Source organism: Chiloscyllium punctatum, chromosome 26 (genome assembly GCF_047496795.1).
Source record: "Chiloscyllium punctatum isolate Juve2018m chromosome 26, sChiPun1.3, whole genome shotgun sequence".
NCBI classification, from domain to species: domain Eukaryota; kingdom Metazoa; phylum Chordata; class Chondrichthyes; order Orectolobiformes; family Hemiscylliidae; genus Chiloscyllium; species Chiloscyllium punctatum.
The window spans coordinates 1,442,843-1,514,358 of record NC_092764.1 but is presented as its reverse complement, the minus strand read 5'-3'; positions in this window follow the sequence as shown (position 1 = coordinate 1,514,358).

Here is a 71,516-nt window from a genome sequence, read left to right as displayed (position 1 = left end):
ACAGTGCGGCGCCCCCTCAGTACTGACCCTTCGACAGTGCGGCACTCCCTCAGCACTGACCCCCCGACAGTGCGGCACTCCCTCAGCATTGACCCTCCGACAGTGCCCACTACCTCAGCACTGAACCTCTGACAGTGCGGCACTCCCTCAGCACTGACCCCCGACAGTCTGGCACTCCCTCAGCACTGACCCCCCGTCAGTGCCCATTCCCTCAGCACTGACCCTCCGACAGTGCGGCACTCCCTCAGCACTGACCTTCCAACAGTGCGGCGCCCCCTCAGTACTGACCCTTCGACAGTGCGGCACTCCCTCAGCACTGACCTTCCAACAGTGCGGCACTCCCTCAGCACTGACCCCCCGACAGTGCGGCACTCCCTCAGCACTGACCCCCCGACAGTGCGGCACTCCCTCAGCACTGACCCTCCGACAGTGCCCACTCCCTCAGCACTGACCCTCTGACAGTGTGGCACTCCCTCAGCACTGACCCTTCGACAGTGCGGCACTCCCTCAGCACTGACCCTTCGACAGTGCAGCACTCCCTCAGCACTGACCCCCCGACAGTGCTGCGCTCCCTCAGCACTGACCCTCCGACAGTGCGGCACTCCCTCAGCACTGACCCCCCGACAGTGCGGCACTCCCTCAGCATTGACCCTCCGACAGTGCCCACTACCTCAGCACTGACCCTCTGACAGTGCGGCACTCCCTCAGCACTGACCCTCTGTATTATCGATTTCATTAGTAACACTGCCTCAGCACTGACCCTCCGACATGGCGGCACTCCCTCAGCACTGACCCTCTGACAGTGCAGCACTCCCTCAGCACTGACCCTCTAACAGTGCGGCACTCCCTCAGCATTGACCCTCCGACAGTGCCCACTCCCTCAGCACTGACCCTCTGACAGTGCGGCACTCCCTCAGCACTGACCCCCGACAGTGCGGCACTCCCTCAGCGCTGACCCCCCGACAGTGCGGCACTCCCTCAGCACTGACCCCCCGACAGTGCGGCACTCCCTCAGCACTGACCCCCCGACAGTGCGGAACTCCCTCAGCACTGACCCTCTGACAGTGCAGCACTCCCTCAGCACTGACCCCCCGACAGTGCGGCACTCCCTCAGCACTGACCCCCCGACAGTGCGGCACTCCCTCAGCATTGACCCTCCGACAGTGCCCACTACCTCAGCACTGACCCTCTGACAGTGCGGCACTCCCTCAGCACTGACCCCCTGACAGTGTGGCACTCCCTCAGCACTGACCCCCCGTCAGTGCCCACTCCCTCAGCATTGACCCTCCGGCAGTGCGGCACTCCCTCAGCACTGACCTTCCAACAGTGCGGCGCCCCCTCAGTACTGACCCTTCGACAGTGCGGCACTCCCTCAGCACTGACCCTCCGACAGTGCGGCACTCCATCAGCACTGACCTTCCAACAGTGCGGCGCTCCCTCAGCACTGACCCCCCGACAGTGCGGCACTCCCTCAGCACTGACCCCCTGACAGTGCGGCGCCCCCTCAGTACTGACCCTTCGACAGTGCGGCACTCCCTCAGCACTGACCCTCCGACAGTGCGGCACTCCATCAGCACTGACCTTCCAACAGTGCGGCGCTCCCTCAGCACTGACCCCCCGACAGTGCAGCACTCCCTCAGCACTGACCCCCGACAGTGCCCACTCCCTCAGCATTGACCCCCCGACAGTGCGGCACTCCCTCAGCACTGACCCCCCGACAGTGCGGCACTCCCTCAGCACTGACCCTCCGACAGTGCCCACTCCCTCAGCACTGACCCGCTGACAGTGTGGCACTCCCTCAGCACTGACCCTTCGACAGTGCGGCACTCCCTCAGCACTGACCCTTCGACAGTGCAGCACTCCCTCAGCACTGACCCCCCGACAGTGCTGCGCTCCCTCAGCACTGACCCTTCGACAGTGCGGCACTCCCTCAGCACTGACCCCCCGACAGTGCGGCACTCCCTCAGCACTGACCCTCTGACAGTGCAGCACTCCCTCAGCACTGACCCTCTGACAGTGCCCACTCCCTCAGCGCTGACCCTCCGACAGTGTGGCACTCCCTCAGTACTGACCCTCTGACAGTGCGGCACTCCCTCAGCGCTGACCCTCCGACAGTGCGGCACTCCCTCAGTACTGACCCTCCGACAGGGCGGTGCTCCCTCAGCGCTGACCCTCTGACAGTGCGGCACTCCCTCAGCACCGACCCTCTGACAGTGCCCACTCCCTCAGCACTGACCCTCTGACAGTGCGGCACTCCTCAGCACTGACCCTCTGACAGTGCGGCACTCCCTCAGCACTGACCCTCTGACAGTGTAGCACTCCCTCAGCACTGACCTCTGACAGTGCGGCACTCCCTCAGCACTGACCCTCTGACAGAGCGGCACTCCCTCACCACTGACCCTCCGACAGTGCGGCACTCACTCAGCACTGACCCTCCGACAGTGCAGCACTCCCTCAGCACTGACCCTCTAACAGTGCGGCACTCCCTCAGCATTGACCCTCCGACACTGCCCACTCCCTCAGCACTGACCCTCTGACAGTGCGGCACTCCCTCAGCACTGACCCCCCGACAGTGCGGCACTCCCTCAGCGCTGACCCCCCGACAGTGCGGCACTCCCTCAGCACTGACCCCCCGACAGTGCGGCACTCCCTCAGCACTGACCCCCCGACAGTGCGGAACTCCCTCAGCACTGACCCTTCGACAGTGCGGCACTCCCTCAGCACTGACCCCCCGACAGTGCGGCACTCCCTCAGCACTGACCCTCTGACAGTGCAGCACTCCCTCAGCACTGACCCCCCGACAGTGCGGCACTCCCTCAGCATTGACCCTCCGACAGTGCCCACTACCTCAGCACTGACCCTCTGACAGTGCGGCACTCCCTCAGCACTGACCCCCCGACAGTGTGGCACTCCCTCAGCACTGACCCCTCGTCAGTGCCCACTCCCTCAGCACTGACCCCCCCGACAGTGCTGCGCTCCCTCAGCACTGACCCTCCGACAGTGCGGCACTCCCTCAGCACTGACCCCCCGACAGTGCGGCACTCCCTCAGCATTGACCCTCCGACAGTGCCCACTACCTCAGCACTGACCCTCTGACAGTGCGGCACTCCCTCAGCACTGACCCTCTGTATTATCGATTTCATTAGTAACACTCCCTCAGCACTGACCCTCTGACAGTGCAGCACTCCCTCAGCACTGACCCTCTAACAGTGCGGCACTCCCTCAGCATTGACCCTCCGACAGTGCCCACTCCCTCAGCACTGACCCTCTGACAGTGCGGCACTCCCTCAGCACTGACCCCCCGACAGTGCGGCACTCCCTCAGCGCTGACCCCCCGACAGTGCGGCACTCCCTCAGCACTGACCCCCCCGACAGTGCGGCACTCCCTCAGCACTGACCCCCCGACAGTGCGGAACTCCCTCAGCACTGACCCTCTGACAGTGCAGCACTCCCTCAGCACTGACCCCCCGACAGTGCGGCACTCCCTCAGCACTGACCCCCCGACAGTGCGGCACTCCCTCAGCATTGACCCTCCGACAGTGCCCACTACCTCAGCACTGACCCTCTGACAGTGCGGCACTCCCTCAGCACTGACCCCCTGACAGTGTGGCACTCCCTCAGCACTGACCCCCCGTCAGTGCCCACTCCCTCAGCATTGACCCTCCGGCAGTGCGGCACTCCCTCAGCACTGACCTTCCAACAGTGCGGCGCCCCCTCAGTACTGACCCTTCGACAGTGCGGCACTCCCTCAGCACTGACCCTCCGACAGTGCGGCACTCCATCAGCACTGACCTTCCAACAGTGCGGCGCTCCCTCAGCACTGACCCCCCGACAGTGCGGCACTCCCTCAGCACTGACCCCCTGACAGTGCGGCACTCCCTCAGCACTGACCCCCCGTCAGCGCCCACTCCCTCAGCACTGACCCTCCGACAGTGCAGTGCTCCCTCAGCACTGACCCTTCGACAGTGCGGCACTCCCTCAGCACTGACCCCCCGACAGTGCGGCACTCCCTCAGCACTGACCCTCCGACAGTGCCCACTCCCTCAGCACTGACCCCCCGACAGTGCGGCACTCCCTCAGCACTGACCCTTCGACAGTGCGGCACTCCCTCAGTACTGACCCTTCGACAGTGCGGCACTCCCTCAGCACTGACCCTCCGACAGTGCGGCACTCCATCAGCACTGACCTTCCAACAGTGCGGCGCTCCCTCAGCACTGACCCTTCGACAGTGCGGCACTCCCTCAGCACTGACCCCCCGACAGTGCGGCACTCCCTCAGCACTGACCCTCTGACAGTGCAGCACTCCCTCAGCACTGACCCTCTGACAGTGCCCACTCCCTCAGCGCTGACCCTCCGACAGTGCGGCACTCCCTCAGTACTGACCCTCTGACAGTGCGGCACTCCCTCAGCGCTGACCCTCCGACAGTGCGGCACTCCCTCAGTACTGACCCTCCGACAGGGCGGTGCTCCCTCAGCGCTGACCCTCTGACAGTGCGGCACTCCCTCAGCACCGACCCTCTGACAGTGCCCACTCCCTCAGCACTGACCCTCTGACAGTGCGGCACTCCCTCAGCACTGACCCTCTGACTGTGCGGCACTCCCTCAGCACTGACCCTCTGACAGTGTAGCACTCCCTCAGCACTGACCCTCTGACAGTGCGGCACTCCCTCACCACTGACCCTCCGACAGTGCGGCACTCACTCAGCACTGACCCTCCGACAGTGCAGCACTCCCTCAGCACTGACCCTCTAACAGTGCGGCACTCCCTCAGCATTGACCCTCCGACACTGCCCACTCCCTCAGCACTGACCCTCTGACAGTGCGGCACTCCCTCAGCACTGACCCCCCGACAGTGCGGCACTCCCTCAGCGCTGACCCCCCGACAGTGCGGCACTCCCTCAGCACTGACCCCCGACAGTGCGGCACTCCCTCAGCGCTGACCCCCCGACAGTGCGGCACTCCCTCAGCACTGACACCCCGACAGTGCGGCACTCCCTCAGCACTGACCCCCCGACAGTGCGGAACTCCCTCAGCACTGACCCTTCGACAGTGCGGCACTCCCTCAGCACTGACCCCCCGACAGTGCGGCACTCCCTCAGCACTGACCCTCTGACAGTGCAGCACTCCCTCAGCACTGACCCCCCGACAGTGCGGCACTCCCTCAGCACTGACCCCCCGACAGTGCGGCACTCCCTCAGCATTGACCCTCCGACAGTGCCCACTACCTCAGCACTGACCCCCCGACAGTGTGGCACTCCCTCAGCACTGACCCCCCGACAGTGTGGCACTCCCTCAGCACTGACCCCCCGTCAGTGCCCACTCCCTCAGCACTGACCCCCCGACAGTGCGGCACTCCCTCAGCACTGACCTTCCAACAGTGCGGCGCCCCCTCAGTACTGACCCTTCGACAGTGCGGCACTCCCTCAGCACTGACCTTCCAACAGTGCGGCGCTCCCTCAGCACTGACCCCCCGACAGTGCGGCACTCCCTCAGCACTGACCCCCCCGACAGTGCGGCACTCCCTCAGCACTGACCCCCCGTCAGCGCCCACTCCCTCAGCACTGACCCTCCGACAGTGCAGTGCTCCCTCAGTGCCGGCCCTCCGACAGTGCCCACTCCCTCAGCGCTGACCCTCCGACAGTGCGGCACTCCCTCAGCACTGACCCTTCGACAGTGCAGCACTCCCTCAGCACTGACCCCCCGACAGTGCTGCGCTCCCTCAGCACTGACCCTTCGACAGTGCGGCACTCCCTCAGCACTGACCCCCCGACAGTGCGGCACTCTCTCAGCACTGACCCTCCGACAGTGCCCACTCCCTCAGCACTGACCCTCTGACAGTGTGGCACTCCCTCAGCACTGACCCTTCGACAGTGCGGCACTCCCTCAGCACTGACCCTTCGACAGTGCAGCACTCCCTCAGCACTGACCCCCCGACAGTGCTGCGCTCCCTCAGCACTGACCCTTCGACAGTGCGGCACTCCCTCAGCACTGACCCCCCGACAGTGTGGCACTCCCTCAGCACTGACCCTCTGACAGTGTGGCACTCCCTCAGCACTGACCCTTCGACAGTGCGGCACTCCCTCAGCACTGACCCTTCGACAGTGCAGCACTCCCTCAGCACTGACCCCCCGACAGTGCTGCGCTCCCTCAGCACTGACCCTTCGACAGTGTGGCACTCCCTCAGCACTGACCCCCCGACAGTGTGGCACTCCCTCAGCGCTGACCCTCCGACAGTGCGGCACTCCCTCAGCACTGACCCTCTGACAGTGCAGCACTCCCTCAGCACTGACCCTCTGACAGTGCCCACTCCCTCAGCGCTGACCCTCCGACAGTGCGGCACTCCCTCAGTACTGACCCTCTGACAGTGCGGCACTCCCTCAGCGCTGACCCTCCGACAGTGCGGCACTCCCTCAGTACTGACCCTCCGACAGGGCGGTGCTCCCTCAGCGCTGACCCTCTGACAGTGCGGCACTCCCTCAGCACCAACCCTCTGACAGTGCCCACTCCCTCAGCACTGACCCTCTGACAGTGCGGCACTCCCTCAGCACTGACCCTCTGACAGTGCGGCACTCCCTCAGCACTGACCCTCTGACAGTGCGGCACTCCCTCAGCACTGACCCTCTGACAGAGCGGCACTCCCTCACCACTGACCCTCCGACAGTGCGGCACTCACTCAGCACTGACCCTCCGACAGTGCGGCACTCCCTCAGCACTGACCCTCTGACAGTGCGGCACTCCCTCAGCACTGACCCTCTGACAGTGCGGCACTCCCTCACCACTGACCGTCCGACAGTGCGGCACTCACTCAGCACTGACCCTCCGACAGTGCGGCACTCCCTCAGCACTGACCCTCTGACAGTGCGGCACTCCCTCAGCACTGACCCTCTGACAGTGCGGCACTCCCTCAGCACCGACCCTCTGACAGTGCCCACTCCCTCAGCACTGATCCTCTGACAGTGCTGCACTCCTTCAGCACTGACCCTCCGACAGTGCGGCACTCCCTCAGCACTGACCCTCTGACAGTGCGGCACTCCCTCAGCACTGACCCTCCGACAGTGCGGCACTCCCTCTGTACTGACCCTCCGACAGTGCGGCACTCCCTCAGCACTGACCCTCCGACAGTGCGGCACTCCCTCAGCACTGACCCTCTGACAGTGCGGCGCTCCCTCAGTACTGACCCTCCGACAGTGCGGCACTCCCTCTGTACTGACCCTCCGACAGTGCGGCACTCCCTCAGCACTGACCCTCCGACAGTGCGGCACTCCCTCTGTACTGACCCTCCGACAGTGCGGCACTCCCTCAGCACTGACCCTCCGACAGTGCGGCACTCCCTCAGCGCTGACCCTCCGACAGTGCGGCACTCCCTGAGCACTGACCCTCTGACAGTGCGGCACTCCCTCAGCACTGACCCTCCGACAGTGCGGCACTCCCTCAGCACTGACCCTCCGACAGTGCGGCACTCCCTCTGTACTGACCCTCTGACAGTGCGGCACTCCCTCTGTACTGACCCTCCGACAGTGCGGCACTCCCTCAGCACTGACCCTCTGACAGTGCGGCACTCCCTCAGCACTGACCCTCCGACAGTGCAGCACTCCCTCAGCGCTGACCCTCTGACAGTGCAGCACTCCCTCAGCACTGACCCTCTGACAGTGCGGCACTCCCTCAGCACTGACCCTCCGACAGTGCGGCACTCCCTCAGCACTGACCCTCTGACAGTGCGGCACTCCCTCAGTACTGACCCTCTGACAGTGCAGCACTCCCTCAGCACTGACCCTCCGACAGTGCGGCACTCCCTCAGTACTGACCCTCTGACAGTGCACCACTCCCTGAGTAATGGTCTGTGTGTCTCTATGCAGCTCGGCCCTGGAGTGAGAATAAGTTTGTGACTCAGTGAGGCGGTTGCCATGGTGACTCAGATTAATTGGAGCTTGTTGAATTCTTGCCGATTCAGAGTGTGATATAAAACAACGCGTTGTCAAGTGGAGGTTGACCCCCATCTCAGAACCAAATCCAAAACACCCATGGAGCAGCTCCTCACCCTATAATCTGTAAACGGAGTGTGAACAATGAGGTAACTTGCTTTTCAGCAACTTCTAGTGGTGAAATAAAATAAATCCCTGACATTCACTTTAAAATCAACAAGTAACACTTTATTTATCTAACTCTATTAGTGAACAAAGTAACCGAACTATTTGCAAAAACGAATAAAACCCTTCTACTTACTAACTATTCCCATACAAAGCAAGAATCTGATGGTATGCTATTCCATTAAATATAAATCCCACTCATATATGAAAAAGAATTGATTCTCTCGAAATTACAGCCAGGTTCCGTGTCTTCTGGAATGTTCTGTGCCTTCTCCGTCGATTCCTGTCAGGAATGCCTTCTCTGTTGTTGGTACCATTGTTATTGCGATGGTGTTTTCTCTAAGACACAGATGAGGCTGTGACAGCTAGTGTTTCTCTCTCTTGAGAGATAGAGAGAGAGAGAGCTATGGGCTGTTGGGTCTGGCAGATGGCAGCTTGCTTTGGGGTCTTTGTCCAATTGTCCCCTTCTTTTATTCTTGTGGTGCCATATCAATATTTCTTACAATAGGGTTTTTATGTTGTCAAAACTTTCAGATTTAAATTTAATAAGTTTTTGGTATCTAAGTAACTGGTTCAAATTGTTTGGCTAAATTTGAAAGCCTGTTCTCTTGGTAGAAACTACTGCTTGGTCTGCTAACAGTACAGCCTTTCGATACAAACTTTTCAACCTGGGTGCTGTCTGTGCAATTGTAAACTTTCAAGCTGCTGATCACAGACATCCAGTTTAAATCTAAGCACAGAAAAAGCACAAGATCTATTAAAGGGACCACACAATGCTTTCCCAATTTTTACAAACACCAAATTCTAACTTCCTGTCTCCCAATCTACAATTACTTCACCACAGTATGTCATGAGTATGTGAGACTGTCTTCATTAATGGTTGGACCTGGTCCATCGCTGTCCTCCCTGACCTTGACCTGACTCCCTCATCCAATCTCAGAGCATCACAGGACATTCGGCCCCTCAAGCTAGCATCAATATTCATTCGGATCAAGTCTCTTCCTCAATTTAATTCCACATTCCCACTATATTGTGTTTCACTTCATTTCCTTGGTTAATATACATTTATCAATCTCAGATTTAAACCTGGTCTACACAGAGTTCGATCTAAATCACAGAGTCTCTTTAGGGATCGAGGTGTTTCCTGTACATTCTGGTTCTAGTTTTTGATGGTGTCTCCTTGTTCCCCAGTCCCTCACCAGACAAAGAACTGTCTCTCTATTTCTCCCCTCATGATGGCTCAGTGGTTTGAACTGCTTATTGTACCAGGGTCCCAGGTTCGATTCCAGCCTGGGGCGACTGTCTGTGAGGAGTTTGCACATTCTCCCTGTGTCTGCGTGGGTTTCCTCCCACAGTCCAAAGATGTGCAGGTTAGGTGAATTGGTCATGGGTAATGCAGGGTTACAGGGATGGGAGAGGGAGGATGCTTTTCGGAGGGTAGGTGTGGACTCGATGGGTTGAATGGCCTGTTTCCACACTGTAGGCAGTCTGTGATTCCAAACAGACAGGGATCCACCAGAAAATCATTAAAACCTCTGTGCACGAGCTGCATGAGTTTGTTTTACCCCTCAGGTGAAGGAGGAGCTTAAGCCCAGGTCCAAGGGGGTCTGGGCTGTGGGGGGAGATAGTGCTGTCCAGGGGCTGAGCTCCCACTCCCTTTCCTTCCCCTGAAGCCTGGCAGGGGTAGAGGTGGGGGTGGGGTTCCAAGCCCCTGGAACAGATGCGCCGATTCCGTTACCGGATGTTCCAGAGAGTGTGCTGACACACACACACACAGACACACACACACTCACACTGGCTCCTTATCTGCCATCTTCTCTGTGTGCAGGTACAGATAGTGCACCACAGATATAATTATCTCGCCAAATGTGGCCTGTATCATCCACTTCCTGTAGGCAAAGAGAAACTGAATCTCAGATAAAAGGATCTTTTGTAGAGAGTTAAACAAATAAAATTATAGCTTGCACCCATTGCTAAACTCACAGCACAGCTGAGACTGACCCAAAACCCTGGAGAGGGCTCTCTGGGGGTCACTGTGTGGGTCCAGCATTTATTGTCCGTCCCTAGTTGCCCCTTGAGAAGGTGGGAGTGAGCTGCCTTCTTGAACCACTGCAGTCCATGTGCTGTAGGTAGACCCACAATGCCCTTAATTCCAGGATTTTGTCCTCGTGACACAGAAGGAACAGCAATTTCTGGCACCCACCTCTAAGCTTTGGGATTGGATAATTTCAATGTTGATTGGGAGAAGCCTTTTCTATTGATGAACTGTGGGGTTGGGGGTAGGGCACTGTTAGATTGAATGTGGATCCAGTCACTAGCCCTGTACGTGGGGAGTCAGTGTTGGGGAACGATGACAATGACAGACCTGTGTGACTCCCCCAATCACAGTGAACCATATAAACAGCTGCTTTCTGGAGAAAATGAGCTCAGTTGTGTCCTGGAAATATAATAATGGGTCAAGGATGGGAGATGTCACACAGATCCCCCCTTCAGCTGCTTCATCAATGACCTTCCCTCTGTCATAAGGTCAGAAGTGGGAATGTCCATCGATGATTGCACAGCACCATTCTCGATACTGAAGCAGTCCATGTTCAAATGCAACAAGATCTGGACAATATCCAGGCTTGGGCTGACAAGTGGCAAGTAACATTCGCACCACACAAATGTCAGAAGATCACCATTTCTCACAAGAGACAATCTAACCATCACTTCTGACTTTCAATGGTCTTTGTCACTGAATTTCCCACTATCAACATCCCAAGGGGGGTGGGGGCACTGGGAATTAGTAAGTCACAATCTGCTCTGGATGTGAGAAGCAAACTCCACCTCCCCCGCCCCCGACCTTTACTGCCTCTCAACCCCAGGTACAGAGTGAATTCTGTGAGGATCCATGCTCCCGAATCAATGGAGACATTTCCAAAGTTCCACAGCATCTCTGTGAAAAACAACTGCAACTGTCAGATTTACCCCCCTCCACCCCCATCTCTAAACAGCTTGATTATAATTTTAAGCTGATGGCCTTTTTTACTGCCCCCACCCCCCGACCCCCGACAGTCAGAGGGAATATTTCCTCTCTGTCTACAGAATCAGTTGAACATTTCTTGCCCACTGTTCTGTCCTATCGGTCCACTCCTAGATTGTTCGATGCAGTCCATCATCCCCCACGCGGACTGAGGAAATGAGGTGTCAATTTAATTCCAATAAGTTTTCTTTGAAAGGTCTTGTTGCTGTTTTGATTGTTGTTACAATGCCTCTCCAAGGGGTCTTTAACCCATTTATTGATCCATTTTAAATGAGTTGCCCAGGCAACATGTATTTTTATAAATTGATCCCATCAGTTGAATGCTGGTGAATGGGTGCTAGCCCTGACAAGGTCAACGTAACTGCATGTGGAATGGGGCTGGGAGAGCGTGAGTTTCACTGTTTTTGGGCTAAAGTATTATTTATATTTCTTAACAAACAAACTTACACATAAACATAGAAACCAAACAAAAATATAAACAGCATCATTCCTAAAAATTGTAACCACACCAAGCAAATATAGAATCTTCTCATAAAACCACATTTTACATTTTGCTGCAAGCTGACATGCTAATAACAAATAATTGTATTTATATCACAACTATGTAAAAGTAATTCTAATGCAGGTAGTTAACAACAGTGGGATTGTGGTCAGCATAGCTGTCATTGTAAGATAGCAGAGCAGAAGCAGTCCATTCAGCCCATTGAGTCTACCCCACCATTCAATCATGGCTGTGACCCTTCAATCCCCTTACTGACCAAGAACCTGTCGGTCTCTGTCTTAAATACATTCAATGATATGGCCTCCACAGCCCTCTGTGACAATGAGTTCCACAGGTTCCCCACCCCCATTCCTCGTCATCTCCAATCTAAAGATTTAGCCCTTTTCTCTGAGGCTGTGCCCTTGGGTCCTATTGGTGGAAATATATTCTCCATGTCCACGTGATCCAGATCTCTCAGGATTCTGTACGTTTCAATCAGATCCTCCCCTTACCCTTCCAACCTCCATCAAGCACAGACCTAGAGTCCTCAAACCATCCTCATATGACAAGCCCTTCATCCCCGGGATCATTCTCGTGAACCTCCTCAGGAACCCCCTCCAAGGTCAGCACATCCTTCCTTAGATCCAGGGCCCAGAACTGATCACAATATTCTGAATGGGGTCTGACCACAGCCTTATCCAGCCTCAGCAGTACATCCCTGCTCTTGTATTCTAGCCCTCTCGAAATGAATGCTAACATTGTATTTGTATTCCTAACAGCCAACTGAACCTTCATGTTAACCTGAAGAGAATCCTGAACAAAGACTCCCAAGTCTCTTTGTGCTTCAGATTTCCACAGCTTTTCCCTGTTTCGAAAATATTCTATACCTCTATTCTTCCTAACGAAGTGTATAACCTCACACTTTCCCACATTGTACTCCGTCTGCCACTTCTGTGCCCACACACAGTTCCTGGTGGGCCTCCTGAATTACTCCCAGAACCTCCTGCCATTGCTGCCCCACTGTCTTCCCTGCCCGACTCCCCTTTCCAATCAATTCGGACCAGGCCTTCCCCATGTCTTTGTGGTTTAGTTTATTCGATTTAATCCTGTTACATTTGATTCCAGCTTCTCCCTCTCAAACTGAGTTCTGTCAAGTTATAGTCGCTGTCTTTTAGGGGTTCCTTCACCGTCAGTTCCCTAGTCAAGCCTGCCTCCTTACTCAACACTAAATCCAGAATTCCCTGTTCCCTAGTGGGCTCTATCACAAGCTACTTGAGAAAAACCATCTCATAGACATTCCCGAAATGCCTTTTTTTTGGGATCCCCTACCAACCTGATCTGCCCAGCCCACCTGCATACTGAAGGCCCCCATGATTGCTGTAATAGTGCCTTCCTTACACACCTTTTCTATCTCCTCGTTCATCTTCTGCCCCACATCCTGATGACTGCAAGGAAGCCTGTACATAACTCCCTTTACGGTTCCTCAACTCTACCTACACAGAGTCTACTCCTTCTGGCTTTATCTATTGATATAATTTTGTTTCTCACAAACAAGACAATCCCCTCCCCCTTTGCCCGTCCTCTCAATAGGACGTGTACCCCTGGATCTCCTTCCAGTCATGGCTCTGTGATACCCACAACATCGTACCTGCCAGTTACAGTCTGCGCTACAAGACCGTTTCCCTTGTTTCGTACACCGGGTGCATTTAAATACAGCACCCTCAGTCCTGCATTGACTGCCCCCCCACCCCATTCTCATAGCTGTCCCCTTGTCTATGGAGTCTGAAGTTAAACTCCACTGTCCAATTGTTCTGGAAACATTGATCATCTCCACTGAGCCCTCCCTCTGCTTTAACTTCTTCCATAATTTTCCATGTAACTGAAGCCCCACTCCCCCACCCCACTGTTTAATTTAAAAACCCTATCCATAGCCCTCGTTATGTGATTCACCAGGACCTTGGTCCCAGTATAATTCAGGTGGAGCCTGTCCCATTGGAACAGCTCTGTCCCTCCCCAGTACTGGTGCCAATATCCCATGAATTTGAGCCCATTTCTCCCACACCAATCCTTGAGCCATGTGATTACCTTCTCAGTCTTGGTTGATGTCTGCTCATTGGGTTGTGGCTCAGGTTCTGATTTTTAGTTTAGCCCCTAGCTGCTCACATTCCCTCAGTAGAACCTCGTTCCTCGTTGTACCTATATCGTTGGTATCTATGTGGACCATGACCACTGGATCCTTTACCTCCTGCACCAAGGCCCTCTGTAGCCCAGAGGCAATATCCTGAACCTGGGCACCAGGAAGGCAACACAACCTTCGGGACTCTTGATCCTGGTCACAGAGAACACTCTCTGTTTCCCTGACTAGACTCTCCCTAATTGCAACTACCCCGCCCACCCCCCCAACCCTTGAATAGTTTTCTGTACCATGGTGCAATGGTCCTTTAACCCATCCTCTCTACCACCCCCCCACACACAGGGAGCAAGCAGTTTGTCTTCATTTGATTCCTGGCCATAGCAGTCCATTGATTTTTAAATTGTTCAAATCAAAAGTCCCAAGTTAGAAACTGAACAAACACCCAACATCTGCCTCAGAGGTGTGTGGTAACAGGTAAATTAAAAACAAGTCTGGTGGCAACCTGAAATTTTAAACTTAGCCACGTTGATTGAAACTCTGGAGAAAGATATTAATGATTTTGAAGGAGAGACAGAGAAATGGAAAGGTTTCAGGAAGGAATTCCCAGCCAGAGGGACCAGGGTGGGAAAGTCTCAGCTGTCTTTGGTGAAGTGATTAAATTCAGCAATGACCGAGAGACCAGGGTTTGAGGAATGCACGTGGTTTTTGCAAGATTCACAGGCAGCTGCCGTTCAAGGTGAAATGTTACTGGATGAGGGAGACCCAAAATCCAGATGAGTACAAAACTGGTGACATTGAATTAAACACACCTGTTAAATCTTTCCTTCATTTAATTTCATTGATCCCAATAGAAACAAAACTAAGACCAACCGTAGTGCTCAATTGTTCATCTGGAAGAGGGATAGTGGGAATTCCACACTGATGTGATGGAGTGGTGGGTGAAGTTTCACACAGAGAGGTCTGATGTGATGGAGTGGTCAGACCAGCACTGACAGACAACTGAAAATAGAACTTTCAAGGTGGGGGTGCCAGAGCAGAGGTGGTCGTATCTGTGCAGGGATTATTACATTTGACAGGAGAAGTGGAGGGAGCAGTTAATAAAGCACACATTTATTAATAGGGGCATAGAGTACAAGGAGGAGAAAGTGAGGACTGCAGATGCTGGAGACCAGAGTTGAAAAATGTGGTGCTGGAAAAACACAGCAGGTGAGGCAGCATCCGAGGAGCAGGAGAATCGACGTTTCGGGCAAAAGGCAAGGAGTTGATGTTAAACTTGTACAATGATGTGGAGGTGTCAGTGTTGGACTGGGGGAGACAAGGTCAGAAGTCACATGACACCAGGTTATAGTCCAACGGGTTGATGTGAAATCACAAGCTTTCAGAGCACTGCCCCTTTGTCAGGAAAAACCCCAAAAGCTTGTGATTTCAACCAAACCCGTTGGACTATGACCTGGTGTCATGTGACTTCGACCTTATACAAGACACTGGGTAAACTGAAGAGGGAGTATTGTGTACAGTTCTGGAGTATAGTGTACAGTTCTGGACAGTTCTGGAGTATTGTGTGCAGTTCTGGACAGTTCTGGAGTATTGTGTACAGTTCTGGAGTATTGTGTACAGCGCTGGAGTATTGTGTAGAGCGCTGGAGTATTGTGTACAGCGCTGGAATATTGTGTACAGTTCTGGAGTATTGTGTACAGCGCTGGAGTATTGTGTACAGCTCTGGAGTATTGTGTACAGCACTGGAATATGTGTACAGTTCTGGAGTATTGTGTACAGTTCTGGAGTATTGTGTACAGGTCTGGAGTATTGTGTACAGTTCTGGAGTATTGTGTACAGCTCTGGAGCATTGTGTACAGCTCTGGAGTATTGTGTACAGTTCTGGAGTATTGTGTGTAGCTCTGGAGTATTGTGTACAGTTCCGGAGTATTGTGTGTAGCTCTGGAGCATTGTGTGCAGTTCTGGAGGATTGTGTACAGTTCTGGAGAATTGTGTGTAGCTCTGGAGTATTGTGTACAGTTCTGGAGAATTGTGTTCAGTTCTGGAGCATTGTGGACAGCTCTGGAGTATTGTGTACAGTTCTGGAGTATTGTGTGTAGCTCTGGAGTATTGTGTACAATTCTGGAGAATTGTGTTCAGTTCTGGAGCATTGTGGACAGCTCTGGAATATTGTCTGCAGATCTGGAGAATTGTGTACAGTTCCTGCATATTGTGTACTGTTCTGGAGTATTGTCTGCAGCTCTGGAATATTGAGTGCAATACTGGAGTATTGGGTACAGCTCTGGAGTATTGTGTACAGTTCTGGAGTATTGTGTACAATGCTGGAGTATTGTGTACAGTTCTGGAGTATTGTGTACAGTTCTGGAGTATTGTGTACAATGCTGGAGTATTGGGTACAGGTCTAGAATATTGTGTACAGTTCTGGAGTAGTGTGTACAGTTCTGGAGTATTGTGTACAATGCTGGAGTATTGAGTTCAATACTGGAGTATTGGGTACAGGTCTGGAGTATTGTGTACAGCTCTGGAGTGTTGTGTACAGTTCTGGAGTATTGTGCACAGTTCTGAAGAATTGTGTACATCTCTGGAGTATTGTGTACAGCTCTGGAGTATTGTGTACAGCTCTGGAGTGTTGTGTACAGCTCTGGAGTGTTGTGTACAGTGCTGGAGTAGTGTGTGCAGTTCTAGCTTATTGTGTACAATACTGGAGTATTGTGTACAGCTCTGGAGTATTGTGTACAGTTCTGGAGTATTGTGTGCCGCTCGGGAGTATTGTGTACAGCTCTGGAGTATTGTGTACAGTGCTGGAGTGTTGTGTACAGTTCTGGAGCATTGTGTACAGATCTGGAGTAATGTGAACAGTTCTGGAATATTACGTGCAGTTCTGGAGTCTTGTGTACAGCCCTGGAGTATTGTGTACAGTTCTGGAGCATTGTGTACAGATCTGGAGTAATGTGAACAGTTCTGGAGTATTGTGTTCAGTTCTGGAGCATTGTGTACAGCTCTGGATTATTGTGTTCAGTTCTGGAGCATTGTGTACAGCTCTGGAGTATTGTGTTCAGTTCTGGAGCATTGTTTACAGCTCTGGAGTATTGTGTTCAGTTCTGGAGCATTGTGTACAGCTCTGGAGTATTGTGTACAGTTCTGGAGTATTGTGTATTGTGCTGGAGTATTGAGTTCAATACTGGAGTATTGGGTACAGGTCTGGAGTATTGTGTACAGCTCTGGAGTGTTGTGTTCAGTTCTGGAGCATTGTGTACAGCTCTGGAGTATTGTGTACAGTTCTGGAGTATTGTGTATTGTGCTGGAGTATTGAGTTCAATACTGGAGTATTGGGTACAGGTCTGGAGTATTGTGTACAGCTCTGGAGTGTTGTGTACAGCTCTGGAGTGTTGTGTACAGTGCTGGAGCATTGTGTACAGATCTGGAGTATTGTGAACAGTTCTGCAATATTGTGTGCAGTTCTGGAGTCTTGTGTACAGCCCTGGAGTATTGTGTACAGTTCTGGAGCATTGTGTACAGATCTGGAGTAATGTGAACAGTTCTGGATTATTGTGTGCAGTTCTGGAGTATTGTGGACAGTTCTGGAGTATTGTGTGCAGCTCTGGAGTATAGTGGACAGTTCTGGAGTATTGTGTTCAGTTCTGGAGCATTGTTTACAGCTCTGCAGTATTGTGTACAGTTCTGGAGTATTGTGTGAAGCTCTGGAGTATTGTGTACAGTTCTGGAGTATTGTGTACAGTTCTGGAGTATTGTGTGCAGTTCTGGAGTATTGTGGACAGCTCTGGAGTATTGTATCCAATTCTGGAGGATTGTGCGCAGTTCTGGAGTATTGTGTACAGTTCTGGAGTATTGTGTCAGTTCTGGAGCATTGTGTACAGCTCTGGAGTATTGTGTACAGTTCTGGAGTATTGTGTGTAGCTCTGGAGTATTGTGTACAATTCTGGAGAATTGTGTTCAGTTCTGGAGCATTGTGGACAGCTCTGGAATATTGTCTGCAGATCTGGAGAATTGTGTACAGTTCCTGCATATTGTGTACTGTTCTGGAGTATTGTCTGCAGCTCTGGAGTATTGTGTACAGCTCTGGAATATTGAGTGCAATACTGGAGTATTGGGTACAGCTCTGGAGTATTGTGTACAGTTCTGGAGTATTGTGTACAATGCTGGAGTATTGTGTACAGTTCTGGAGTATTGTGTACAGTTCTGGAGTATTGTGTACAATGCTGGAGTATTGGGTACAGGTCTAGAATATTGTGTACAGTTCTGGAGTAGTGTGTACAGTTCTGGAGTATTGTGTACAATGCTGGAGTATTGAGTTCAATACTGGAGTATTGGGTACAGGTCTGGAGTATTGTGTACAGCTCTGGAGTGTTGTGTACAGTTCTGGAGTATTGTGCACAGTTCTGAAGAATTGTGTACATCTCTGGAGTATTGTGTACAGCTCTGGAGTATTGTGTACAGCTCTGGAGTGTTGTGTACAGCTCTGGAGTGTTGTGTACAGTGCTGGAGTAGTGTGTGCAGTTCTAGCTTATTGTGTACAATACTGGAGTATTGTGTACAGCTCTGGAGTATTGAGTACAGCTCTGGAGTATTGTGTACAGTGCTGGAGTGTTGTGTACAGTTCTGGAGCATTGTGTACAGATCTGGAGTAATGTGAACAGTTCTGGAATATTACGTGCAGTTCTGGAGTCTTGTGTACAGCCCTGGAGTATTGTGTACAGTTCTGGAGCATTGTGTACAGATCTGGAGTAATGTGAACAGTTCTGGAGTATTGTGTTCAGTTCTGGAGCATTGTGTACAGCTCTGGATTATTGTGTTCAGTTCTGGAGCATTGTGTACAGCTCTGGAGTATTGTGTTCAGTTCTGGAGCATTGTTTACAGCTCTGGAGTATTGTGTACAGTTCTGGAGTATTGTGTATTGTGCTGGAGTATTGAGTTCAATACTGGAGTATTGGGTACAGGTCTGGAGTATTGTGTACAGCTCTGGAGTGTTGTGTACAGCTCTGGAGTGTTGTGTACAGTGCTGGAGCATTGTGTACAGATCTGGAGTATTGTGAACAGTTCTGCAATATTGTGTGCAGTTCTGGAGTCTTGTGTACAGCCCTGGAGTATTGTGTACAGTTCTGGAGCATTGTGTACAGATCTGGAGTAATGTGAACAGTTCTGGATTATTGTGTGCAGTTCTGGAGTATTGTGGACAGTTCTGGAGTATTGTGTGCAGCTCTGGAGTATTGTGGACAGTTCTGGAGTATTGTGTTCAGTTCTGGAGCATTGTTTACAGCTCTGCAGTATTGTGTACAGTTCTGGAGTATTGTGTGAAGCTCTGGAGTATTGTGTACAGTTCTGGAGTATTGTGTACAGTTCTGGAGTATTGTGTGCAGTTCTGGAGTATTGTGGACAGCTCTGGAGTATTGTATCCAATTCTGGAGGATTGTGCGCAGTTCTGGAGTATTGTGTACAGTTCTGGAGTATTGTGTCAGTTCTGGAGCATTGTGTACAGCTCTGGAGTATTGTGTACAGTTCTGGAGTATTGTGTGTAGCTCTGGAGTATTGTGTACAGTTCTGGAGAATTGTGTTCAGTTCTGGAGTATTGTGTACAATGCTGGAGTATTGTGTACAGTTCTGGAGTATTGTGTGCATTTCTGGAGTAGTGTGTGCAGTTCTGGAGTATTGTGTGCAGTTCTGGAGTATTGTGTGCAGTTCTGGAGTATTGTGTGCAGTTCAGGAGTATTATGTGCATTTCTGGAGTCGTGTGTGCAGTTCTGGAGTATTGTGTGCAGTTCAGGAGTATTGTGTACGGCTCTGGAGTATTGAGTGTAATACTGGAGTATTGGGTACAGCTCTGGAGTAGTGTGTGCAGTTCTGGAGTATTGTGAACAGTTCTGGAGTATTGTGTGCAGTTCTGGAGTATTGTGTGCAGTTCTGGAGTATTATGTGCATTTCTGGAGTCGTGTGTGCAGTTCTGGAGTATTGTGAACAGTTCTGGAGTATTGTGTGCAGTTCTGGAGTATTGTGTGCGGTTCTGGAGTATTATGTGCATTTCTGGAGTCGTGTGTGCAGTTCTGGAGTATTGTGTGCAGTTCAGGAGTATTGTGTACGGCTCTGGAGTATTGAGTGTAATACTGGAGTATTGGGTACAGCTCTGGAGTATTGTGTACAGTTCTGGAGTATTGTGTACAGTTCTGGAGTATTGTGTACAATGCTGGAGTATTGTGTACAGTTCTGGAGTATTGTGTACTGTGCTGGAGTATTGAGTTCAATACTGGAGTATTGGGTACAGGTCTGGAGTGTTGTGTACAGTGCTGGAGTAGTGTGTGCAGTTCTAGATTATTGTGTACAATGCTGGAGTATTGTGTACAGCGCTGGTGTATTGTGTACAGTTCTGGAGTGTTTTTGACAGCTGTGGAGTATTGTGTACAGTTCTGGAGTACTGTGAACAGTTCTGGAATATTGTGTACAGTGCTGGCGTACTGTGTACAGCTCTGGAGTGTTGTGTATGGTTTTGGAGTATTGTGTGCAGCTCTGGAGTATTGTGGACAGTTCTGGAGTATTGTGTTCAGTTCTGGAGCATTGTGTACAGCTCTGGAGTATTGTGTACAGTTCTGGAGTATTGTGTGCAGCTCTGGAGTATTGTGTACAGTTCTGGAGTATTGTGTTCAGTTCTGGAGCATTGTGTACAGCTCTGGAGTATTGTGGACAGCTCTGGAGTATTGTATCCAATTCTGGAGGATTGTGCGCAGTTGTGGAGTATTGTGTACAGTGCTGGAGTATTGTGAACAGTTCTGGAGTATTGTGAACAGTTCTGGAGTATTGTGTTCAGTTCTGGAGCATTGTGTACAGCTCTGGAGTATTGTGTGCATTTCTGGAGTATTGTGAACAGTTCTGGAGTAGTGTGTGCAGTTCAGGAGTATTGTGTACGGCTCGGGAGTATTGAGTGCAGTTCTGGAGGATTGTGTACAGGTCTGGAGTATTGTGTACAGTTCTGGAGTATTGTATCCAATTCTCGAGGATTGTGCGCAGTTGTGGAGTATTGTGTACAGTTCTGGAGTATTGTATTCAGTTCTGGAGCATTGTGTACAGCTCTGGAGTATTGTGTACAGTTCTGGAGTATTGTATTCAGTTCTGGAGCATTGTGTACAGCTCTGGAGTATTGTGTACAGTTCTGGAGTATTGTGTGTAGCTCTGGCATATTGTGTACAGTTCTGGAGAATTGTGTTCAGTTCTGGAGCATTGTGTACAGCTCTGGAGTATTGTGTGCATTTCTGGAGTATTGTGTACAGCTCTGGAGTATGGTGTACCGTTCTGGAGTATTGTGTGTAGCTCTGGAGTATTGTGTACAGTTCTGGAGTACTGTGTGTAGCTCTGGAGTATTGTGTACAGTTCTGGAGAATTGTGTTCAGTTCTGGAGCATTGTGGGCAGCTCTGGAATATTGTCTGCAGATCTGGAGAATTGTGTGCAGTTCCTGCATATTGTGTACTGTTCTGGAGTATTGTCTGCAGCTCTGGAGTATTGTGTACAGTTCTGGAGTATTGTGTACAGTTCTGGAGTATTGTGTACAATGCTGGAGTATTATGTACAGTTCTGGAGTATTGTGTACAGTTCTGGAGTATTGTGTACAATGCTGGAGTATTGTGTACAGTTCTGGAGTATTGTGTACAATGCTGGAGTATTGAGTACAGTTCTGGAGTATTGTGTACAGTTCTGGAGTATTGTGTACAATGCTGGAGTATTATGTACAGTTCTGGAGTATTGTGTACAGTTCTGGAGTATTGTGTACAATGCTGGAGTATTGTGTACAGTTCTGGAGTATTGTGTACAATGCTGGAGTATTGTGTACAATGCTGGAGTATTGTGTACAGTTCTGGAGTATTGTGTACAGTGCTGGTGTATTGTGTACAGTGCTGGCGTATTGTGTACAGTGCTGAAGTATTGTGTACAGCTCTGGAGTGTTGTGTACAGTGCTGGAGTATTGTGTACAGTTCTGGAGTATTGTGTATAGTTCTGCTGTATTGTGTATAGTGCGGGAGTATTGTGTACAGTGCGGGAGTATTGTGTAACAGCTCTGGAGTGTTGTGTACAGTGCTGGAGTATTGTGTACAGTTCTGCTGTATTGTGTATAGTGCGGGAGTATTGTGTACAGCTCTGGAGTGTTGTGTACAGTGCTCGAGTATTGTATACAGTTCTAGAATATTGTGTACCGCTCTGGAGTATTGTGTACAGTTCTGGAGTATTGTGTGCAGCTCTGGAGTATTGTGTACAGTTCTGGAGTATTGTGTTCAGTTCTGGAGCATTGTGTACAGCTCTGGAGTATTGTGTGCAGTTCTGGAGTATTGTGGACAGCTCTGGAGTATTGTATCCAATTCTGGAGGATTGTGCGCAGTTGTGGAGTATTGTGTACAGTGCTGGAGTATTGTGAACAGTTCTGGAGTATTGTAAACAGTTCTGGAGTATTGTGTTCAGTTCTGGAGTGTTGTGTACAGTTCTGGAGTATTGTGTACAATGCTGGAGTATTGGGTACAGGTCTGGAGTATTGTGTACAGTTCTGGAGTATTGTGTACAGTTCTGGAGTATTGTGTACTGTGCTGGAGTATTGAGTTCAATACTGGAGTATTGGGTACAGGTCTGGAGTGTTGTATACAGTGCTGGAGTAGTGTGTACAGTTCTGGAGTGTTTTTGACAGCTCTGGAGTATTGTGTACAGCTTTGGAGTATTGTGTACAGCTCTGGAGTGTTGTGTACAGCTCTGGAGTGTTGTGTACAGTGCTGGAGTAGTGTGTGCAGTTCTAGCTTATTGTGTACAATACTGGAGTATTGTGTACAGCTCTGGAGTATTGTGTACAGTTCTGGAGTATTGTGTGCCGCTCGGGAGTATTGTGTACAGCTCTGGAGTATTGTGTGCCGCTCGGGAGTATTGTGTGCCGCTCGGGAGTATTGTGTGCAGCTCTGGAGTATAGTGGACAGCTCTGGATTATTGTGTTCAGTTCTGGAGCATTGTTTACAGCTCTGGAGTATTGTGTACAGTTCTGGAGTATTGTGTGAAGCTCTGGAGTATTGTGTACAGTTCTGGAGTATTGTGAACAGTTCTGGAGTATTGTGTGCAGCTCTGGAGTATTGTGTACAGTTCTGGAGTATTATGTGCTGCTCTGGAGTATTGTGTACAGTGCTGGAGTGTTGTGTACAGTTCTGGAGCATTGTGTACAGATCTGGAGTATTGTGAACAGTTCTGGAATATTGTGTGCAGTTCTGGAGTCTTGTGTACAGCCCTGGAGTATTGTGTACAGTTCTGGAGCATTGTGTACAGATCTGGAGTAATGTGAACAGTTCTGGATTATTGTGTGCAGTTCTGGAGTATTGTGGACAGTTCTGGAGTATTGTGTGCAGCTCTGGAGTATTGTGGACAGTTCTGGAGTATTGTGTTCAGTTCCGGAGCATTGTTTACAGCTCTGGAGTATTGTGTTCAGTTCTGGAGTAGTGTGTTCAGTTCTGGAGCATTGTTTACAGCTCTGGAGTATTGTGTGCAGCTCTGGAGTATTGTGGACAGTTCTGGAGTATTGTGTACAGTTCTGGAGTATTGTGAACAGTTCTGGAGTATTGTGTGCTGCTCTGGAGTATTGTGTACAGTGCTGGAGTGTTGTGTACAGTTCTGGAGCATTGTGTACAGATCTGGAGTATTGTGAACAGTTCTGCAATATTGTGTGCAGTTCTGGAGTCTTGTGTACAGCCCTGGAGTATTGTGTACAGTTCTGGAGCATTGTGTACAGATCTGGAGTAATGTGAACAGTTCTGGATTATTGTGTGCAGTTCTGGAGTATTATGTGCTGCTCTGGAGTATTGTGTACAGTGCTGGAGTGTTGTGTACAGTTCTGGAGCATTGTGTACAGATCTGGAGTATTGTGAACAGTTCTGCAATATTGTGTGCAGTTCTGGAGTCTTGTGTACAGCCCTGGAGTATTGTGTACAGTTCTGGAGCATTGTGTACAGATCTGGAGTAATGTGAACAGTTCTGGATTATTGTGTGCAGTTCTGGAGTATTGTGGACAGTTCTGGAGTATTGTGTGCAGCTCTGGAGTATTGTGGACGGTTCTGGAGTATTGTGTTCAGTTCTGGAGCATTGTTTACAGCTCTGGAGTATTGTGTACAGTTCTGGAGTATTGTGAACAGTTCTGGAGTATTGTGTGCAGCTCTGGAGTATACTGGACAGTTCTGGAGTATTGTGTTCAGTTCTGGAGCATTGTTTACAGCTCTGCAGTATTGTGTACAGTTCTGGAGTATTGTGTGAAGCTCTGGAGTATTGTGTACAGTTCTGGAGTATTGTGTACAGTTCTGGAGTATTGTGTGCAGTTCTGGAGTATTGTGGACAGCTCTGGAGTATTGTATCCAATTCTGGAGGATTGTGCGCAGTTCTGGAGTATTGTGTACAGTTCTGGAGTATTGTGTTCAGTTCTGGAGCATTGTGTACAGCTCTGGAGTATTGTGCACAGTTCTGGAGTATTGTGTGTAGCTCTGGAGTATTGTGTACAGTTCTGGAGAATTGTGTTCAGTTCTGGAGCATTGTGTACCGCTCTGGAGTATTGTGTGCATTTCTGGAGTAGTGTGTGCAGTTCTGGAGTATGGTGTGCAGTTCTGGAGTATTGTGTGCAGTTCTGGAGTATTATGTGCATTTCTGGAGTCATGTGTGCAGTTCTGGATTATTGTGTGCAGTTCAGGAGTATTGTGTACGGCTTGGGAGTATTGTCTGCAGCTCTGGAGTATTGTGTACAGCTCTGGAGTATTGAGTGTAATACTGGAGTATTGGGTACAGCTCTGGAGTATTGTGTACAGTTCTGGAGTATTGTGTACAGTTCTGGAGTATTGTGTACAATGCTGGAGTATTGTGTACAGTTCTGGAGTATTGTGTACTGTGCTGGAGTATTGAGTTCAATACTGGAGTATTGGGTACAGGTCTGGAGTATTGTGTACAGTTCTGGAGTGTTTTTGACAGCTGTGGAGTATTGTGTACAGTTCTGGAGTACTGTGAACAGTTCTGGAGTATTGTGTACAGTGCTGGTGTATTGTGTACAGTGCTGGCGTATTGTGTACAGTGTTGAAGTAATGTGTACAGCTCTGGAGTGTTGTGTATGGTTTTGGAGTATTGTGTGCAGCTCTGGAGTATTGTGGACAGTTCTGGAGTATTGTGTTGATTTCTGGAGCATTGTGTACAGCTCTGGAGTATTGTGTGCAGCTCTGGAGTATTGTGTGCAGCTCTGGAGTATTGTGTACAGTTCTGGAGTATTGTGTTCAGTTCTGGAGCATTGTGTAAAGCTCTGGAGTATTGTGTGCAGTTCTTGAGTATTGTGGACAGCTCTGGAGTATTGTATCCAATTCTGGAGGATTGTGCGCAGTTGTGGAGTATTGTGTACAGTGCTGGAATATTGTGAACAGTTCTGGAGTATTGTGAACAGCTCTGGAGTATTGTGTGCAGCTCTGGAGTATTGTGTGCAGCTCTGGAGTATTGTGTACAGTTCTGGAGTATTGTGTTCAGTTCTGGAGCATTGTGAAAAGCTCTGGAATATTGTGTACAGTTCTGGAGAATTGTGTTCAGTTCTGGAACATTGTGTACAGCTCTGGAGTATTGTGTGCATTTCTGGAGTATTGTGTACAGTTCTGGAGTATTGTGTTCAGTTCTGGAGCATTGTGTAAAGCTCTGGAGTATTGTGTACAGCTCTGGAGTATTGTGTGTAGCTCTGGAGTATTGTGTACAGTTCTGGAGAATTGTGTTCAGTTCTGGAGCATTGTGGGCAGCTCTGGAATATTGTCTGCAGATCTGGAGAATTGTGTGCAGTTCCTGCATATTGTGTACTGTTCTGGAGTATTGTCTGCAGCTCTGGAGTATTGTGTACAGTTCTGGAGTATTGTGTACAGTTCTGGAGTATTGTGTACAATGCTGGAGTATTATGTACAGTTCTGGAGTATTGTGTACAGTTCTGGAGTATTGTGTACAATGCTGGAGTATTGTGTACAGTTCTGGAGTATTGTGTACAATGCTGGAGTATTGAGTACAATACTGGAGTATTGGGTACAGGTCTGGAGTATTGTGTACAGTTCTGGAGTGTTTTTGACAGCTCTGGAGTATTGTGTACAGTTCTGGAGTATTGTGTACAGTGCTGGTGTATTGTGTACAGTGCTGGCGTATTGTGTACAGTGCTGAAGTATTGTGTACAGCTCTGGAGTGTTGTGTACAGTGCTGGAGTATTGTGTACAGTTCTGGAGTATTGTGTATAGTTCTGCTGTATTGTGTATAGTGCGGGAGTATTGTGTACAGTGCGGGAGTATTGTGTAACAGCTCTGGAGTGTTGTGTACAGTGCTGGAGTATTGTGTACAGTTCTGCTGTATTGTGTATAGTGCGGGAGTATTGTGTACAGCTCTGGAGTGTTGTGTACAGTGCTCGAGTATTGTATACAGTTCTAGAATATTGTGTACCGCTCTGGAGTATTGTGTACAGTTCTGGAGTATTGTGTGCAGCTCTGGAGTATTGTGTACAGTTCTGGAGTATTGTGTTCAGTTCTGGAGCATTGTGTACAGCTCTGGAGTATTGTGTGCAGTTCTGGAGTATTGTGGACAGCTCTGGAGTATTGTATCCAATTCTGGAGGATTGTGCGCAGTTGTGGAGTATTGTGTACAGTGCTGGAGTATTGTGAACAGTTCTGGAGTATTGTAAACAGTTCTGGAGTATTGTGTTCAGTTCTGGAGTGTTGTGTACAGTTCTGGAGTATTGTGTACAATGCTGGAGTATTGGGTACAGGTCTGGAGTATTGTGTACAGTTCTGGAGTATTGTGTACAGTTCTGGAGTATTGTGTACTGTGCTGGAGTATTGAGTTCAATACTGGAGTATTGGGTACAGGTCTGGAGTGTTGTATACAGTGCTGGAGTAGTGTGTACAGTTCTGGAGTGTTTTTGACAGCTCTGGAGTATTGTGTACAGCTTTGGAGTATTGTGTACAGCTCTGGAGTGTTGTGTACAGCTCTGGAGTGTTGTGTACAGTGCTGGAGTAGTGTGTGCAGTTCTAGCTTATTGTGTACAATACTGGAGTATTGTGTACAGCTCTGGAGTATTGTGTACAGTTCTGGAGTATTGTGTGCCGCTCGGGAGTATTGTGTACAGCTCTGGAGTATTGTGTGCCGCTCGGGAGTATTGTGTGCCGCTCGGGAGTATAGTGGACAGCTCTGGATTATTGTGTTCAGTTCTGGAGCATTGTTTACAGCTCTGGAGTATTGTGTACAGTTCTGGAGTATTGTGTGAAGCTCTGGAGTATTGTGTACAGTTCTGGAGTATTGTGAACAGTTCTGGAGTATTGTGTGCAGCTCTGGAGTATTGTGTACAGTTCTGGAGTATTATGTGCTGCTCTGGAGTATTGTGTACAGTGCTGGAGTGTTGTGTACAGTTCTGGAGCATTGTGTACAGATCTGGAGTATTGTGAACAGTTCTGGAATATTGTGTGCAGTTCTGGAGTCTTGTGTACAGCCCTGGAGTATTGTGTACAGTTCTGGAGCATTGTGTACAGATCTGGAGTAATGTGAACAGTTCTGGATTATTGTGTGCAGTTCTGGAGTATTGTGGACAGTTCTGGAGTATTGTGTGCAGCTCTGGAGTATTGTGGACAGTTCTGGAGTATTGTGTTCAGTTCCGGAGCATTGTTTACAGCTCTGGAGTATTGTGTACAGTGCTGGAGTATTGTGTTCAGTTCTGGAGCATTGTTTACAGCTCTGGAGTATTGTGTGCAGCTCTGGAGTATTGTGGACAGTTCTGGAGTATTGTGTACAGTTCTGGAGTATTGTGAACAGTTCTGGAGTATTGTGTGCTGCTCTGGAGTATTGTGTACAGTGCTGGAGTGTTGTGTACAGTTCTGGAGCATTGTGTACAGATCTGGAGTATTGTGAACAGTTCTGCAATATTGTGTGCAGTTCTGGAGTCTTGTGTACAGCCCTGGAGTATTGTGTACAGTTCTGGAGCATTGTGTACAGATCTGGAGTAATGTGAACAGTTCTGGATTATTGTGTGCAGTTCTGGAGTATTATGTGCTGCTCTGGAGTATTGTGTACAGTGCTGGAGTGTTGTGTACAGTTCTGGAGCATTGTGTACAGATCTGGAGTATTGTGAACAGTTCTGCAATATTGTGTGCTGTTCTGGAGTCTTGTGTACAGCCCTGGAGTATTGTGTACAGTTCTGGAGCATTGTGTACAGATCTGGAGTAATGTGAACAGTTCTGGATTATTGTGTGCAGTTCTGGAGTATTGTGGACAGTTCTGGAGTATTGTGTGCAGCTCTGGAGTATACTGGACAGTTCTGGAGTATTGTGTTCAGTTCTGGAGCATTGTTTACAGCTCTGCAGTATTGTGTACAGTTCTGGAGTATTGTGTGAAGCTCTGGAGTATTGTGTACAGTTCTGGAGTATTGTGTACAGTTCTGGAGTATTGTGTGCAGTTCTGGAGTATTGTGGACAGCTCTGGAGTATTGTATCCAATTCTGGAGGATTGTGCGCAGTTCTGGAGTATTGTGTACAGTTCTGGAGTATTGTGTTCAGTTCTGGAGCATTGTGTACAGCTCTGGAGTATTGTGCACAGTTCTGGAGTATTGTGTGTAGCTCTGGAGTATTGTGTACAGTTCTGGAGAATTGTGTTCAGTTCTGGAGCATTGTGTACCGCTCTGGAGTATTGTGTACCGCTCTGGAGTATTGTGTGCATTTCTGGAGTAGTGTGTGCAGTTCTGGAGTATTGTGTGCAGTTCTGGAGTATTGTGTGCAGTTCTGGAGTATTATGTGCATTTCTGGAGTCATGTGTGCAGTTCTGGATTATTGTGTGCAGTTCAGGAGTATTGTGTACGGCTTGGGAGTATTGTCTGCAGCTCTGGAGTATTGTGTACAGCTCTGGAGTATTGAGTGTAATACTGGAGTATTGGGTACAGCTCTGGAGTATTGTGTACAGTTCTGGAGTATTGTGTACAGTTCTGGAGTATTGTGTACAATGCTGGAGTATTGTGTACAGTTCTGGTGTATTGTGTACTGTGCTGGAGTATTGAGTTCAATACTGGAGTATTGGGTACAGGTCTGGAGTATTGTGTACAGTTCTGGAGTGTTTTTGACAGCTGTGGAGTATTGTGTACAGTTCTGGAGTACTGTGAACAGTTCTGGAGTATTGTGTACAGTGCTGGTGTATTGTGTACAGTGCTGGCGTATTGTGTACAGTGTTGAAGTAATGTGTACAGCTCTGGAGTGTTGTGTATGGTTTTGGAGTATTGTGTGCAGCTCTGGAGTATTGTGGACAGTTCTGGAGTATTGTGTTGATTTCTGGAGCATTGTGTACAGCTCTGGAGTATTGTGTGCAGCTCTGGAGTATTGTGTACAGTTCTGGAGTATTGTGTTCAGTTCTGGAGCATTGTGTAAAGCTCTGGAGTATTGTGTGCAGTTCTTGAGTATTGTGGACAGCTCTGGAGTATTGTATCCAATTCTGGAGGATTGTGCGCAGTTGTGGAGTATTGTGTACAGTGCTGGAATATTGTGAACAGTTCTGGAGTATTGTGAACAGTTCTGGAGTATTGTGTTCAGTTCTGGAGCATTGTGTACAGCTCTGGAGTATTGTGTGCATTTCTGGAGTATTGTGAACAGTTCTGGAGTAGTGTGTGCAGTTCAGGAGTATTGTGTACGGCTCGGGAGTATTGAGTGCAGTTCTGGAGGATTGTGTACAGCTCTGGAGTATTGTGTACAGTTCTGGAGTATTGTATCCAACTCTGGAGGATTGTGCGCAGTTGTGGAGTATTGTGTACAGTTCTGGAGTATTGTATTCAGTTCTGGAGCATTGTGTACAGCTCTGGAGTATTGTGTACAGTTCTGGAGTATTGTGTGTAGCTCTGGCATATTGTGTACAGTTCTGGAGAATTGTGTTCAGTTCTGGAACATTGTGTACAGCTCTGGAGTATTGTGTGCATTTCTGGAGTATTGTGTACAGTTCTGGAGTATTGTGTTCAGTTCTGGAGCATTGTGTAAAGCTCTGGAGTATTGTGTACAGCTCTGGAGTATTGTGTGTAGCTCTGGAGTATTGTGTACAGTTCTGGAGAATTGTGTTCAGTTCTGGAGCATTGTGGGCAGCTCTGGAATATTGTCTGCAGATCTGGAGAATTGTGTGCAGTTCCTGCATATTGTGTACTGTTCTGGAGTATTGTCTGCAGCTCTGGAGTATTGTGTACAGTTCTGGAGTATTGTGTACAGTTCTGGAGTATTGTGTACAATGCTGGAGTATTATGTACAGTTCTGGAGTATTGTGTACAGTTCTGGAGTATTGTGTACAATGCTGGAGTATTGTGTACAGTTCTGGAGTATTGTGTACAATGCTGGAGTATTGAGTACAATACTGGAGTATTGGGTACAGGTCTGGAGTATTGTGTACAGTTCTGGAGTGTTTTTGACAGCTCTGGAGTATTGTGTACAGTTCTGGAGTATTGTGTACAGTGCTGGTGTATTGTGTACAGTGCTGGCGTATTGTGTACAGTGCTGGCGTATTGTGTACAGCTCTGGAGTGTTGTGTACAGTGCTGGAGTATTGTGTACAGTTCTGGAGTATTGTGTATAGTTCTGCTGTATTGTGTATAGTGCGGGAGTATTGTGTACAGTGCGGGAGTATTGTGTAACAGCTCTGGAGTGTTGTGTACAGTGCTGGAGTATTGTGTACAGTTCTGCTGTATTGTGTATAGTGCGGGAGTATTGTGTACAGCTCTGGAGTGTTGTGTACAGTGCTCGAGTATTGTATACAGTTCTAGAATATTGTGTACCGCTCTGGAGTATTGTGTACAGTTCTGGAGTATTGTGTGCAGCTCTGGAGTATTGTGTACAGTTCTGGAGTATTGTGTTCAGTTCTGGAGCATTGTGTACAGCTCTGGAGTATTGTGTGCAGTTCTGGAGTATTGTGGACAGCTCTGGAGTATTGTATACAATTCTGGAGGATTGTGCGCAGTTGTGGAGTTTTGTGTACAGTGCTGGAGTATTGTGAACAGTTCTGGAGTATTGTGTTCAGTTCTGGAGTGTTGTGTACAGTTCTGGAGTATTGTGTACAATGCTGGAGTATTGGGTACAGGTCTGGAGTATTGTGTACAGTTCTGGAGTATTGTGTACAGTTCTGGAGTATTGTGTACTGTGCTGGAGTATTGAGTTCAATACTGGAGTATTGGGTACAGGTCTGGAGTGTTGTATACAGTGCTGGAGTAGTGTGTACAGTTCTGGAGTGTTTTTGACAGCTCTGGAGTATTGTGTACAGCTTTGGAGTATTGTGTACAGCTCTGGAGTGTTATGTACAGCTCTGGAGTGTTGTGTACAGTGCTGGAGTAGTGTGTGCAGTTCTAGCTTATTGTGTACAATACTGGAGTATTGTGTACAGCTCTGGAGTATTGTGTACAGCTCTGGAGTATTGTGTGCCGCTCGGGAGTATTGTGTGCCGCTCGGGAGTATTGTGTGCAGCTCTGGAGTATAGTGGACAGCTCTGGATTATTGTGTTCAGTTCTGGAGCATTGTTTACAGCTCTGGAGTATTGTGTACAGTTCTGGAGTATTGTGTGAAGCTCTGGAGTATTGTGTACAGTTCTGGAGTATTGTGAACAGTTCTGGAGTATTGTGTGCAGCTCTGGAGTATTATGTACAGTTCTGGAGTATTATGTGCTGCTCTGGAGTATTGTGTACAGTGCTGGAGTGTTGTGTACAGTTCTGGAGCATTGTGTACAGATCTGGAGTATTGTGAACAGTTCTGGAATATTGTGTGCAGTTCTGGAGTCTTGTGTACAGCCCTGGAGTATTGTGTACAGTTCTGGAGCATTGTGTACAGATCTGGAGTAATGTGAACAGTTCTGGATTATTGTGTGCAGTTCTGGAGTATTGTGGACAGTTCTGGAGTATTGTGTGCAGCTCTGGAGTATTGTGGACAGTTCTGGAGTATTGTGTTCAGTTCCGGAGCATTGTTTACAGCTCTGGAGTATTGTGTACAGTTCTGGAGTATTGTGTTCAGTTCTGGAGCATTGTTTACAGCTCTGGAGTATTGTGTGCAGCTCTGGAGTATTGTGGACAGTTCTGGAGTATTGTGTACAGTTCTGGAGTATTGTGAACAGTTCTGGAGTATTGTGTGCTGCTCTGGAGTATTGTGTACAGTGCTGGAGTGTTGTGTACAGTTCTGGAGCATTGTGTACAGATCTGGAGTATTGTGAACAGTTCTGCAATATTGTGTGCAGTTCTGGAGTCTTGTGTACAGCCCTGGAGTATTGTGTACAGTTCTGGAGCATTGTGTACAGATCTGGAGTAATGTGAACAGTTCTGGATTATTGTGTGCAGTTCTGGAGTATTATGTGCTGCTCTGGAGTATTGTGTACAGTGCTGGAGTGTTGTGTACAGTTCTGGAGCATTGTGTACAGATCTGGAGTAATGTGAACAGTTCTGGATTATTGTGTGCAGTTCTGGAGTATTGTGGACAGTTCTGGAGTATTGTGTGCAGCTCTCGAGTATTGTGGACAGTTCTGGATTATTGTGTTCAGTTCTGGAGCATTGTTTACAGCTCTGGAGTATTGTGGACAGTTCTGGAGTATTGTGAACAGTTCTGGAGTATTGTGTGCAGCTCTGGAGTATACTGGACAGTTCTGGAGTATTGTGTTCAGTTCTGGAGCATTGTTTACAGCTCTGCAGTATTGTGTACAGTTCTGGAGTATTGTGTGAAGCTCTGGAGTATTGTGTACAGTTCTGGAGTATTGTGTACAGTTCTGGAGTATTGTGTGCAGTTCTGGAGTATTGTGGACAGCTCTGGAGTATTGTATCCAATTCTGGAGGATTGTGCGCAGTTCTGGAGTATTGTGTACAGTTCTGGAGTATTGTGTTCAGTTCTGGAGCATTGTGTACAGCTCTGGAGTATTGTGCACAGTTCTGGAGTATTGTGTGTAGCTCTGGAGTATTGTGTACAGTTCTGGAGAATTGTGTTCAGTTCTGGAGCATTGTGTACCGCTCTGGAGTATTGTGTGCATTTCTGGAGTAGTGTGTGCAGTTCTGGAGTATTGTGTGCAGTTCTGGAGTATTGTGTGCAGTTCTGGAGTATTATGTGCATTTCTGGAGTCATGTGTGCAGTTCTGGATTATTGTGTGCATTTCAGGAGTATTGTGTACGGCTTGGGAGTATTGTCTGCAGCTCTGGAGTATTGTGTACAGCTCTGGAGTATTGAGTGTAATACTGGAGTATTGGGTACAGCTCTGGAGTATTGTGTACAGTTCTGGAGTATTGTGTACAGTTCTGGAGTATTGTGTACAATGCTGGAGTATTGTGTACAGTTCTGGAGTATTGTGTACTGTGCTGGAGTATTGAGTTCAATACTGGAGTATTGGGTACAGGTCTGGAGTATTGTGTACAGTTCTGGAGTGTTTTTGACAGCTGTGGAGTATTGTGTACAGTTCTGGAGTACTGTGAACAGTTCTGGAGTATTGTGTACAGTGCTGGTGTATTGTGTACAGTGCTGGCGTATTGTGTACAGTGTTGAAGTAATGTGTACAGCTCTGGAGTGTTGTGTATGGTTTTGGAGTATTGTGTGCAGCTCTGGAGTATTGTGGACAGTTCTGGAGTATTGTGTTGATTTCTGGAGCATTGTGTACAGCTCTGGAGTATTGTGTGCAGCTCTGGAGTATTGTGTGCAGCTCTGGAGTATTGTGTACAGTTCTGGAGTATTGTGTTCAGTTCTGGAGCATTGTGTAAAGCTCTGGAGTATTGTGTGCAGTTCTTGAGTACTGTGGACAGCTCTGGAGTATTGTATCCAATTCTGGAGGATTGTGCGCAGTTGTGGAGTATTGTGTACAGTGCTGGAATATTGTGAACAGTTCTGGAGTATTGTGAACAGTTCTGGAGTATTGTGTTCAGTTCTGGAGCATTGTGTACAGCTCTGGAGTATTGTGTGCATTTCTGGAGTATTGTGAACAGTTCTGGAGTAGTGTGTGCAGTTCAGGAGTATTGTGTACGGCTCGGGAGTATTGAGTGCAGTTCTGGAGGATTGTGTACAGCTCTGGAGAATTGTGTACAGTTCTGGAGTATTGTATCCAATTCTGGAGGATTGTGCGCAGTTGTGGAGTATTGTGTACAGTTCTGGAGTATTGTATTCAGTTCTGGAGCATTGTGTACAGCTCTGGAGTATTGTGTACAGTTCTGGAGTATTGTGTGTAGCTCTGGCATATTGTGTACAGTTCTGGAGAATTGTGTTCAGTTCTGGAACATTGTGTACAGCTCTGGAGTATTGTGTGCATTTCTGGAGTATTGTGTACAGCTCTGGAGTATTGTGTATAGTTCTGGAGTATTGTGTGTAGCTCTGGAGTATTGTGTACAGTTCTGGAGAATTGTGTTCAGTTCTGGAGCATTGTGGACAGCTCTGGAATATTGTCTGCAGATCTGGAGAACTGTGTGAAGTTTCTGTATATTGTGTACTGTTCTGGAGTATTGTGTACAATGCTGGAGTATTGTGTACAGCTCTGGAATATTGAGTGCAGTGCTGGTGTATTGTGTACAGTTCTGGAGTATTGTGTACAGTTCTGGAGTATTGTGTACAATGCTGGAGTATTGAGTACAATACTGGAGTATTGGGTACAGGTCTGGAGTGTTGTGTACAGTTCTGGAGTGTTTTTGACTGCTCTGGAGTATTGTGTACAGTTCTGGAGTATTGTGTACAGTGCTGGTGTATTGTGTACAGTGCTGGCGTATTGTGTACAGTGCTGACGTATTGTGTACAGCTCTGGAGTGTTGTGTACAGTGCTGGAGTATTGTGTACAGTTCTGGAGTATTGTGGACAGCTCTGGAATATTCTCTGCAGATCTGGAGAACTGTGTGAAGTTTCTGTATATTGTGTACTGTTCTGGAGTATTGTCTGCAGCTCTGGAGTATTGTGTACAGCTCTGGAATATTGAGTGCAATACTGGAGTATTGGGTACAGCTCTGGAGTATTGTGTACAGTTCTGGAGTATTGTGTACAGTTCTGGAGTATTGTGTACAATGCTGGAGTATTGTGTACAGTTCTGGAGTATTGTGTACAGTTCTGGAGTATTGTGTACAATGCTGGAGTATTGTGTACAGTTCTGGAGTATTGTGTACAGTTCTGGAGTATTGTGTACAATGCTGGAGTATTGAGTACAATACTGGAGTATTGGGTACAGGTCTGGAGTGTTGTGTACAGTTCTGGAGTGTTTTTGACAGCTCTGGAGTATTGTGTACAGTTCTGGAGTATTGTGTACAGTTCTGGAGTATTGTGTACAATGCTGGAGTATTGTGTACAGTTCTGGAGTATTGTGTACAGTTCTGGAGTATTGTGTACAATGCTGGAGTATTGTGTACAGTTCTGGAGTATTGTGTACAGTTCTGGAGTATTGTGTACAATGCTGGAGTATTGAGTACAATACTGGAGTATTGGGTACAGGTCTGGAGTGTTGTGTACAGTTCTGGAGTGTTTTTGACAGCTCTGGAGTATTGTGTACAGTTCTGGAGTATTGTGTACAGTGCTGGTGTATTGTGTACAGTGCTGGCGTATTGTGTACAGTGCTGAAGTATTGTGTACAGCTCTGGAGTGTTGTGTACAGTGCTGGAGTATTGTGTACAGTTCTGGAGTATTGTGTACAGTTCTGCTGTATTGTGTACAGTGCTGGCGTATTGTGTACAGTGCGGGAGTATTGTGTAACAGCTCTGGAGTGTTGTGTACAGTGCTGGAGTATTGTTAACAGTTCTCGAGTATTGTGTACAGTTCTGCTGTATTGTGTACAGTGCTGGCGTATTGCGTACAGTGTGGGAGTATTGTGTACAGCTCTGGAGTGTTGTGTACAGTGCTCGAGTATTGTATACAGTTCTAGAATATTGTGTACCGCTCTGGAGTATTGTGTACAGTTCTGGAGTATTGTGTGCAGCTCTGGAGTATTGTGTACAGTTCTGGAGTATTGTGTTCAGTTCTGGAGCATTGTGTACAGCTCTGGAGTATTGTGTGCAGTTCTGGAGTATTGTGGACAGCTCTGGAGTATTGTATCCAATTCTGGAGGATTGTGCGCAGTTGTGGAGTATTGTGTACTGTGCTGGAGTATTGTGAACAGTTCTGGAGTATTGTAAACAGTTCTGGAGTATTGTGTTCAGTTCTGGAGCATTGTGTACAGCTCTGGAGTTTTGTGTGCATTTCTGGAGTATTGTGAACAGTTCTGGAGTATTGTGTGCAGTTCTGGAGTATTGTGTACGGCTCGGGAGTATTGTCTGCAGATCTGGAGAATTGTATACAGTTCCTGCGTATTGTGTACTGTTCTGGAGTATTGTCTGCAGCTCTGGAGTGTTGTGTACAGTTCTGGAATGTTGAGTGCAATACTGGAGTATTGGGTACAGGTCTGGAGTGTTGTGTACAGTGCTGGAGTAGTGTGTGCAGTTCTGGAGTATTGTGTACTGTGCTGGAGTATTGAGTTCAATACTGGAGTATTGGGTACAGGTCTGGAGTGTTGTGTACAGTGCTGGAGTAGTGTGTACAGTTCTGGAGTGTTTTTGACAGCTCTGGAGTATTGTGTACAGTTCTGGAGTATTGTGTACAGTTCTGGAGTATTGTGTGCAGCTCTGGAGTATTGTGTACAGTTCTGGAGTATTGTGCACAGTTCTGAAGAATTGTGTACATCTCTGGAGTATTGTGTACAGCTCTGGAGTATTGTGTACAGCTCTGGAGAGTTGTGTACAGCTCTGGAGTGTTGTGTACAGTGCTGGAGTAGTGTGTGCAGTTCTAGCTTATTGTGTACAATACTGGAGTATTGTGTACAGCTCTGGAGTATTGTGTACAGTTCTGGAGTATTGTGTACAGTGCTGGAGTATTGTGTACAGTTCTGGAGTATTGTGTACAATGCTGGAGTATTGTGTACAGTTCTGGAGTATTGTGTACAGTTCTGGAGTATTGTGTACAATGCTGGAGTATTGAGTACAATACTGGAGTATTGGGTACAGGTCTGGAGTGTCGTGTACAGTTCTGGAGTGTTTTTGACAGCTCTGGAGTATTGTGTACAGTTCTGGAGTATTGTGTACAGTTCTGGAGTATTGTGTACAATGCTGGAGTATTGTGTACAGTTCTGGAGTATTGTGTACAGTTCTGGAGTATTGTGTACAATGCTGGAGTATTGTGTACAGTTCTGGAGTATTGTGTACAGTTCTGGAGTATTGTGTACAATGCTGGAGTATTGAGTACAATACTGGAGTATTGGGTACAGGTCTGGAGTGTTGTGTACAGTTCTGGAGTGTTTTTGACAGCTCTGGAGTATTGTGTACAGTTCTGGAGTATTGTGTACAGTGCTGGTGTATTGTGTACAGTGCTGGCGTATTGTGTACAGTGCTGAAGTATTGTGTACAGCTCTGGAGTGTTGTGTACAGTGCTGGAGTATTGTGTACAGTTCTGGAGTATTGTGTACAGTTCTGCTGTATTGTGTACAGTGCTGGCGTATTGTGTACAGTGCGGGAGTATTGTGTAACAGCTCTGGAGTGTTGTGTACAGTGCTGGAGTATTGTTAACAGTTCTCGAGTATTGTGTACAGTTCTGCTGTATTGTGTACAGTGCTGGCGTATTGCGTACAGTGTGGGAGTATTGTGTACAGCTCTGGAGTGTTGTGTACAGTGCTCGAGTATTGTATACAGTTCTAGAATATTGTGTACCGCTCTGGAGTATTGTGTACAGTTCTGGAGTATTGTGTGCAGCTCTGGAGTATTGTGTACAGTTCTGGAGTATTGTGTTCAGTTCTGGAGCATTGTGTACAGCTCTGGAGTATTGTGTGCAGTTCTGGAGTATTGTGGACAGCTCTGGAGTATTGTATCCAATTCTGGAGGATTGTGCGCAGTTGTGGAGTATTGTGTACTGTGCTGGAGTATTGTGAACAGTTCTGGAGTATTGTAAACAGTTCTGGAGTATTGTGTTCAGTTCTGGAGCATTGTGTACAGCTCTGGAGTTTTGTGTGCATTTCTGGAGTATTGTGAACAGTTCTGGAGTATTGTGTGCAGTTCTGGAGTATTGTGTACGGCTCGGGAGTATTGTCTGCAGATCTGGAGAATTGTATACAGTTCCTGCGTATTGTGTACTGTTCTGGAGTATTGTCTGCAGCTCTGGAGTGTTGTGTACAGTTCTGGAATGTTGAGTGCAATACTGGAGTATTGGGTACAGGTCTGGAGTGTTGTGTACAGTGCTGGAGTAGTGTGTGCAGTTCTGGAGTATTGTGTACTGTGCTGGAGTATTGAGTTCAATACTGGAGTATTGGGTACAGGTCTGGAGTGTTGTGTACAGTGCTGGAGTAGTGTGTACAGTTCTGGAGTGTTTTTGACAGCTCTGGAGTCTTGTGTACAGTTCTGGAGTATTGTGTACAGTTCTGGAGTATTGTGTGCAGCTCTGGAGTATTGTGTACAGTTCTGGAGTATTGTGCACAGTTCTGAAGAATTGTGTACATCTCTGGAGTATTGTGTACAGCTCTGGAGTATTGTGTACAGCTCTGGAGAGTTGTGTACAGCTCTGGAGTGTTGTGTACAGTGCTGGAGTTGTGTGTGCAGTTCTAGCTTATTGTGTACAATACTGGAGTATTGTGTACAGCTCTGGAGTATTGTGTACAGTTCTGGAGTATTGTGTACAGTGCTGGAGTGTTGTGTGCAGTTCTGGAGCATTGTGTACAGATCTGGAGTAATGTGAACAGTTCTGGAATATTGCGTGCAGTTCTGGAGTCTTGTGTACAGCCCTGGAGTATTGTGTACAGTTCTGTAGCATTGTGTACAGATCTGGAGTAATGTGAACAGTTCTGGAATATTGTGTTCAGTTCTGGAGCATTGTGTACAGCTCTGGATTATTGTGTTCAGTTCTGGAGCATTGTTTACAGCTCTGGAGTATTGTGTACAGTTCTGGAGTATTGTGTGAAGCTCTGGAGTATTGTGTACAGTTCTGGAGTATTGTGAACAGTTCTGGAGTATTGTGTGCAGCTCTGGAGTATTGTGTACAGTTCTGGAGTATTATGTGCTGCTCTGGAGTATTGTGTACAGTGCTGGAGTGTTGTGTACAGTTCTGGAGCATTGTGTACAGATCTGGAGTATTGTGAACAGTTCTGGAATATTGTGTGCAGTTCTGGAGTCTTGTGTACAGCCCTGGAGTATTGTGTACAGTTCTGGAGCATTGTGTACAGATCTGGAGTAATGTGAACAGTTCTGGATTATTGTGTGCAGTTCTGGAGTATTGTGGACAGTTCTGGAGTATTGTGTGCAGCTCTGGAGTATTGTGGACAGTTCTGGAGTATTGTGTTCAGTTCCGGAGCATTGTTTACAGCTCTGGAGTATTGTGTACAGTTCTGGAGTATTGTGTTCAGTTCTGGAGCATTGTTTACAGCTCTGGAGTATTGTGTGCAGCTCTGGAGTATTGTGGACAGTTCTGGAGTATTGTGTACAGTTCTGGAGTATTGTGAACAGTTCTGGAGTATTGTGTGCAGCTCTGGAGTATAGTGGACAGTTCTGGAGGATTGTGTTCAGTTCCGGAGCATTGTTTACAGCTCTGGAGTATTGTGTACAGTTCTGGAGTATTGTGTGAAGCTCTGGAGTATTGTGTACAGTTCTGGAGTATTGTGTACAGTTCTGGAGTATTGTGTGCAGTTCTGGAGTATTGTGGACAGCTCTGGAGTATTGTATCCAATTCTGGAGGATTGTGCGCAGTTCTGGAGCATTGTGTACAGATCTGGAGTAATGTGAACAGTTCTGGATTATTGTGTGCAGTTCTGGAGTATTGTGGACAGTTCTGGAGTATTGTGTGCAGCTCTGGAGTATTGTGGACAGTTCTGGATTATTGTGTTCAGTTCTGGAGCATTGTTTACAGCTCTGGAGTATTGTGTACAGTTCTGGAGTATTGTGAACAGTTCTGGAGTATTGTGTGCAGCTCTGGAGTATACTGGACAGTTCTGGAGTATTGTGTTCAGTTCTGGAGCATTGTTTACAGCTCTGCAGTATTGTGTACAGTTCTGGAGTATTGTGTGAAGCTCTGGAGTATTGTGTACAGTTCTGGAGTATTGTGTACAGTTCTGGAGTATTGTGTGCAGTTCTGGAGTATTGTGGACAGCTCTGGAGTATTGTATCCAATTCTGGAGGATTGTGCGCAGTTCTGGAGTATTGTGTACAGTTCTGGAGTATTGTGTTCAGTTCTGGAGCATTGTGTACAGCTCTGGAGTATTGTGCACAGTTCTGGAGTATTGTGTGTAGCTCTGGAGTATTGTGTACAGTTCTGGAGAATTGTGTTCAGTTCTGGAGCATTGTGTACCGCTCTGGAGTATTGTGTGCATTTCTGGAGTAGTGTGTGCAGTTCTGGAGTATTGTGTGCAGTTCTGGAGTATTGTGTGCAGTTCTGGAGTATTATGTGCATTTCTGGAGTCATGTGTGCAGTTCTGGATTATTGTGTGCAGTTCAGGAGTATTGTGTACGGCTTGGGAGTATTGTCTGCAGCTCTGGAGTATTGTGTACAGCTCTGGAGTATTGAGTGTAATACTGGAGTATTGGGTACAGCTCTGGAGTATTGTGTACAGTTCTGGAGTATTGTGTACAGTTCTGGAGTATTGTGTACAATGCTGGAGTATTGTGTACAGTTCTGGAGTATTGTGTACTGTGCTGGAGTATTGAGTTCAATACTGGAGTATTGGGTACAGGTCTGGAGTATTGTGTACAGTTCTGGAGTGTTTTTGACAGCTGTGGAGTATTGTGTACAGTTCTGGAGTACTGTGAACAGTTCTGGAGTATTGTGTACAGTGCTGGTGTATTGTGTACAGTGCTGGCGTATTGTGTACAGTGTTGAAGTAATGTGTACAGCTCTGGAGTGTTGTGTATGGTTTTGGAGTATTGTGTGCAGCTCTGGAGTATTGTGGACAGTTCTGGAGTATTGTGTTGATTTCTGGAGCATTGTGTACAGCTCTGGAGTATTGTGTGCAGCTCTGGAGTATTGTGTGCAGCTCTGGAGTATTGTGTACAGTTCTGGAGTATTGTGTTCAGTTCTGGAGCATTGTGTAAAGCTCTGGAGTATTGTGTGCAGTTCTTGAGTACTGTGGACAGCTCTGGAGTATTGTATCCAATTCTGGAGGATTGTGCGCAGTTGTGGAGTATTGTGTACAGTGCTGGAATATTGTGAACAGTTCTGGAGTATTGTGAACAGTTCTGGAGTATTGTGTTCAGTTCTGGAGCATTGTGTACAGCTCTGGAGTATTGTGTGCATTTCTGGAGTATTGTGAACAGTTCTGGAGTAGTGTGTGCAGTTCAGGAGTATTGTGTACGGCTCGGGAGTATTGAGTGCAGTTCTGGAGGATTGTGTACAGCTCTGGAGAATTGTGTACAGTTCTGGAGTATTGTATCCAATTCTGGAGGATTGTGCGCAGTTGTGGAGTATTGTGTACAGTTCTGGAGTATTGTATTCAGTTCTGGAGCATTGTGTACAGCTCTGGAGTATTGTGTACAGTTCTGGAGTATTGTGTGTAGCTCTGGCATATTGTGTACAGTTCTGGAGAATTGTGTTCAGTTCTGGAACATTGTGTACAGCTCTGGAGTATTGTGTGCATTTCTGGAGTATTGTGTACAGCTCTGGAGTATTGTGTATAGTTCTGGAGTATTGTGTGTAGCTCTGGAGTATTGTGTACAGTTCTGGAGAATTGTGTTCAGTTCTGGAGCATTGTGGACAGCTCTGGAATATTGTCTGCAGATCTGGAGAACTGTGTGAAGTTTCTGTATATTGTGTACTGTTCTGGAGTATTGTGTACAATGCTGGAGTATTGTGTACAGCTCTGGAATATTGAGTGCAGTGCTGGTGTATTGTGTACAGTTCTGGAGTATTGTGTACAGTTCTGGAGTATTGTGTACAATGCTGGAGTATTGAGTACAATACTGGAGTATTGGGTACAGGTCTGGAGTGTTGTGTACAGTTCTGGAGTGTTTTTGACTGCTCTGGAGTATTGTGTACAGTTCTGGAGTATTGTGTACAGTGCTGGTGTATTGTGTACAGTGCTGGCGTATTGTGTACAGTGCTGACGTATTGTGTACAGCTCTGGAGTGTTGTGTACAGTGCTGGAGTATTGTGTACAGTTCTGGAGTATTGTGGACAGCTCTGGAATATTCTCTGCAGATCTGGAGAACTGTGTGAAGTTTCTGTATATTGTGTACTGTTCTGGAGTATTGTCTGCAGCTCTGGAGTATTGTGTACAGCTCTGGAATATTGAGTGCAATACTGGAGTATTGGGTACAGCTCTGGAGTATTGTGTACAGTTCTGGAGTATTGTGTACAGTTCTGGAGTATTGTGTACAATGCTGGAGTATTGTGTACAGTTCTGGAGTATTGTGTACAGTTCTGGAGTATTGTGTACAATGCTGGAGTATTGTGTACAGTTCTGGAGTATTGTGTACAGTTCTGGAGTATTGTGTACAATGCTGGAGTATTGAGTACAATACTGGAGTATTGGGTACAGGTCTGGAGTGTTGTGTACAGTTCTGGAGTGTTTTTGACAGCTCTGGAGTATTGTGTACAGTTCTGGAGTATTGTGTACAGTTCTGGAGTATTGTGTACAATGCTGGAGTATTGTGTACAGTTCTGGAGTATTGTGTACAGTTCTGGAGTATTGTGTACAATGCTGGAGTATTGTGTACAGTTCTGGAGTATTGTGTACAGTTCTGGAGTATTGTGTACAATGCTGGAGTATTGAGTACAATACTGGAGTATTGGGTACAGGTCTGGAGTGTTGTGTACAGTTCTGGAGTGTTTTTGACAGCTCTGGAGTATTGTGTACAGTTCTGGAGTATTGTGTACAGTGCTGGTGTATTGTGTACAGTGCTGGCGTATTGTGTACAGTGCTGAAGTATTGTGTACAGCTCTGGAGTGTTGTGTACAGTGCTGGAGTATTGTGTACAGTTCTGGAGTATTGTGTACAGTTCTGCTGTATTGTGTACAGTGCTGGCGTATTGTGTACAGTGCGGGAGTATTGTGTAACAGCTCTGGAGTGTTGTGTACAGTGCTGGAGTATTGTTAACAGTTCTCGAGTATTGTGTACAGTTCTGCTGTATTGTGTACAGTGCTGGCGTATTGCGTACAGTGTGGGAGTATTGTGTACAGCTCTGGAGTGTTGTGTACAGTGCTCGAGTATTGTATACAGTTCTAGAATATTGTGTACCGCTCTGGAGTATTGTGTACAGTTCTGGAGTATTGTGTGCAGCTCTGGAGTATTGTGTACAGTTCTGGAGTATTGTGTTCAGTTCTGGAGCATTGTGTACAGCTCTGGAGTATTGTGTGCAGTTCTGGAGTATTGTGGACAGCTCTGGAGTATTGTATCCAATTCTGGAGGATTGTGCGCAGTTGTGGAGTATTGTGTACTGTGCTGGAGTATTGTGAACAGTTCTGGAGTATTGTAAACAGTTCTGGAGTATTGTGTTCAGTTCTGGAGCATTGTGTACAGCTCTGGAGTTTTGTGTGCATTTCTGGAGTATTGTGAACAGTTCTGGAGTATTGTGTGCAGTTCTGGAGTATTGTGTACGGCTCGGGAGTATTGTCTGCAGATCTGGAGAATTGTATACAGTTCCTGCGTATTGTGTACTGTTCTGGAGTATTGTCTGCAGCTCTGGAGTGTTGTGTACAGTTCTGGAATGTTGAGTGCAATACTGGAGTATTGGGTACAGGTCTGGAGTGTTGTGTACAGTGCTGGAGTAGTGTGTGCAGTTCTGGAGTATTGTGTACTGTGCTGGAGTATTGAGTTCAATACTGGAGTATTGGGTACAGGTCTGGAGTGTTGTGTACAGTGCTGGAGTAGTGTGTACAGTTCTGGAGTGTTTTTGACAGCTCTGGAGTATTGTGTACAGTTCTGGAGTATTGTGTACAGTTCTGGAGTATTGTGTGCAGCTCTGGAGTATTGTGTACAGTTCTGGAGTATTGTGCACAGTTCTGAAGAATTGTGTACATCTCTGGAGTATTGTGTACAGCTCTGGAGTATTGTGTACAGCTCTGGAGAGTTGTGTACAGCTCTGGAGTGTTGTGTACAGTGCTGGAGTAGTGTGTGCAGTTCTAGCTTATTGTGTACAATACTGGAGTATTGTGTACAGCTCTGGAGTATTGTGTACAGTTCTGGAGTATTGTGTACAGTGCTGGAGTATTGTGTACAGTTCTGGAGTATTGTGTACAATGCTGGAGTATTGTGTACAGTTCTGGAGTATTGTGTACAGTTCTGGAGTATTGTGTACAATGCTGGAGTATTGAGTACAATACTGGAGTATTGGGTACAGGTCTGGAGTGTTGTGTACAGTTCTGGAGTGTTTTTGACAGCTCTGGAGTATTGTGTACAGTTCTGGAGTATTGTGTACAGTTCTGGAGTATTGTGTACAATGCTGGAGTATTGTGTACAGTTCTGGAGTATTGTGTACAGTTCTGGAGTATTGTGTACAATGCTGGAGTATTGTGTACAGTTCTGGAGTATTGTGTACAGTTCTGGAGTATTGTGTACAATGCTGGAGTATTGAGTACAATACTGGAGTATTGGGTACAGGTCTGGAGTGTTGTGTACAGTTCTGGAGTGTTTTTGACAGCTCTGGAGTATTGTGTACAGTTCTGGAGTATTGTGTACAGTGCTGGTGTATTGTGTACAGTGCTGGCGTATTGTGTACAGTGCTGAAGTATTGTGTACAGCTCTGGAGTGTTGTGTACAGTGCTGGAGTATTGTGTACAGTTCTGGAGTATTGTGTACAGTTCTGCTGTATTGTGTACAGTGCTGGCGTATTGTGTACAGTGCGGGAGTATTGTGTAACAGCTCTGGAGTGTTGTGTACAGTGCTGGAGTATTGTTAACAGTTCTCGAGTATTGTGTACAGTTCTGCTGTATTGTGTACAGTGCTGGCGTATTGCGTACAGTGTGGGAGTATTGTGTACAGCTCTGGAGTGTTGTGTACAGTGCTCGAGTATTGTATACAGTTCTAGAATATTGTGTACCGCTCTGGAGTATTGTGTACAGTTCTGGAGTATTGTGTGCAGCTCTGGAGTATTGTGTACAGTTCTGGAGTATTGTGTTCAGTTCTGGAGCATTGTGTACAGCTCTGGAGTATTGTGTGCAGTTCTGGAGTATTGTGGACAGCTCTGGAGTATTGTATCCAATTCTGGAGGATTGTGCGCAGTTGTGGAGTATTGTGTACTGTGCTGGAGTATTGTGAACAGTTCTGGAGTATTGTAAACAGTTCTGGAGTATTGTGTTCAGTTCTGGAGCATTGTGTACAGCTCTGGAGTTTTGTGTGCATTTCTGGAGTATTGTGAACAGTTCTGGAGTATTGTGTGCAGTTCTGGAGTATTGTGTACGGCTCGGGAGTATTGTCTGCAGATCTGGAGAATTGTATACAGTTCCTGCGTATTGTGTACTGTTCTGGAGTATTGTCTGCAGCTCTGGAGTGTTGTGTACAGTTCTGGAATGTTGAGTGCAATACTGGAGTATTGGGTACAGGTCTGGAGTGTTGTGTACAGTGCTGGAGTAGTGTGTGCAGTTCTGGAGTATTGTGTACTGTGCTGGAGTATTGAGTTCAATACTGGAGTATTGGGTACAGGTCTGGAGTGTTGTGTACAGTGCTGGAGTAGTGTGTACAGTTCTGGAGTGTTTTTGACAGCTCTGGAGTATTGTGTACAGTTCTGGAGTATTGTGTACAGTTCTGGAGTATTGTGTGCAGCTCTGGAGTATTGTGTACAGTTCTGGAGTATTGTGCACAGTTCTGAAGAATTGTGTACATCTCTGGAGTATTGTGTACAGCTCTGGAGTATTGTGTACAGCTCTGGAGAGTTGTGTACAGCTCTGGAGTGTTGTGTACAGTGCTGGAGTAGTGTGTGCAGTTCTAGCTTATTGTGTACAATACTGGAGTATTGTGTACAGCTCTGGAGTATTGTGTACAGTTCTGGAGTATTGTGTACAGTGCTGGAGTGTTGTGTGCAGTTCTGGAGCATTGTGTACAGATCTGGAGTAATGTGAACAGTTCTGGAATATTGCGTGCAGTTCTGGAGTCTTGTGTACAGCCCTGGAGTATTGTGTACAGTTCTGTAGCATTGTGTACAGATCTGGAGTAATGTGAACAGTTCTGGAATATTGTGTTCAGTTCTGGAGCATTGTGTACAGCTCTGGATTATTGTGTTCAGTTCTGGAGCATTGTTTACAGCTCTGGAGTATTGTGTACAGTTCTGGAGTATTGTGTGAAGCTCTGGAGTATTGTGTACAGTTCTGGAGTATTGTGAACAGTTCTGGAGTATTGTGTGCAGCTCTGGAGTATTGTGTACAGTTCTGGAGTATTATGTGCTGCTCTGGAGTATTGTGTACAGTGCTGGAGTGTTGTGTACAGTTCTGGAGCATTGTGTACAGATCTGGAGTATTGTGAACAGTTCTGGAATATTGTGTGCAGTTCTGGAGTCTTGTGTACAGCCCTGGAGTATTGTGTACAGTTCTGGAGCATTGTGTACAGATCTGGAGTAATGTGAACAGTTCTGGATTATTGTGTGCAGTTCTGGAGTATTGTGGACAGTTCTGGAGTATTGTGTGCAGCTCTGGAGTATTGTGTACAGTTCTGGAGTATTGTGTTCAGTTCCGGAGCATTGTTTACAGCTCTGGAGTATTGTGTACAGTTCTGGAGTATTGTGTTCAGTTCTGGAGCATTGTTTACAGCTCTGGAGTATTGTGTGCAGCTCTGGAGTATTGTGGACAGTTCTGGAGTATTGTGTACAGTTCTGGAGTATTGTGAACAGTTCTGGAGTATTGTGTGCAGCTCTGGAGTATAGTGGACAGTTCTGGAGGATTGTGTTCAGTTCCGGAGCATTGTGTACAGTTCTGGAGTATTGTGTGAAGCTCTGGAGTATTGTGTACAGTTCTGGAGTATTGTGTACAGTTCTGGAGTATTGTGTGCAGTTCTGGAGTATTGTGGACAGCTCTGGAGTATTGTATCCAATTCTGGAGGATTGTGCGCAGTTCTGGAGTATTGTGTACAGTTCTGGAGTATTGTGTTCAGTTCTGGAGCATTGTGTACAGCTCTGGAGTATTGTGTACAGTTCTGGAGTATTGTGTGTAGCTCTGGAGTATTGTGTACAGTGCTGGAGTATTTTGTACAGTTCTGGAGTATTGTGTGTAGCTCTGGAGTATTGTGTACAGCTCTGGAGTATTGTGTACAGTTCTGGAGCATTGTGTACAGCTCTGGAGTATTGTGTACAGTTCTGGTGTATTGCGTGTAGCTCTGGAGTATTGTGTACAGCTCTGGAGTATTGTGTACAGTTCTGGAGTATTGTGTGTAGCTCTGGAGTATTGTGTGCAGTTCTGGAGAATTTTGTTCAGTTCTGGAGCATTGTGTACAGCTCTGGAGTATTGTGTGCATTTCTGGAGTAGTGTGTGCAGTTCTGGAGTATTGTGTGCAGTTCAGGAGTATTGTGTACGGCTTGGGAGTATTGTCTGCAGCTCTGGAGTATTGTGTACAGCTCTGGAGTATTGAGTGTAATACTGGAGTATTGGGTACAGCTCTGGAGTATTGTGTACAGTTCTGGAGTATTGTGTACAGTTCTGGAGTATTGTGTACAATGCTGGAGTATTATGTACAGTTCTGGAGTATTGTGTACTGTGCTGGAGTATTGAGTTCAATACTGGAGTATTGGGTACAGGTCTGGAGTGTTGTGTACAGTGCTGGAGTAGTGTGTGCTGTTCTAGATTATTGTGTACAATGCTGGAGTATTGTGTACAGCGCTGCAGTATTGTGTACAGTTCTGGAGTGTTTTTGACAGCTGTGGAGTATTGTGTACAGTTCTGGAGTACTGTGAACAGTTCTGGAGTATTGTGTACAGTGCTGGTGTATTGTGTACAGTGCTGGCGTATTGTGTACAGTGCTGAAGTAATGTGTACAGCTCTGGAGTGTTGTGTATAGTTTTGGAGTATTGTGTGCAGCTCTGGAGTATTGTGGACAGTTCTGGAGTATTGTGTTCAGTTCTGGAGCATTGTGTACAGCTCTGGAGTATTGTGTACAGTTCTGGAGTATTGTGTGCAGCTCTGGAGTATTGTGTACAGTTCTGGAGTATTGTGTTCAGTTCTGGAGCATTGTGTACAGCTCTGGAGTATTGTGTGCAGTTCTTGAGTATTGTGGACAGCTCTGGAGTATTGTATCCAATTCTGGAGGATTGTGCGCAGTTGTGGAGTATTGTGTACAGTGCTGGAGTATTGTGAACAGTTCTGGATTATTGTGAACAGTTCTGGAGTATTGTGTTCAGTTCTGGAGTATTGTGAACAGTTCTGGAGTAGTGTGTGCAGTTCAGGAGTATTGTGTACGGCTCTGGAGTATTGAGTGCAGTTCTGGAGGATTGTGTACAGCTCTGGAGTATTGTGTACAGTTCTGGAGTATTGTATCCAATTCTGGAGGATTGTGCGCAGTTGTGGTGTATTGTGTACAGCCCTGGAGTATGGTGTACCGTTCTGGAGTATTGTGTACAGTTCTGGAGTATTGTGTACAGTTCTGGAGTATTGTGTGTAGCTCTGGAGTATTGTGTGCAGTTCTGGAGAATTGTGTTCAGTTCTGGAGCATTGTGTACAGTTCTGGAGTATTGTGTGTAGCTCTGGAGTATTGTGTACAGTTCTGGAGAATTGTGGTCAGTTCTGGAGCATTGTGGACAGCTCTGGAATATTGTCTGCAGATCTGGAGAATTGTGTGCAGTTCCTGCATATTGTGTACTGTTCTGGAGTATTGTCTGCAGCTCTGGAGTATTGTGTACAGCTCTGGAATATTGAGTGCAATACTGGAGTATTGGGTACAGCTCTGGAGTATTGTGTACAGTTCTGGAGTATTGTGTACAATTCTGGAGTATTGTGTACAATGCTGGAGTATTGTGTACAGTGCTGGAGTGTTGTGTGCAGTTCTGGATCATTGTGTACAGTTCTGGAGCATTGTGTACAGATCTGGAGTAATGTGAACAGTTCTGGAATATTGCGTGCAGTTCTGGAGTCTTGTGTACAGCCCTGGAGTATTGTGTACAGTTCTGGAGCATTGCGTACAGATCTGGAGTAATGTGAACAGTTCTGGAGTATTGTGTTCAGTTCTGGAGCATTGTGTACAGCTCTGGATTATTGTGTTCAGTTCTGGAGCATTGTTTACAGCTCTGGAGTATTGTGTACAGTTCTGGAGTATTGTGTGAAGCTCTGGAGTATTGTGTACAGTTCTGGAGTATTGTGAACAGTTCTGGAGTATTGTGTGCAGCTCTGGAGTATTGTGTACAGTTCTGGAGTATTATGTGCTGCTCTGGAGTATTGTGTATAGTGCTGGAGTGTTGTGTACAGTTCTGGAGCATTGTGTACAGATCTGGAGTATTGTGAACAGTTCTGGAATATTGTGTGCAGTTCTGGAGTCTTGTGTACAGCCCTGGAGTATTGTGTACAGTTCTGGAGCATTGTGTACAGATCTGGAGTAATGTGAACAGTTCTAGATTATTGTGTTCAGTTCTGGAGTATTGTGGACAGTTCTGGAGTATTGTGTTCAGTTCAGGAGCATTGTGTTCAGTTCTGGAGCATTGTGTACAGTTCTGGAGTATTGTGAACAGTTCTGGAGTATTGTGTGCAGCTCTGGAGTATAGTGGACAGTTCTGGAGTATTGTGTTCAGTTCTGGAGCATTGTTTACAGCTCTGGAGTATTGTGTACAGTTCTGGAGTATTGTGTTCAGTTCTGGAGCATTGTGTACAGCTCTGGATTATTGTGTTCAGTTCTGGAGCATTGTTTACAGCTCTGGAGTATTGTGTACAGTTCTGGAGTATTGTGTGAAGCTCTGGAGTATTGTGTACAGTTCTGGAGTATTGTGAACAGTTCTGGAGTATTGTGTGCAGCTCTGGAGTATTGTGTACAGTTCTGGAGTAATGTGAACAGTTCTGGAATATTGCGTGCAGTTCTGGAGTCTTGTGTACAGCCCTGGAGTATTGTGTACAGTTCCGTAGCATTGTGTACAGATCTGGAGTAATGTGAACAGTTCTGGAATATTGTGTTCAGTTCTGGAGCATTGTGTACAGCTCTGGATTATTGTGTTCAGTTCTGGAGCATTGTTTACAGCTCTGGAGTATTGTGTACAGTTCTGGAGTATTGTGTGAAGCTCTGGAGTATTGTGTACAGTTCTGGAGTATTGTGAACAGTTCTGGAGTATTGTGTGCAGCTCTGGAGTATTGTGTACAGTTCTGGAGTATTATGTGCTGCTCTGGAGTATTGTGTACAGTGCTGGAGTGTTGTGTACAGTTCTGGAGCATTGTGTACAGATCTGGAGTATTGTGAACAGTTCTGGAATATTGTGTGCAGTTCTGGAGTCTTGTGTACAGCCCTGGAGTATTGTGTACAGTTCTGGAGCATTGTGTACAGATCTGGAGTAATGTGAACAGTTCTGGATTATTGTGTGCAGTTCTGGAGTATTGTGTGCAGCTCTGGAGTATTGTGTACAGTGCTGGAGTGTTGTGTACAGTTCTGGAGTATTGTGTGCAGCTCTGGAGTATTGTGGACAGTTCTGGAGTATTGTGTTCAGTTCCGGAGCATTGTTTACAGCTCTGGAGTATTGTGTACAGTTCTGGAGTATTGTGTTCAGTTCTGGAGCATTGTTTACAGCTCTGGAGTATTGTGTGCAGCTCTGGAGTATTGTGGACAGTTCTGGAGTATTGTGTACAGTTCTGGAGTATTGTGAACAGTTCTGGAGTATTGTGTGCAGCTCTGGAGTATAGTGGACAGTTCTGGAGGATTGTGTTCAGTTCCGGAGCATTGTTTACAGCTCTGGAGTATTGTGTACAGTTCTGGAGTATTGTGTGAAGCTCTGGAGTATTGTGTACAGTTCTGGAGTATTGTGTACAGTTCTGGAGTATTGTGTGCAGTTCTGGAGTATTGTGGACAGCTCTGGAGTATTGTATCCAATTCTGGAGGATTGTGCGCAGTTCTGGAGTATTGTGTACAGTTCTGGAGTATTGTGTTCAGTTCTGGAGCATTGTGTACAGCTCTGGAGTATTGTGTACAGTTCTGGAGTATTGTGTGTAGCTCTGGAGTATTGTGTACAGTGCTGGAGTATTGTGTACAGTTCTGGAGTATTGTGTGTAGCTCTGGAGTATTGTGTACAGCTCTGGAGTATTGTGTACAGCTCTGGAGTATTGTGTACAGCTCTGGAGTGTTGTGTACAGTGCTGGAGTAGTGTGTGCAGTTCTAGCTTATTGTGTACAATACTGGAGTATTGTGTACAGCTCTGGAGTATTGTGTACAGTTCTGGAGTATTGTGTACAGTGCTGGAGTGTTGTGTGCAGTTCTGGAGCATTGTGTACAGATCTGGAGTAATGTGAACAGTTCTGGAATATTGCGTGCAGTTCTGGAGTCTTGTGTACAGCCCTGGAGTATTGTGTACAGTTCTGTAGCATTGTGTACAGATCTGGAGTAATGTGAACAGTTCTGGAATATTGTGTTCAGTTCTGGAGCATTGTGTACAGCTCTGGATTATTGTGTTCAGTTCTGGAGCATTGTTTACAGCTCTGGAGTATTGTGTACAGTTCTGGAGTATTGTGTGAAGCTCTGGAGTATTGTGTACAGTTCTGGAGTATTGTGAACAGTTCTGGAGTATTGTGTGCAGCTCTGGAGTATTGTGTACAGTTCTGGAGTATTATGTGCTGCTCTGGAGTATTGTGTACAGTGCTGGAGTGTTGTGTACAGTTCTGGAGCATTGTGTACAGATCTGGAGTATTGTGAACAGTTCTGGAATATTGTGTGCAGTTCTGGAGTCTTGTGTACAGCCCTGGAGTATTGTGTACAGTTCTGGAGCATTGTGTACAGATCTGGAGTAATGTGAACAGTTCTGGATTATTGTGTGCAGTTCTGGAGTATTGTGTGCAGCTCTGGAGTATTGTGTACAGTGCTGGAGTGTTGTGTACAGTTCTGGAGTATTGTGTGCAGCTCTGGAGTATTGTGGACAGTTCTGGAGTATTGTGTTCAGTTCCGGAGCATTGTTTACAGCTCTGGAGTATTGTGTACAGTTCTGGAGTATTGTGTTCAGTTCTGGAGCATTGTTTACAGCTCTGGAGTATTGTGTGCAGCTCTGGAGTATTGTGGACAGTTCTGGAGTATTGTGTACAGTTCTGGAGTATTGTGAACAGTTCTGGAGTATTGTGTGCAGCTCTGGAGTATAGTGGACAGTTCTGGAGGATTGTGTTCAGTTCCGGAGCATTGTTTACAGCTCTGGAGTATTGTGTACAGTTCTGGAGTATTGTGTGAAGCTCTGGAGTATTGTGTACAGTTCTGGAGTATTGTGTACAGTTCTGGAGTATTGTGTGCAGTTCTGGAGTATTGTGGACAGCTCTGGAGTATTGTATCCAATTCTGGAGGATTGTGCGCAGTTCTGGAGTATTGTGTACAGTTCTGGAGTATTGTGTTCAGTTCTGGAGCATTGTGTACAGCTCTGGAGTATTGTGTACAGTTCTGGAGTATTGTGTGTAGCTCTGGAGTATTGTGTACAGTGCTGGAGTATTGTGTACAGTTCTGGAGTATTGTGTGTAGCTCTGGAGTATTGTGTACAGCTCTGGAGTATTGTGTACAGTTCTGGAGCATTGTGTACAGCTCTGGAGTATTGTGTACAGTTCTGGTGTATTGCGTGTAGCTCTGGAGTATTGTGTACAGCTCTGGAGTATTGTGTACAGTTCTGGAGTATTGTGTGTAGCTCTGGAGTATTGTGTGCAGTTCTGGAGAATTTTGTTCAGTTCTGGAGCATTGTGTACAGATCTGGAGTAATGTGAACAGTTCTGGAATATTGCGTGCAGTTCTGGAGTCTTGTGTACAGCCCTGGAGTATTGTGTACAGTTCTGTAGCATTGTGTACAGATCTGGAGTAATGTGAACAGTTCTGGAATATTGTGTTCAGTTCTGGAGCATTGTGTACAGCTCTGGATTATTGTGTTCAGTTCTGGAGCATTGTTTACAGCTCTGGAGTATTGTGTACAGTTCTGGAGTATTGTGTGAAGCTCTGGAGTATTGTGTACAGTTCTGGAGTATTGTGAACAGTTCTGGAGTATTGTGTGCAGCTCTGGAGTATTGTGTACAGTTCTGGAGTATTATGTGCTGCTCTGGAGTATTGTGTACAGTGCTGGAGTGTTGTGTACAGTTCTGGAGCATTGTGTACAGATCTGGAGTATTGTGAACAGTTCTGGAATATTGTGTGCAGTTCTGGAGTCTTGTGTACAGCCCTGGAGTATTGTGTACAGTTCTGGAGCATTGTGTACAGATCTGGAGTAATGTGAACAGTTCTGGATTATTGTGTGCAGTTCTGGAGTATTGTGTGCAGCTCTGGAGTATTGTGTACAGTGCTGGAGTGTTGTGTACAGTTCTGGAGTATTGTGTGCAGCTCTGGAGTATTGTGGACAGTTCTGGAGTATTGTGTTCAGTTCCGGAGCATTGTTTACAGCTCTGGAGTATTGTGTACAGTTCTGGAGTATTGTGTTCAGTTCTGGAGCATTGTTTACAGCTCTGGAGTATTGTGTGCAGCTCTGGAGTATTGTGGACAGTTCTGGAGTATTGTGTACAGTTCTGGAGTATTGTGAACAGTTCTGGAGTATTGTGTGCAGCTCTGGAGTATAGTGGACAGTTCTGGAGGATTGTGTTCAGTTCCGGAGCATTGTTTACAGCTCTGGAGTATTGTGTACAGTTCTGGAGTATTGTGTGAAGCTCTGGAGTATTGTGTACAGTTCTGGAGTATTGTGTACAGTTCTGGAGTATTGTGTGCAGTTCTGGAGTATTGTGGACAGCTCTGGAGTATTGTATCCAATTCTGGAGGATTGTGCGCAGTTCTGGAGTATTGTGTACAGTTCTGGAGTATTGTGTTCAGTTCTGGAGCATTGTGTACAGCTCTGGAGTATTGTGTACAGTTCTGGAGTATTGTGTGTAGCTCTGGAGTATTGTGTACAGTGCTGGAGTATTGTGTACAGTTCTGGAGTATTGTGTGTAGCTCTGGAGTATTGTGTACAGCTCTGGAGTATTGTGTACAGTTCTGGAGCATTGTGTACAGCTCTGGGGTATTGTGTACAGTTCTGGTGTATTGCGTGTAGCTCTGGAGTATTGTGTACAGCTCTGGAGTATTGTGTACAGTTCTGGAGTATTGTGTGTAGCTCTGGAGTATTGTGTGCAGTTCTGGAGAATTTTGTTCAGTTCTGGAGCATTGTGTACAGCTCTGGAGTATTGTGTGCATTTCTGGAGTAGTGTGTGCAGTTCTGGAGTATTGTGTGCAGTTCAGGAGTATTGTGTACGGCTTGGGAGTATTGTCTGCAGCTCTGGAGTATTGTGTACAGCTCTGGAGTATTGAGTGTAATACTGGAGTATTGGGTACAGCTCTGGAGTATTGTGTACAGTTCTGGAGTATTGTGTACAGTTCTGGAGTATTGTGTACAATGCTGGAGTATTATGTACAGTTCTGGAGTATTGTGTACTGTGCTGGAGTATTGAGTTCAATACTGGAGTATTGGGTACAGGTCTGGAGTGTTGTGTACAGTCCTGGAGTAGTGTGTGCTGTTCTAGATTATTGTGTACAATGCTGGAGTATTGTGTACAGCGCTGCAGTATTGTGTACAGTTCTGGAGTGTTTTTGACAGCTGTGGAGTATTGTGTACAGTTCTGGAGTACTGTGAACAGTTCTGGAGTATTGTGTACAGTGCTGGTGTATTGTGTACAGTGCTGGCGTATTGTGTACAGTGCTGAAGTAATGTGTACAGCTCTGGAGTGTTGTGTATAGTTTTGGAGTATTGTGTGCAGCTCTGGAGTATTGTGGACAGTTCTGGAGTATTGTGTTCAGTTCTGGAGCATTGTGTACAGCTCTGGAGTATTGTGTACAGTTCTGGAGTATTGTGTGCAGCTCTGGAGGATTGTGCGCAGTTGTGGAGTATTGTGTACAGTGCTGGAGTATTGTGAACAGTTCTGGATTATTGTGAACAGTTCTGGAGTATTGTGTACAGCTCTGGAGTATTGTGTACAGTTCTGGAGCATTGTGTACAGCTCTGGAGTATTGTGTACAGTTCTGGTGTATTGCGTGTAGCTCTGGAGTATTGTGTACAGCTCTGGAGTATTGTGTACAGTTCTGGAGTATTGTGTGTAGCTCTGGAGTATTGTGTGCAGTTCTGGAGAATTTTGTTCAGTTCTGGAGCATTGTGTACAGCTCTGGAGTATTGTGTGCATTTCTGGAGCATTGTGTACAGCTCTGGAGTATTGTATCCAATTCTGGAGGATTGTGCGCAGTTGTGGAGTATTGTGTACAGTGCTGGAGTATTGTGAACAGTTCTGGATTATTGTGAACAGTTCTGGAGTATTGTGTTCAGTTCTGGAGTATTGTGAACAGTTCTGGAGTAGTGTGTGCAGTTCAGGAGTATTGTGTACGGCTCTGGAGTATTGAGTGCAGTTCTGGAGGATTGTGTACAGCTCTGGAGTATTGTGTACAGTTCTGGAGTATTGTATCCAATTCTGGAGGATTGTGCGCAGTTGTGGTGTATTGTGTACAGCCCTGGAGTATGGTGTACCGTTCTGGAGTATTGTGTACAGTTCTGGAGTATTGTGTACAGTTCTGGAGTATTGTGTGTAGCTCTGGAGTATTGTGTGCAGTTCTGGAGAATTGTGTTCAGTTCTGGAGCATTGTGTACAGTTCTGGAGTATTGTGTGTAGCTCTGGAGTATTGTGTACAGTTCTGGAGTATTGTGCACAGTTCTGAAGAATTGTGTACATCTCTGGAGTATTGTGTACAGCTCTGGAGTATTGTGTACAGCTCTGGAGAGTTGTGTACAGCTCTGGAGTGTTGTGTACAGTGCTGGAGTAGTGTGTGCAGTTCTAGCTTATTGTGTACAATACTGGAGTATTGTGTACAGCTCTGGAGTATTGTGTACAGTTCTGGAGTATTGTGTACAGTGCTGGAGTGTTGTGTGCAGTTCTGGAGCATTGTGTACAGATCTGGAGTAATGTGAACAGTTCTGGAATATTGCGTGCAGTTCTGGAGTCTTGTGTACAGCCCTGGAGTATTGTGTACAGTTCTGTAGCATTGTGTACAGATCTGGAGTAATGTGAACAGTTCTGGAATATTGTGTTCAGTTCTGGAGCATTGTGTACAGCTCTGGATTATTGTGTTCAGTTCTGGAGCATTGTTTACAGCTCTGGAGTATTGTGTACAGTTCTGGAGTATTGTGTGAAGCTCTGGAGTATTGTGTACAGTTCTGGAGTATTGTGAACAGTTCTGGAGTATTGTGTGCAGCTCTGGAGTATTGTGTACAGTTCTGGAGTATTATGTGCTGCTCTGGAGTATTGTGTACAGTGCTGGAGTGTTGTGTACAGTTCTGGAGCATTGTGTACAGATCTGGAGTATTGTGAACAGTTCTGGAATATTGTGTGCAGTTCTGGAGTCTTGTGTACAGCCCTGGAGTATTGTGTACAGTTCTGGAGCATTGTGTACAGATCTGGAGTAATGTGAACAGTTCTGGAGTATTGTGGACAGCTCTGGAGTATTGTATCCAATTCTGGAGGATTGTGCGCAGTTCTGGAGTATTGTGTACAGTTCTGGAGTATTGTGTTCAGTTCTGGAGCATTGTGTACAGCTCTGGAGTATTGTGTACAGTTCTGGAGTATTGTGTGTAGCTCTGGAGTATTGTGTACAGTGCTGGAGTATTGTGTACAGTTCTGGAGTATTGTGTGTAGCTCTGGAGTATTGTGTACAGCTCTGGAGTATTGTGTACAGTTCTGGAGCATTGTGTACAGCTCTGGAGTATTGTGTACAGTTCTGGTGTATTGCGTGTAGCTCTGGAGTATTGTGTACAGCTCTGGAGTATTGTGTACAGTTCTGGAGTATTGTGTGTAGCTCTGGAGTATTGTGTGCAGTTCTGGAGAATTTTGTTCAGTTCTGGAGCATTGTGTACAGCTCTGGAGTATTGTGTGCATTTCTGGAGTAGTGTGTGCAGTTCTGGAGTATTGTGTGCAGTTCAGGAGTATTGTGTACGGCTTGGGAGTATTGTCTGCAGCTCTGGAGTATTGTGTACAGCTCTGGAGTATTGAGTGTAATACTGGAGTATTGGGTACAGCTCTGGAGTATTGTGTACAGTTCTGGAGTATTGTGTACAGTTCTGGAGTATTGTGTACAATGCTGGAGTATTATGTACAGTTCTGGAGTATTGTGTACTGTGCTGGAGTATTGAGTTCACTACTGGAGTATTGGGTACAGGTCTGGAGTGTTGTGTACAGTGCTGGAGTAGTGTGTGCTGTTCTAGATTATTGTGTACAATGCTGGAGTATTGTGTACAGCGCTGCAGTATTGTGTACAGTTCTGGAGTGTTTTGACAGCTGTGGAGTATTGTGTACAGTTCTGGAGTACTGTGAACAGTTCTGGAGTATTGTGTACAGTGCTGGTGTATTGTGTACAGTGCTGGCGTATTGTGTACAGTGCTGAAGTAATGTGTACAGCTCTGGAGTGTTGTGTATAGTTTTGGAGTATTGTGTGCAGCTCTGGAGTATTGTGGACAGTTCTGGAGTATTGTGTTCAGTTCTGGAGCATTGTGTACAGCTCTGGAGTATTGTGTACAGTTCTGGAGTATTGTGTGCAGCTCTGGAGTATTGTGTACAGTTCTGGAGTATTGTGTTCAGTTCTGGAGCATTGTGTACAGCTCTGGAGTATTGTGTGCAGTTCTTGAGTATTGTGGACAGCTCTGGAGTATTGTATCCAATTCTGGAGGATTGTGCGCAGTTGTGGAGTATTGTGTACAGTGCTGGAGTATTGTGAACAGTTCTGGATTATTGTGAACAGTTCTGGAGTATTGTGTTCAGTTCTGGAGTATTGTGAACAGTTCTGGAGTAGTGTGTGCAGTTCAGGAGTATTGTGTACGGCTCTGGAGTATTGAGTGCAGTTCTGGAGGATTGTGTACAGCTCTGGAGTATTGTGTACAGTTCTGGAGTATTGTATCCAATTCTGGAGGATTGTGCGCAGTTGTGGTGTATTGTGTACAGCCCTGGAGTATGGTGTACCGTTCTGGAGTATTGTGTACAGTTCTGGAGTATTGTGTACAGTTCTGGAGTATTGTGTGTAGCTCTGGAGTATTGTGTGCAGTTCTGGAGAATTGTGTTCAGTTCTGGAGCATTGTGTACAGTTCTGGAGTATTGTGTGTAGCTCTGGAGTATTGTGTACAGTTCTGGAGAATTGTGGTCAGTTCTGGAGCATTGTGGACAGCTCTGGAATATTGTCTGCAGATCTGGAGAATTGTGTGCAGTTCCTGCATATTGTGTACTGTTCTGGAGTATTGTCTGCAGCTCTGGAGTATTGTGTACAGCTCTGGAATATTGAGTGCAATACTGGAGTATTGGGTACAGCTCTGGAGTATTGTGTACAGTTCTGGAGTATTGTGTACAATTCTGGAGTATTGTGTACAATGCTGGAGTATTGTGTACAGTGCTGGAGTGTTGTGTGCAGTTCTGGATCATTGTGTACAGTTCTGGAGCATTGTGTACAGATCTGGAGTAATGTGAACAGTTCTGGAATATTGCGTGCAGTTCTGGAGTCTTGTGTACAGCCCTGGAGTATTGTGTACAGTTCTGGAGCATTGCGTACAGATCTGGAGTAATGTGAACAGTTCTGGAGTATTGTGTTCAGTTCTGGAGCATTGTGTACAGCTCTGGATTATTGTGTTCAGTTCTGGAGCATTGTTTACAGCTCTGGAGTATTGTGTACAGTTCTGGAGTATTGTGTGAAGCTCTGGAGTATTGTGTACAGTTCTGGAGTATTGTGAACAGTTCTGGAGTATTGTGTGCAGCTCTGGAGTATTGTGTACAGTTCTGGAGTATTATGTGCTGCTCTGGAGTATTGTGTATAGTGCTGGAGTGTTGTGTACAGTTCTGGAGCATTGTGTACAGATCTGGAGTATTGTGAACAGTTCTGGAATATTGTGTGCAGTTCTGGAGTCTTGTGTACAGCCCTGGAGTATTGTGTACAGTTCTGGAGCATTGTGTACAGATCTGGAGTAATGTGAACAGTTCTAGATTATTGTGTTCAGTTCTGGAGTATTGTGGACAGTTCTGGAGTATTGTGTTCAGTTCAGGAGCATTGTGTTCAGTTCTGGAGCATTGTGTACAGTTCTGGAGTATTGTGAACAGTTCTGGAGTATTGTGTGCAGCTCTGGAGTATAGTGGACAGTTCTGGAGTATTGTGTTCAGTTCTGGAGCATTGTTTACAGCTCTGGAGTATTGTGTACAGTTCTGGAGTATTGTGTTCAGTTCTGGAGCATTGTGTACAGCTCTGGATTATTGTGTTCAGTTCTGGAGCATTGTTTACAGCTCTGGAGTATTGTGTACAGTTCTGGAGTATTGTGTGAAGCTCTGGAGTATTGTGTACAGTTCTGGAGTATTGTGAACAGTTCTGGAGTATTGTGTGCAGCTCTGGAGTATTGTGTTCAGTTCCGGAGCATTGTTTACAGCTCTGGAGTATTATGTACAGTTCTGGAGTATTGTGTGAAGCTCTGGAGTATTGTGTACAGTTCTGGAGTATTGTGTACAGTTCTGGAGTATTGTGTGCAGTTCTGGAGTATTGTGGACAGCTCTGGAGTATTGTATCCAATTCTGGAGTATTGTGTACAGTTCTGGAGTATTGTGTTCAGTTCTGGAGTATTGTGTACAGTTCTGGAGTATTGTGTACAGTTCTGGAGTATTGTGTTCAGTTCTGGAGCATTGTGTACAGCTCTGGAGTATTGTGTACAGTTCTGGAGTATTGTGTGTAGCTCTGGAGTATTGTGTACAGTGCTGGAGTATTGTGTACAGTTCTGGAGTATTGTGTGTAGCTCTGGAGTATTGTGTACAGCTCTGGAGTATTGTGTACAGTTCTGGAGCATTGTGTACAGCTCTGGAGTATTGTGTACAGTTCTGGTGTATTGCGTGTAGCTCTGGAGTATTGTGTACAGCTCTGGAGTATTGTGTACAGTTCTGGAGTATTGTGTGTAGCTCTGGAGTATTGTGTGCAGTTCTGGAGAATTTTGTTCAGTTCTGGAGCATTGTGTACAGCTCTGGAGTATTGTGTGCATTTCTGGAGTAGTGTGTGCAGTTCTGGAGTATTGTGTGCAGTTCAGGAGTATTGTGTACGGCTTGGGAGTATTGTCTGCAGCTCTGGAGTATTGTGTACAGCTCTGGAGTATTGAGTGTAATACTGGAGTATTGGGTACAGCTCTGGAGTATTGTGTACAGTTCTGGAGTATTGTGTACAGTTCTGGAGTATTGTGTACAATGCTGGAGTATTATGTACAGTTCTGGAGTATTGTGTACTGTGCTGGAGTATTGAGTTCAATACTGGAGTATTGGGTACAGGTCTGGAGTGTTGTGTACAGTCCTGGAGTAGTGTGTGCTGTTCTAGATTATTGTGTACAATGCTGGAGTATTGTGTACAGCGCTGCAGTATTGTGTACAGTTCTGGAGTGTTTTTGACAGCTGTGGAGTATTGTGTACAGTTCTGGAGTACTGTGAACAGTTCTGGAGTATTGTGTACAGTGCTGGTGTATTGTGTACAGTGCTGGCGTATTGTGTACAGTGCTGAAGTAATGTGTACAGCTCTGGAGTGTTGTGTATAGTTTTGGAGTATTGTGTGCAGCTCTGGAGTATTGTGGACAGTTCTGGAGTATTGTGTTCAGTTCTGGAGCATTGTGTACAGCTCTGGAGTATTGTGTACAGTTCTGGAGTATTGTGTGCAGCTCTGGAGGATTGTGCGCAGTTGTGGAGTATTGTGTACAGTGCTGGAGTATTGTGAACAGTTCTGGATTATTGTGAACAGTTCTGGAGTATTGTGTACAGCTCTGGAGTATTGTGTACAGTTCTGGAGCATTGTGTACAGCTCTGGAGTATTGTGTACAGTTCTGGTGTATTGCGTGTAGCTCTGGAGTATTGTGTACAGCTCTGGAGTATTGTGTACAGTTCTGGAGTATTGTGTGTAGCTCTGGAGTATTGTGTGCAGTTCTGGAGAATTTTGTTCAGTTCTGGAGCATTGTGTACAGCTCTGGAGTATTGTGTGCATTTCTGGAGCATTGTGTACAGCTCTGGAGTATTGTATCCAATTCTGGAGGATTGTGCGCAGTTGTGGAGTATTGTGTACAGTGCTGGAGTATTGTGAACAGTTCTGGATTATTGTGAACAGTTCTGGAGTATTGTGTTCAGTTCTGGAGTATTGTGAACAGTTCTGGAGTAGTGTGTGCAGTTCAGGAGTATTGTGTACGGCTCTGGAGTATTGAGTGCAGTTCTGGAGGATTGTGTACAGCTCTGGAGTATTGTGTACAGTTCTGGAGTATTGTATCCAATTCTGGAGGATTGTGCGCAGTTGTGGTGTATTGTGTACAGCCCTGGAGTATGGTGTACCGTTCTGGAGTATTGTGTACAGTTCTGGAGTATTGTGTACAGTTCTGGAGTATTGTGTGTAGCTCTGGAGTATTGTGTGCAGTTCTGGAGAATTGTGTTCAGTTCTGGAGCATTGTGTACAGTTCTGGAGTATTGTGTGTAGCTCTGGAGTATTGTGTACAGTTCTGGAGTATTGTGCACAGTTCTGAAGAATTGTGTACATCTCTGGAGTATTGTGTACAGCTCTGGAGTATTGTGTACAGCTCTGGAGAGTTGTGTACAGCTCTGGAGTGTTGTGTACAGTGCTGGAGTAGTGTGTGCAGTTCTAGCTTATTGTGTACAATACTGGAGTATTGTGTACAGCTCTGGAGTATTGTGTACAGTTCTGGAGTATTGTGTACAGTGCTGGAGTGTTGTGTGCAGTTCTGGAGCATTGTGTACAGATCTGGAGTAATGTGAACAGTTCTGGAATATTGCGTGCAGTTCTGGAGTCTTGTGTACAGCCCTGGAGTATTGTGTACAGTTCTGTAGCATTGTGTACAGATCTGGAGTAATGTGAACAGTTCTGGAATATTGTGTTCAGTTCTGGAGCATTGTGTACAGCTCTGGATTATTGTGTTCAGTTCTGGAGCATTGTTTACAGCTCTGGAGTATTGTGTACAGTTCTGGAGTATTGTGTGAAGCTCTGGAGTATTGTGTACAGTTCTGGAGTATTGTGAACAGTTCTGGAGTATTGTGTGCAGCTCTGGAGTATTGTGTACAGTTCTGGAGTATTATGTGCTGCTCTGGAGTATTGTGTACAGTGCTGGAGTGTTGTGTACAGTTCTGGAGCATTGTGTACAGATCTGGAGTATTGTGAACAGTTCTGGAATATTGTGTGCAGTTCTGGAGTCTTGTGTACAGCCCTGGAGTATTGTGTACAGTTCTGGAGCATTGTGTACAGATCTGGAGTAATGTGAACAGTTCTGGAGTATTGTGGACAGCTCTGGAGTATTGTATCCAATTCTGGAGGATTGTGCGCAGTTCTGGAGTATTGTGTACAGTTCTGGAGTATTGTGTTCAGTTCTGGAGCATTGTGTACAGCTCTGGAGTATTGTGTACAGTTCTGGAGTATTGTGTGTAGCTCTGGAGTATTGTGTACAGTGCTGGAGTATTGTGTACAGTTCTGGAGTATTGTGTGTAGCTCTGGAGTATTGTGTACAGCTCTGGAGTATTGTGTACAGTTCTGGAGCATTGTGTACAGCTCTGGAGTATTGTGTACAGTTCTGGTGTATTGCGTGTAGCTCTGGAGTATTGTGTACAGCTCTGGAGTATTGTGTACAGTTCTGGAGTATTGTGTGTAGCTCTGGAGTATTGTGTGCAGTTCTGGAGAATTTTGTTCAGTTCTGGAGCATTGTGTACAGCTCTGGAGTATTGTGTGCATTTCTGGAGTAGTGTGTGCAGTTCTGGAGTATTGTGTGCAGTTCAGGAGTATTGTGTACGGCTTGGGAGTATTGTCTGCAGCTCTGGAGTATTGTGTACAGCTCTGGAGTATTGAGTGTAATACTGGAGTATTGGGTACAGCTCTGGAGTATTGTGTACAGTTCTGGAGTATTGTGTACAGTTCTGGAGTATTGTGTACAATGCTGGAGTATTATGTACAGTTCTGGAGTATTGTGTACTGTGCTGGAGTATTGAGTTCACTACTGGAGTATTGGGTACAGGTCTGGAGTGTTGTGTACAGTGCTGGAGTAGTGTGTGCTGTTCTAGATTATTGTGTACAATGCTGGAGTATTGTGTACAGCGCTGCAGTATTGTGTACAGTTCTGGAGTGTTTTGACAGCTGTGGAGTATTGTGTACAGTTCTGGAGTACTGTGAACAGTTCTGGAGTATTGTGTACAGTGCTGGTGTATTGTGTACAGTGCTGGCGTATTGTGTACAGTGCTGAAGTAATGTGTACAGCTCTGGAGTGTTGTGTATAGTTTTGGAGTATTGTGTGCAGCTCTGGAGTATTGTGGACAGTTCTGGAGTATTGTGTTCAGTTCTGGAGCATTGTGTACAGCTCTGGAGTATTGTGTACAGTTCTGGAGTATTGTGTGCAGCTCTGGAGTATTGTGTACAGTTCTGGAGTATTGTGTTCAGTTCTGGAGCATTGTGTACAGCTCTGGAGTATTGTGTGCAGTTCTTGAGTATTGTGGACAGCTCTGGAGTATTGTATCCAATTCTGGAGGATTGTGCGCAGTTGTGGAGTATTGTGTACAGTGCTGGAGTATTGTGAACAGTTCTGGATTATTGTGAACAGTTCTGGAGTATTGTGTTCAGTTCTGGAGTATTGTGAACAGTTCTGGAGTAGTGTGTGCAGTTCAGGAGTATTGTGTACGGCTCTGGAGTATTGAGTGCAGTTCTGGAGGATTGTGTACAGCTCTGGAGTATTGTGTACAGTTCTGGAGTATTGTATCCAATTCTGGAGGATTGTGCGCAGTTGTGGTGTATTGTGTACAGCCCTGGAGTATGGTGTACCGTTCTGGAGTATTGTGTACAGTTCTGGAGTATTGTGTACAGTTCTGGAGTATTGTGTGTAGCTCTGGAGTATTGTGTGCAGTTCTGGAGAATTGTGTTCAGTTCTGGAGCATTGTGTACAGTTCTGGAGTATTGTGTGTAGCTCTGGAGTATTGTGTACAGTTCTGGAGAATTGTGGTCAGTTCTGGAGCATTGTGGACAGCTCTGGAATATTGTCTGCAGATCTGGAGAATTGTGTGCAGTTCCTGCATATTGTGTACTGTTCTGGAGTATTGTCTGCAGCTCTGGAGTATTGTGTACAGCTCTGGAATATTGAGTGCAATACTGGAGTATTGGGTACAGCTCTGGAGTATTGTGTACAGTTCTGGAGTATTGTGTACAATTCTGGAGTATTGTGTACAATGCTGGAGTATTGTGTACAGTGCTGGAGTGTTGTGTGCAGTTCTGGATCATTGTGTACAGTTCTGGAGCATTGTGTACAGATCTGGAGTAATGTGAACAGTTCTGGAATATTGCGTGCAGTTCTGGAGTCTTGTGTACAGCCCTGGAGTATTGTGTACAGTTCTGGAGCATTGCGTACAGATCTGGAGTAATGTGAACAGTTCTGGAGTATTGTGTTCAGTTCTGGAGCATTGTGTACAGCTCTGGATTATTGTGTTCAGTTCTGGAGCATTGTTTACAGCTCTGGAGTATTGTGTACAGTTCTGGAGTATTGTGTGAAGCTCTGGAGTATTGTGTACAGTTCTGGAGTATTGTGAACAGTTCTGGAGTATTGTGTGCAGCTCTGGAGTATTGTGTACAGTTCTGGAGTATTATGTGCTGCTCTGGAGTATTGTGTATAGTGCTGGAGTGTTGTGTACAGTTCTGGAGCATTGTGTACAGATCTGGAGTATTGTGAACAGTTCTGGAATATTGTGTGCAGTTCTGGAGTCTTGTGTACAGCCCTGGAGTATTGTGTACAGTTCTGGAGCATTGTGTACAGATCTGGAGTAATGTGAACAGTTCTAGATTATTGTGTTCAGTTCTGGAGTATTGTGGACAGTTCTGGAGTATTGTGTTCAGTTCAGGAGCATTGTGTTCAGTTCTGGAGCATTGTGTACAGTTCTGGAGTATTGTGAACAGTTCTGGAGTATTGTGTGCAGCTCTGGAGTATAGTGGACAGTTCTGGAGTATTGTGTTCAGTTCTGGAGCATTGTTTACAGCTCTGGAGTATTGTGTACAGTTCTGGAGTATTGTGTTCAGTTCTGGAGCATTGTGTACAGCTCTGGATTATTGTGTTCAGTTCTGGAGCATTGTTTACAGCTCTGGAGTATTGTGTACAGTTCTGGAGTATTGTGTGAAGCTCTGGAGTATTGTGTACAGTTCTGGAGTATTGTGAACAGTTCTGGAGTATTGTGTGCAGCTCTGGAGTATTGTGTTCAGTTCCGGAGCATTGTTTACAGCTCTGGAGTATTGTGTACAGTTCTGGAGTATTGTGTGAAGCTCTGGAGTATTGTGTACAGTTCTGGAGTATTGTGTACAGTTCTGGAGTATTGTGTGCAGTTCTGGAGTATTGTGGACAGCTCTGGAGTATTGTATCCAATTCTGGAGTATTGTGTACAGTTCTGGAGTATTGTGTTCAGTTCTGGAGTATTGTGTACAGTTCTGGAGTATTGTGTACAGTTCTGGAGTATTGTGTTCAGTTCTGGAGCATTGTGTACAGCTCTGGAGTATTGTGTACAGTTCTGGAGTATTGTGTGTAGCTCTGGAGTATTGTGTACAGTGCTGGAGTATTGTGTACAGTTCTGGAGTATTGTGTGTAGCTCTGGAGTATTGTGTACAGCTCTGGAGTATTGTGTACAGTTCTGGAGCATTGTGTACAGCTCTGGAGTATTGTGTACAGTTCTGGTGTATTGCGTGTAGCTCTGGAGTATTGTGTACAGCTCTGGAGTATTGTGTACAGTTCTGGAGTATTGTGTGTAGCTCTGGAGTATTGTGTGCAGTTCTGGAGAATTTTGTTCAGTTCTGGAGCATTGTGTACAGCTCTGGAGTATTGTGTGCATTTCTGGAGTAGTGTGTGCAGTTCTGGAGTATTGTGTGCAGTTCAGGAGTATTGTGTACGGCTTGGGAGTATTGTCTGCAGCTCTGGAGTATTGTGTACAGCTCTGGAGTATTGAGTGTAATACTGGAGTATTGGGTACAGCTCTGGAGTATTGTGTACAGTTCTGGAGTATTGTGTACAGTTCTGGAGTATTGTGTACAATGCTGGAGTATTATGTACAGTTCTGGAGTATTGTGTACTGTGCTGGAGTATTGAGTTCAATACTGGAGTATTGGGTACAGGTCTGGAGTGTTGTGTACAGTGCTGGAGTAGTGTGTGCTGTTCTAGATTATTGTGTACAATGCTGGAGTATTGTGTACAGCGCTGCAGTATTGTGTACAGTTCTGGAGTGTTTTTGACAGCTGTGGAGTATTGTGTACAGTTCTGGAGTACTGTGAACAGTTCTGGAGTATTGTGTACAGTGCTGGTGTATTGTGTACAGTGCTGGCGTATTGTGTACAGTGCTGAAGTAATGTGTACAGCTCTGGAGTGTTGTGTATAGTTTTGGAGTATTGTGTGCAGCTCTGGAGTATTGTGGACAGTTCTGGAGTATTGTGTTCAGTTCTGGAGCATTGTGTACAGCTCTGGAGTATTGTGTACAGTTCTGGAGTATTGTGTGCAGCTCTGGAGGATTGTGCGCAGTTGTGGAGTATTGTGTACAGTGCTGGAGTATTGTGAACAGTTCTGGATTATTGTGAACAGTTCTGGAGTATTGTGTACAGCTCTGGAGTATTGTGTACAGTTCTGGAGCATTGTGTACAGCTCTGGAGTATTGTGTACAGTTCTGGTGTATTGCGTGTAGCTCTGGAGTATTGTGTACAGCTCTGGAGTATTGTGTACAGTTCTGGAGTATTGTGTGTAGCTCTGGAGTATTGTGTGCAGTTCTGGAGAATTTTGTTCAGCTCTGGAGTATTGTGTACAGCTCTGGAGTATTGTGTGCATTTCTGGAGCATTGTGTACAGCTCTGGAGTATTGTATCCAATTCTGGAGGATTGTGCGCAGTTGTGGAGTATTGTGTACAGTGCTGGAGTATTGTGAACAGTTCTGGATTATTGTGAACAGTTCTGGAGTATTGTGTTCAGTTCTGGAGTATTGTGAACAGTTCTGGAGTAGTGTGTGCAGTTCAGGAGTATTGTGTACGGCTCTGGAGTATTGAGTGCAGTTCTGGAGGATTGTGTACAGCTCTGGAGTATTGTGTACAGTTCTGGAGTATTGTATCCAATTCTGGAGGATTGTGCGCAGTTGTGGTGTATTGTGTACAGCCCTGGAGTATGGTGTACCGTTCTGGAGTATTGTGTACAGTTCTGGAGTATTGTGTACAGTTCTGGAGTATTGTGTGTAGCTCTGGAGTATTGTGTGCAGTTCTGGAGAATTGTGTTCAGTTCTGGAGCATTGTGTACAGTTCTGGAGTATTGTGTGTAGCTCTGGAGTATTGTGTACAGTTCTGGAGTATTGTGCACAGTTCTGAAGAATTGTGTACATCTCTGGAGTATTGTGTACAGCTCTGGAGTATTGTGTACAGCTCTGGAGAGTTGTGTACAGCTCTGGAGTGTTGTGTACAGTGCTGGAGTAGTGTGTGCAGTTCTAGCTTATTGTGTACAATACTGGAGTATTGTGTACAGCTCTGGAGTATTGTGTACAGTTCTGGAGTATTGTGTACAGTGCTGGAGTGTTGTGTGCAGTTCTGGAGCATTGTGTACAGATCTGGAGTAATGTGAACAGTTCTGGAATATTGCGTGCAGTTCTGGAGTCTTGTGTACAGCCCTGGAGTATTGTGTACAGTTCTGTAGCATTGTGTACAGATCTGGAGTAATGTGAACAGTTCTGGAATATTGTGTTCAGTTCTGGAGCATTGTGTACAGCTCTGGATTATTGTGTTCAGTTCTGGAGCATTGTTTACAGCTCTGGAGTATTGTGTACAGTTCTGGAGTATTGTGTGAAGCTCTGGAGTATTGTGTACAGTTCTGGAGTATTGTGAACAGTTCTGGAGTATTGTGTGCAGCTCTGGAGTATTGTGTACAGTTCTGGAGTATTATGTGCTGCTCTGGAGTATTGTGTACAGTGCTGGAGTGTTGTGTACAGTTCTGGAGCATTGTGTACAGATCTGGAGTATTGTGAACAGTTCTGGAATATTGTGTGCAGTTCTGGAGTCTTGTGTACAGCCCTGGAGTATTGTGTACAGTTCTGGAGCATTGTGTACAGATCTGGAGTAATGTGAACAGTTCTGGAGTATTGTGGACAGCTCTGGAGTATTGTATCCAATTCTGGAGGATTGTGCGCAGTTCTGGAGTATTGTGTACAGTTCTGGAGTATTGTGTTCAGTTCTGGAGCATTGTGTACAGCTCTGGAGTATTGTGTACAGTTCTGGAGTATTGTGTGTAGCTCTGGAGTATTGTGTACAGTGCTGGAGTATTGTGTACAGTTCTGGAGTATTGTGTGTAGCTCTGGAGTATTGTGTACAGCTCTGGAGTATTGTGTACAGTTCTGGAGCATTGTGTACAGCTCTGGAGTATTGTGTACAGTTCTGGTGTATTGCGTGTAGCTCTGGAGTATTGTGTACAGCTCTGGAGTATTGTGTACAGTTCTGGAGTATTGTGTGTAGCTCTGGAGTATTGTGTGCAGTTCTGGAGAATTTTGTTCAGTTCTGGAGCATTGTGTACAGCTCTGGAGTATTGTGTGCATTTCTGGAGTAGTGTGTGCAGTTCTGGAGTATTGTGTGCAGTTCAGGAGTATTGTGTACGGCTTGGGAGTATTGTCTGCAGCTCTGGAGTATTGTGTACAGCTCTGGAGTATTGAGTGTAATACTGGAGTATTGGGTACAGCTCTGGAGTATTGTGTACAGTTCTGGAGTATTGTGTACAGTTCTGGAGTATTGTGTACAATGCTGGAGTATTATGTACAGTTCTGGAGTATTGTGTACTGTGCTGGAGTATTGAGTTCACTACTGGAGTATTGGGTACAGGTCTGGAGTGTTGTGTACAGTGCTGGAGTAGTGTGTGCTGTTCTAGATTATTGTGTACAATGCTGGAGTATTGTGTACAGCGCTGCAGTATTGTGTACAGTTCTGGAGTGTTTTGACAGCTGTGGAGTATTGTGTACAGTTCTGGAGTACTGTGAACAGTTCTGGAGTATTGTGTACAGTGCTGGTGTATTGTGTACAGTGCTGGCGTATTGTGTACAGTGCTGAAGTAATGTGTACAGCTCTGGAGTGTTGTGTATAGTTTTGGAGTATTGTGTGCAGCTCTGGAGTATTGTGGACAGTTCTGGAGTATTGTGTTCAGTTCTGGAGCATTGTGTACAGCTCTGGAGTATTGTGTACAGTTCTGGAGTATTGTGTGCAGCTCTGGAGTATTGTGTACAGTTCTGGAGTATTGTGTTCAGTTCTGGAGCATTGTGTACAGCTCTGGAGTATTGTGTGCAGTTCTTGAGTATTGTGGACAGCTCTGGAGTATTGTATCCAATTCTGGAGGATTGTGCGCAGTTGTGGAGTATTGTGTACAGTGCTGGAGTATTGTGAACAGTTCTGGATTATTGTGAACAGTTCTGGAGTATTGTGTTCAGTTCTGGAGTATTGTGAACAGTTCTGGAGTAGTGTGTGCAGTTCAGGAGTATTGTGTACGGCTCTGGAGTATTGAGTGCAGTTCTGGAGGATTGTGTACAGCTCTGGAGTATTGTGTACAGTTCTGGAGTATTGTATCCAATTCTGGAGGATTGTGCGCAGTTGTGGTGTATTGTGTACAGCCCTGGAGTATGGTGTACCGTTCTGGAGTATTGTGTACAGTTCTGGAGTATTGTGTACAGTTCTGGAGTATTGTGTGTAGCTCTGGAGTATTGTGTGCAGTTCTGGAGAATTGTGTTCAGTTCTGGAGCATTGTGTACAGTTCTGGAGTATTGTGTGTAGCTCTGGAGTATTGTGTACAGTTCTGGAGAATTGTGGTCAGTTCTGGAGCATTGTGGACAGCTCTGGAATATTGTCTGCAGATCTGGAGAATTGTGTGCAGTTCCTGCATATTGTGTACTGTTCTGGAGTATTGTCTGCAGCTCTGGAGTATTGTGTACAGCTCTGGAATATTGAGTGCAATACTGGAGTATTGGGTACAGCTCTGGAGTATTGTGTACAGTTCTGGAGTATTGTGTACAATTCTGGAGTATTGTGTACAATGCTGGAGTATTGTGTACAGTGCTGGAGTGTTGTGTGCAGTTCTGGATCATTGTGTACAGTTCTGGAGCATTGTGTACAGATCTGGAGTAATGTGAACAGTTCTGGAATATTGCGTGCAGTTCTGGAGTCTTGTGTACAGCCCTGGAGTATTGTGTACAGTTCTGGAGCATTGCGTACAGATCTGGAGTAATGTGAACAGTTCTGGAGTATTGTGTTCAGTTCTGGAGCATTGTGTACAGCTCTGGATTATTGTGTTCAGTTCTGGAGCATTGTTTACAGCTCTGGAGTATTGTGTACAGTTCTGGAGTATTGTGTGAAGCTCTGGAGTATTGTGTACAGTTCTGGAGTATTGTGAACAGTTCTGGAGTATTGTGTGCAGCTCTGGAGTATTGTGTACAGTTCTGGAGTATTATGTGCTGCTCTGGAGTATTGTGTATAGTGCTGGAGTGTTGTGTACAGTTCTGGAGCATTGTGTACAGATCTGGAGTATTTTGAACAGTTCTGGAATATTGTGTGCAGTTCTGGAGTCTTGTGTACAGCCCTGGAGTATTGTGTACAGTTCTGGAGCATTGTGTACAGATCTGGAGTAATGTGAACAGTTCTAGATTATTGTGTTCAGTTCTGGAGTATTGTGGACAGTTCTGGAGTATTGTGTTCAGTTCAGGAGCATTGTGTTCAGTTCTGGAGCATTGTGTACAGTTCTGGAGTATTGTGAACAGTTCTGGAGTATTGTGTGCAGCTCTGGAGTATAGTGGACAGTTCTGGAGTATTGTGTTCAGTTCTGGAGCATTGTTTACAGCTCTGGAGTATTGTGTACAGTTCTGGAGTATTGTGTTCAGTTCTGGAGCATTGTGTACAGCTCTGGATTATTGTGTTCAGTTCTGGAGCATTGTTTACAGCTCTGGAGTATTGTGTACAGTTCTGGAGTATTGTGTGAAGCTCTGGAGTATTGTGTACAGTTCTGGAGTATTGTGAACAGTTCTGGAGTATTGTGTGCAGCTCTGGAGTATTGTGTTCAGTTCCGGAGCATTGTTTACAGCTCTGGAGTATTGTGTACAGTTCTGGAGTATTGTGTGAAGCTCTGGAGTATTGTGTACAGTTCTGGAGTATTGTGTACAGTTCTGGAGTATTGTGTGCAGTTCTGGAGTATTGTGGACAGCTCTGGAGTATTGTATCCAATTCTGGAGTATTGTGTACAGTTCTGGAGTATTGTGTTCAGTTCTGGAGTATTGTGTACAGTTCTGGAGTATTGTGTACAGTTCTGGAGTATTGTGTTCAGTTCTGGAGCATTGTGTACAGCTCTGGAGTATTGTGTACAGTTCTGGAGTATTGTGTGTAGCTCTGGAGTATTGTGTACAGTGCTGGAGTATTGTGTACAGTTCTGGAGTATTGTGTGTAGCTCTGGAGTATTGTGTACAGCTCTGGAGTATTGTGTACAGTTCTGGAGCATTGTGTACAGCTCTGGAGTATTGTGTACAGTTCTGGTGTATTGCGTGTAGCTCTGGAGTATTGTGTACAGCTCTGGAGTATTGTGTACAGTTCTGGAGTATTGTGTGTAGCTCTGGAGTATTGTGTGCAGTTCTGGAGAATTTTGTTCAGTTCTGGAGCATTGTGTACAGCTCTGGAGTATTGTGTGCATTTCTGGAGTAGTGTGTGCAGTTCTGGAGTATTGTGTGCAGTTCAGGAGTATTGT